This window comes from Dysidea avara, chromosome 4 (assembly GCF_963678975.1).
Source record: "Dysidea avara chromosome 4, odDysAvar1.4, whole genome shotgun sequence".
NCBI classification, from domain to species: Eukaryota; Metazoa; Porifera; class Demospongiae; order Dictyoceratida; family Dysideidae; genus Dysidea; species Dysidea avara.
Window position 1 is genome coordinate 12,375,738 of NC_089275.1, and position 72,089 is coordinate 12,447,826.

The 72,089-nt window shown below is 37.3% G+C and overlaps 4 protein-coding genes and 1 long non-coding RNA gene across 5 annotated transcripts in view; 3 read left to right on the forward strand and 2 right to left on the reverse strand.

The window, feature by feature from the left end:
- The first annotated feature begins 751 nt into the window (after positions 1–751).
- On the forward strand, positions 752–16,814 carry LOC136252996 (uncharacterized). Its single transcript, XM_066045584.1, has 15 exons — positions 752–886; positions 1,362–1,428; positions 7,577–7,870; positions 8,566–9,287; positions 10,977–11,081; positions 12,768–12,863; positions 12,923–13,021; positions 13,186–13,287; positions 13,374–13,475; positions 13,537–13,635; positions 14,790–14,888; positions 16,156–16,257; positions 16,310–16,376; positions 16,442–16,507; positions 16,663–16,814. The coding sequence occupies exons 2-15, from the start codon at positions 1,383–1,385 to the stop codon at positions 16,668–16,670; spliced, it is 2,007 nt and encodes a 668-aa protein (XP_065901656.1). The 5' UTR covers positions 752–886; positions 1,362–1,382; the 3' UTR covers positions 16,671–16,814.
- Positions 16,815–18,092: 1,278 nt separating this feature from the next.
- On the reverse strand, positions 18,093–28,379 carry LOC136252867 (farnesyl pyrophosphate synthase-like). The gene is made up of 8 exons (XM_066045450.1): positions 28,268–28,379; positions 28,133–28,213; positions 26,726–26,848; positions 22,717–22,802; positions 22,372–22,444; positions 22,022–22,099; positions 21,098–21,232; positions 18,093–18,370 (listed from the first exon to the last, which is right to left on the reverse strand). The coding sequence occupies exons 1-8, from the start codon at positions 28,376–28,378 to the stop codon at positions 18,170–18,172; spliced, it is 888 nt and encodes a 295-aa protein (XP_065901522.1). The 5' UTR covers position 28,379; the 3' UTR covers positions 18,093–18,169.
- Positions 28,380–42,267: 13,888 nt separating this feature from the next.
- LOC136252947 (farnesyl pyrophosphate synthase-like) lies at positions 42,268–56,281 on the reverse strand. Its single transcript, XM_066045538.1, has 11 exons — positions 56,098–56,281; positions 55,798–56,037; positions 52,182–52,206; positions 51,290–51,405; positions 51,155–51,235; positions 50,674–50,796; positions 46,707–46,792; positions 46,361–46,433; positions 45,972–46,049; positions 45,676–45,810; positions 42,268–42,592 (listed from the first exon to the last, which is right to left on the reverse strand). The coding sequence occupies exons 2-11, from the start codon at positions 56,014–56,016 to the stop codon at positions 42,392–42,394; spliced, it is 1,137 nt and encodes a 378-aa protein (XP_065901610.1). The 5' UTR covers positions 56,017–56,037; positions 56,098–56,281; the 3' UTR covers positions 42,268–42,391.
- A 26-nt stretch (positions 56,282–56,307) lies between these two features.
- Positions 56,308–62,354, forward strand: LOC136252953 (uncharacterized). The gene is made up of 3 exons (XR_010699876.1): positions 56,308–56,466; positions 60,568–60,683; positions 61,954–62,354. It is a non-coding gene; the product is annotated as an uncharacterized lncRNA (long non-coding RNA).
- An 833-nt stretch (positions 62,355–63,187) lies between these two features.
- LOC136252945 (farnesyl pyrophosphate synthase-like) overlaps positions 63,188–72,089 on the forward strand; it is a 9,223-nt gene continuing 321 nt past the window's right edge. The window contains exons 1-9 of the mRNA XM_066045536.1: positions 63,188–63,508; positions 63,565–63,589; positions 66,253–66,368; positions 66,447–66,527; positions 66,824–66,946; positions 67,986–68,074; positions 69,239–69,311; positions 69,992–70,069; positions 70,487–70,621. Coding sequence (XP_065901608.1) covers positions 63,287–63,508; positions 63,565–63,589; positions 66,253–66,368; positions 66,447–66,527; positions 66,824–66,946; positions 67,986–68,074; positions 69,239–69,311; positions 69,992–70,069; positions 70,487–70,621 — 942 coding nt within the window. The 5' untranslated portion in view covers positions 63,188–63,286. The remainder of the gene's footprint in view (positions 63,509–63,564; positions 63,590–66,252; positions 66,369–66,446; positions 66,528–66,823; positions 66,947–67,985; positions 68,075–69,238; positions 69,312–69,991; positions 70,070–70,486; positions 70,622–72,089) is intronic.

Here is a 72,089-nt window from a genome sequence, read left to right on the forward strand (position 1 = left end):
GCGATAGCTACAGTTTCCATGCATTATGGCTTCACCATTGCAGGCCTGAAAAAAGCATGCTATCTACTATATTAGCAGAAATTAAATTTTTTCTCAGTCTACCCTTTACAACAAACAGGAACTCTCTGGGACGCGTGTAGCGCGAATTCCAAGTTTAGTGCTTCAGAGCTGGCGAATATACTTGAGCCACCACTAATTCACTTGATTCACGCGTGCTATTAGCCATGCACTATACCTATACTAGTTGTGCGGCTTCCGTTTAATGCTTGCCCATCCAAAATTTGACAGTCTGAAAAACTCGCATTGTATCGAGGCTCGTGAACATAGCTAGCTATTATCATGGTTACATTCAGGGCCGGCAAATGCCGGACAGGAACTGGTGGTCAACCACACTGAGTAATGATTATCAACAGTTAATCTGATTGCTTACACAACACTATTGAAGCCTTATGAAAACTGTACCGAGATACATTGATTAAGGGTTTATAATAACAGCAACCACTTCCGCTCATTGTAGCTAACCATGCATGCAGTATTTCTAAAATATTTAGGAGGCGCTACTTTTTCCGGGGGTGCCAGCACCCCTATTAAGATCTCTATAGGTGCATTTGACGTGACTGTAGTTAATACCGGTAGTCTCGAGTCGTGGCCAGACCACTTTATCTCCGTCACTGCGCTTACAGATTGGAAATTGTAAGCGCCTATTTTTAAATCGATACTAAGCGCCGTGACAAAAAAAAAACGGTATGGCCACCCACGTGAGACTAATAGTTAAGGACCCCACTCTTTTTTTGGAAGTCAGAATACAGAAGTTGTTTTCTTTGTACAGTGAGAGTTGGTGGAACTGAACGCATCCAAGGCGACTCGCTTAAGCCTGGCGCCCAAGGTAAGCATGTAGCTAAGTCAGTTTGCGCCGATATACTTCGTCCTCAGTTACCGTGACGAGGTTTAGAATGAATATACGTACAACGCAATGACTTTCCTGCGTGGAATAACACATTTAGTGGTTAATTATTGGATCGTTGGCTAGCTACTTCGATTGTTACAAACCGGTCAACTGACACCTCGACTGACACCGCTGTGACTGGGAACTGCTAAACTGACTCGGTGTATAGCTGGCAGTAATCTCTAGTAATGTCTAGGCTAGCTTGTGTGGTACGACTGCAACCACCCGAGCCGGCTGAGTTGCTTTTTTTTTTAGGGAGAGGGGAGAAAGAGAGACAATTGTGACTGCCATGATGACTATGCCGGGGCGTAGCCGCTATTTGAACCACGCCCAATTTGTGATGGTCTTTAATTAGATTATAGCCACTCAGTGTACAGTATTACTAATTATATTGATTTTACACTGCATTGGATAGGTACAGTAGCTGCATATAGCTATGGATGGAAGCTACACAGATAGCGGCACACTGGATAAAGGATCAGGTAATGTCACTGTTGATATAGCTAAGTTGTAAAACTTGTACCTGTTAAGTAATGATTGCAACACATAGTGTATATAAAAATTAATAGTTGCGGAACACTTTAAAGTTACAATGTGTAATTAATGGCATATAAAGTGGCTTACTATTAACTAGGCATGCAATTTAGCTTACGCTGAGGTAGATATTTTTAGAGTGGCAATAGCTAGTTGTAAATAATTAGCTATGTTAGCTATTATACTGTAGGAAGCATCTTGTCTGATGATAAACTAATAGAAAGTTTATGTATCCTTAAAGTCTATTGCTTTCTGATGCAAGTTTAAATTGCTCTCCAAGTGAGGTTCTAGAGGGCTCCACTGGTTCTTGTAAGTATGTCATCTTTATAACACCATGATAAAACAAGACATGGCATACTCTAATAGTACAAGCAATTACTCTAATAGAACAATCACTTGGGTTTTAAATTTGCTTGTAGGATACCCATGAGACATTGTGTTTTGGTATTAGTTTTGTGTATAAGAAGTTTGGCTATCTGCATGAATACTTTGATGCCAAGTTGTTTATACAAAACCAAGGAAACTGTGCAACTTGCGCTTTAAAACAGTAAAAGATATAATACTATTTCAGGGCTCAAAATAGTGTTTGACAATCAGCCAATTTCCAGTCAATATTGTGCAATGACTGGTTAATTTTATTGTTGTCTGGTCAGAATGCTACACTACTGCTGGGGAGCAGCCTTACAAATGCAGCAGTATTTAATTAAGCTGTTTGTTTATGGTTTGTGGCCACAAGCTTTACCTCAAGCCAAAACAGTGATGTTTGAACACCAGCCTACTTGTACTTGTCAGCTATATGAATGTGCAAAATGTATTTAAAACCATGTTATCCAGTGTTACCTTTGACTTGTGGGATGCATAAAGTGCTAATAGACTGTTGTACTGGACTAGAAACAGTGTTACATTAATTTATGTTACTTTGGCATGACTACATCTTTAGTACTGAAAGCTTAATACTGGGTACCAGTACATTTTTGTGTTTTGACAGGACAAAATCTGAGTCGTACTGGCAGTTTGACAGTACACTCAAAAAAATTACCGGGAGCCCTGTATTTGTGACCCGCTGAGCGAAAACCTGACTTATTTACATAATTCTGTTTTGAGATCAATGCCTGGGAAGTACATTGGGTAAAAAACTTGTTCTGCATAAATAATTTTATGTACATTTTAATCACTTCAGTAAACAGTGAAGGAAGACATGAATTGAAATATCTAATATTCCCCTCATCATGGAGAGTACGAATATCATTGTTTTGTTTCTGTAGCAAACATGAGTTTCATGTGTTTATTTACATTGCAGTAAAACCTAACTTTTAATTATTATCAGCTTTAACAGACTTCTTGTTTGATAGCATAGGTATATTTAGGCCAAAAATTATACCTTGATAAATGTCCCAGTTCATGATGAATAAAGTGACACAAGTCCCAACTCTATAGTCCATTGCACTCAAGACTTATATGAGCGCCTGTAATTTTTTCGACATAGGCACTGTACAAATTGATTGTTTTGCTACTCTTGTTGTCTATCGCTATAACTCCAAAAGCTCTTACCAGATAATGTTGAAACTTAATTTTAACTGCCCATTGGTTTTCCCCCTAGACAACAAAAAGTCAGCTTGAGGAAAATGCGGATTTTCGCTCATCGGATCACATTTTGTTCCAAGTCAGTGTTGTTACAGTTCATTACAAAAATTTGTCTGCCATCTAAGAATACAGTAGTTCAAAGCTCTATGTACAAGCTAGTGTTGTTAGTATTATTGCTGTATTGTGATTATGGCACGATAGTGGCCACAGCAAGAAGGCTCAGTTGATTGACTGGTGGTTTAGTTCAGGGGCATAGGAAGCATGAGTGCTTGGGCATGTACAATTATCATGTAGTACAATAGTATTATGAAGATTTGGGCTTTTCTGGGTAAAATTATCAACCCAAAATTAGCCTCACAATACCTTCATGGTATCTTGTCAGTATTGGTGGTGAGATATAATCAAACACAGAATTGTCTTCAGAGTGGCCAAAAATACTTCCAATAAGTTGCTATAGAATTTCAAAAATTTTGCATTTAGCAGATTTTTTACTGACTAACTACCTGTCTGCCTGTCTGATGCCTTCAGACAACTGTAACTCAATAACGGCTAAGGCTACTGGCTTGATGTTTTTACTTCAGGCACATCATGGACTTACCTTTGTCCTCCTTTGTGACCCAGTTCTCTTAGATGATGGCGATTAGCAGTAGCATGATAATATGTCTTACCGGTGTCATTTATCACCTGTATTTTCTGTAGTGACTAGGTTGATTGAAAAGACAATTCTTGTACTGTTCTTCAGAGTGTGGTCTCTATTGGACATGAGCATGGTACTACGGGACTTAGAGACCACGTTTTCAGCCAATAAAAATTCAGTATCGATCTAAAAAATAATAGAATGCAAGTCCATACATTCTTGATGTATTTATCCTTGATCATACGATAGGGCACCCTTAAGTGAAATATCTTCATATGCTACTGATTATATTCAGAGTATGCTGCCAGGCTAGCAATGGCAGGTGTATTTTCACAAAGTGTGATACTCTCTCCATTAAACTGTACATGTTATGGATACATACTTACTGCAATCAGTAGATAGCAATGTTGCAAGGACAAACATGACATACCTATCAGATAATTTCCATGTATTTTAGTAAGCCAAGAGTAAACGATAACTGTCTTCAGTATTTTGTCACTACGTCAAGTACTGTAGTGTGTAAACTACATGGCACATTGGGCAGGGCTACTGATAACCAGTGGTTTACAATCCAGACTTTTTGTAGTACCAGGGCCTAGCTACATAGCATTAACAGTAAATCCATCCCTCTTGGAGGAGACTGAGTGTGGCGCTCAACTGGGCATTGGGTGGCCTGCAGTTCAAATCCTGGGGTAGGAGAGATTTTTTTCCTTTCTTGGCCCTTTTCTGTTTTACCTTATTGTTAGCTAGGTTAAGTATTAATTTTTAAAGTCTCCAGTTCTTGTTATCCAAAGGCTGCAACACATGTTGCTGTCAGACCTTCAGTGCTGGTCACTGTAAAGTACTAATTATACAACCAAGTACTAAGAATAATACAAAATGCGGTTAAAATTACATCATAAATAATAATGAATAAATAATGTTTGAGAAAACTACAAGGCCTAAGGCTTCGCACTCACCGGGAATAGAGTCCATCTTGAACGAAGAGGCAATGATATAATGGGCGGGAGTTCTCGTGGAGGTGATAGAAACCGTACGACTATTCTATTTAACGCCGATCAAAACAACTACCACATGATGCCCACTACAATATAATCTATGGTTAATTGACCAACAGCAATTTAGACGAATGAACTACTGATCATTTGTTTTTGGAATTGTTACCAGCTGGCACACCAAGTCTCAAGTCGTCATGCCAGCTGCCAGTGGATGCGCTCCACTCCTCGCTCCACGCAAAGGAAAGTTATTAAGGTGGCCACGCCCAACACAAAGTTCACCATGCCAGCTGCACAAGACCAGGAAAAGATTAATAGCGGTATGTTTGTTTGTATTATTTTGTACTTACACCTGGCTTGCTAGGGTGTAGTTGGCTTGGCTACCTCTAGTGTTTGTAAATGTATTGTAAAGAGCGTGGTATGTTTTCTTGTATTGTACATTTTGCCTTCTCCTGACTTAGGATAGTTTGGCTGTCTCCCTTTATTGGCTTGCATACAGTTTTGTGTATCACCTGCATTGTATTGTGTATCTCCTACTACTGTGCCATTGCCACACCACTGTAAATGTAATTTCATCTTGTAGTATATCATGTTATCATTTTAGGACATATGGCCCAGCTCATAAAAAAACGTAAGATAACTGTTTCTAGTGAAATACCCTGCTTCTTTTATCATTGACATCTGCTCTTGAAAACTTCAGCAGCCATGCATATCTTAATCCAGTACCCTCATTCATCCTCATTAAACATTATAATTTTAGGACTGTTTAATGGATGTATAAGCTTCATTGCTAGCAGGCATGAATGACTCATGAGATTTAATACCATAGATATGAGAGCATACACTTGCACCTCAACTTGTGAGAATCATGCAGGAGGGACGGTGACAATGCATTATGTGGTCTTCCATGGTCGGGTATTCAATACAACATAATAGTAGCAGGTCCTCATGATTGTAATTACATATATCACTTATGTTTACTGTATGTGCATCTTTTTCATCCACACACACTGTGCTGGTACATCCTCACATCTCCATGGTCGGATAATCACTGATTGTAATTGCGTACTAATACATCCCTTATGTTTATGTGCCATTCAATTCCTCTACAATTGTATTACTGTGAATCTTTTCTACCTGCACACACTGTGTTGGCCATTCACTGTTTGTACATGCCCCATCAGTAGGTTATCCCGTTGGTGATTGTACTTGGTTGTATTTGTCCCGGGCCTAGTAATAATTATACAACAAAGTACTAAAGATAATATAAAATGCGGTTAAAATTACATCATAAATAATAATAATTAATTAATTAATTTTCTCGAAAACTACGAGATCTAGAGACATGAACTAACCGAGGAAAGATTCGCCTGTGAATGAAGGCACAAACATATAATCGTCATACCCATTCGTGCTGATGACTTGACCATAGGTGTAATTCTATATAACGTGCAGTACCACACCCTTGCTTATTTACAGGTTTCGTGAAGGAGAAGATTAGCGATACCCGTGGAGTGCCACTTTACGTGTAAACAAGAAGATTACAAGTAAGTTTTTATGTTTGTAACGTCTCAAGTCTCCATGCCAGCTGCCAGTGGATTCACGTAAATAAACAATACAAGAAAACATTAAAACATATGCCACGTGCACACTCTTTACAATACAGTTACATATAAAATACAAGCAAACAATCTTGTCTTGTGCAGCTGGCATGGCAAACTTCCCTTGTGTTGGTGTCAGGCAATTCAATACGTGCTTAATCTTTTTTTGCCTTCACCTGGCTTAGCTACTAGGCTTTGGCTGGCTTGGCAGTCTTCCTTTATCTAGTTCATCTGGCTTGCATACTCCTACAGTATTGTGTAGCTATCTCCTGCAAGTTGTGTATGCATAATTATAGTGTGTCACCATCACTGTGCCATTGCTACACCACTGATGAACCCTATGTAGCTCTAGTTGATGTTGATATACTGTGCTATGTATTGGCTAATAATATTTATCTGGTGGTGTTGCCTATAATGTATTGCTGCATACAATACTGCAATAATGTATAGTTCTCTCCTGTATGTTTTGTATACATATACTGTGTACGCATCACTGTGCCATTACCACACCAATGATGTACTGGCACTTAGCTACTGGTGGCCTTTAGTTATGATGCCACTATTGTGTTATATCTGTCACTACTGTGACATATTGGGGATCGTGCCTTCACCACCTAATAGCCTCACCAGGGGGGCTGTCACGTTGGTGTATGTACTTGGTTGTATGTGACGCGGTCCTAGTAATAATAATAATAGTATGTAGAAAAGATATACATTAGTGTAAGAAGCATGCTAGCATGCAAACCATGTCAATCTAGGGCTCTGGGGACATAGTTCCAGGGAAAATTTGAAAGTTACATCCTCTAAAGTTGAGCAATTTCTGCAGTTTATCAAATACTATTATTATTTTAATATATCCTTCACTGTTGTATTAGGTTGAGTGCTCTATTTACAGTGGACATATCTTGATGTTGTTTTATCAGTTTCTGAAAAATCTCAGAAACCCCCTGTAACCATAATCACTGATAAAATATCATTAGTTTCTTTGTAACTGCATGGATTATTGCTACACTACGTACTTGTCTGCGACTGCTTTATTAGGGTATTTGAAGGTTCTACACATCACAGTGTTGCATACAAACACCTCTGGTAGGGCACCAGAGTTCTATGGTGAGGATAAGGCCCTACATGGCCCACTCCTAGATGCACCAGCACTTTATAGTAATTAAATACTGATTCACAGCTGATATGCAATTGTATGAATGTAGTAATACTATGTGGATATAGTTTAAATAGTTTCCATAGAACCTTACATAGCCACTACAGTACACTTCTTTAGATCATGACAAACTGCGATTAAATTTAAAAAACTTGAACAATGTGATGAGACAAGAATCTGGAGTAGCTACCAGATGGTATGAGCTTGGAGTGGAGTTACTGGATAGTAACACTGCTGTACTGGATGTGATACAATCTGAGCATCAAAGTGATAATGTTCGTTGTAGTAAAATGCTCAAGACATGGCTTGAGATGAAACCTGATGCCAGTTGGAGTCAACTAGTTACAGCATTGAACAATATTGGATTGAGAACTGCAGCAGATAATGTTAAAATGAGCGAACTATCTAAAAAAGGTAGCCATGAGGTTTATGCCATATGTACAATATTGCTGGATGTTTTTACATTTACGTCACAAGTAAATTGCAAATAAACAACTCAAATAAATTGATAGGATTGCACTTTGCAAGCAGAAGTTTAGTGTGTACATAACTGACTGGAGCTTATTACTTTCATTAATATTATTCTTATACTAGATGTTTTTGCTGTTGGTAAAATTGAATCATAGGGTTTAAGTAGCTATAGTGGGTAGAAAGTAAATATAGCTAAGGAAAGTTTGTGGGATCCTAAAAGTACTGTTTGTTTAATTAACTTGCTTATTAGGGCAGGTGCTATATCAGGAAAATCATCCTGTTACGCACATTCTAAAACTCTTACATTATTATCAAAGGTTTTTATGAAACAAAACATCAAAGTGCTGTCACTAAAAGTACAATTGATCATATCATTTTAGTGTGACTACCCTAATAGAATAAATGATCAAATGTCAGTTGTTTTGTTGTTGAGGAAGTTCATAATATTTGACATGCAGAATATAATTAATCTCTGCATATTAAACATAGCATGACAGTAATACAACAAAGCAAGTATGTTTGTGTAAAGCACAATCACTGCGTACATTAGAATATTAGCATGGGTCATTATTGTAGGGCTAAGCCTTACGTTTACATACATATAGCACATGTAGCTACATATTTACTGATTTCCACAGGCTCTGTAAATAGGCAATTGACTAATCTCACTATAACCAATTGCAACACACCTGAGAAGGCCAGTACAGAATTTGGTCTTCTTCTTATTGAAATTTTGAATGTGCTAAAGCAAAATGAAAGTGATAATCTTGAAAAATTGCAAATAATATCATCTACCCTAACGGTAAAAGACTCGTCTGGGGTTAGGATATTCAGCGATAGTGAACTTGAAGATATACAATCCTGTACAAGTATCAAAACACTTCTAATCAATAAACTACGTCACTGCTACAGATGGGATGACTACTCCATGTTGACTGTATTTATGTCATCATTAAATGCGGGGAAGTGTTTGAAGTTACTACATTTGTTTGAAATTAAAATCTATAGTCAAATTAAACTCCAACAGATATGTGAACAACTTCCACAAGAAAGCAGCACAGTGCCAGAAGACTATAAAAAAATGATTGCCATTGTTGATAAAACATTCTCATCCATCACAAAGGAGGAGTATGATGAGTTGAAATACTTCATTGCAGATCATTGTGGAGTAGAGCCTTGTGTTATATCTCCATTTCTTAAAGCTCGCCCATTTTTTTCAGTTGCAATAGAATGGTGCATTCCTGTTAATGCAGTTTCATGCATGATAGAAACAGCCAGAGCCAACACTCACAAGTTTTGTAAGGAAACATTCAAGTATTTAAATATCTCATCAACGGTGATATTTGATTACAGAAAAAATGTAAGATATTACAATTGTTGTATGTGCAACATGTTGCATTCCTTAATATTACTGTATTGAGTAGTGTACACTGTTACTTACCTCTGTTTCCCTCTTCCCTTGGGAAGGCATAATTGTCTAGGTCGCATAGTATCAAAAATTGTTTTTGTTCTATGTGATATTCATTTTGTACTTGGTGGATAATTGATTGGCTTTATGTACACTTTACACACATGATACTATGAAACGAAACAAAGCAACTCTGAAACTACTGTACCAAAGGCTACAACAAATTGTTGCCAGTTATATAATATGAATAGTAAACAGCATACATACATATTATCCAGTTCATTTCTTTATCAAATCTAGATCTGTTGGACAATCTTCATGCATTACATATAAGTGCACCTGCATGTGCAGCCTGTTAATATAAAATTATAGTCTATTGATAAATATGTATATGTTCAGTTAAGGCTCCAAAGTAGTGCAGGACATCTTAACCCATGCAGTGGTTGGTCTCATGTGCTAGTGGTTATAAATGAAGTAGGGTTCCAGTGATAAGAAGTTGTAAAACAAGAGCTATGATACTAGTAGTTTTACAACTTAACTATATGTATGTAGGAAATCCCTACATTGACATATTACCACCATCTGTTCAATGCCAAAGTATACGTAGGGATTTTCCCATGTATAGCTATCTTGTATAAACTACCATCATTCACATATCATGTTTGCTGGAAACCTACTTTATTTTTAAATTAATAATACTAGAATTACAGCATAACTATATTCCAAATTTCTAGGTTTGACATTCAAACTCATGATTCACAACCCGATCCTTATGTGTTTAACCTATCATCTTAAAAATGCACCCAGATGACTAAATTTCAGGCTGGTATTCACAAATCAAGTTGTGGGTTGCCAAGTGCAAATAATTGGGAAGGCTACAAGACTGCTTTTTGTAGATATTGTGCACATATACGTTATAAATGTGTGGCTGTGACTGGTATCTCAAACTCCTGAGTGAGCTACACAATAGATAGTTTGCGATGTCTAGTAATATAACTATAACCTACGATTTTGTACTGTACAATAACACCGCAGCTGATTACAGCCAGAACATGCTGCCAACCCCTTAAAGATCAGAGAGCATGTAGCGGTCCAAGTATGAAGGTGTATATTTCAGTGGTGACCATGTAGGGGTGTGGTCGGACTCCTCTAGGGAAAGTGTCGATGCGAAAAATTAATGCCTTGCTATGATTTCCTTAAATGAAGATAAAACAACCACGTAATTGAAGATAAAAGGAAAGGCAAAGTGCAGAAGGAAGACTCTCATCAGAACCAGAAAAGGCACATACCACTAGTGATTTTGTTATGGCATGAAATGGTGGTCGTGTGCTGCTTTGTTTGGCTTCTATTCTTGTGACTATGGTCAGGCAGGCAGACAAACAAACAAACCAAAAGTTGAGTTTTGGTGATTTTTTAGCAATTTTCAATATCCAGCTGTCTTTGAGTGTTTGCTATGCACCAACTAAAGGCTATGCAATTTTTGCCACGTATCATATTTCCATGATGGTTTTTAATGGCAGCATTTTAGGTGGTGCCTGGAACCCTGCTAAACACTACTACTGTTGTTTGATATTAACCTGTGATGCCATAAATGTTAATACCATAAATGTCTTCACAATGTCTTCTCATGTACTGATGCAGAAGTCAGACTGTGATCAACTACTACAAGCAATTTGGTCATGGGATGTTGCTACTGTGGAGACACTAATAAACACCAGATACATTGATGTGAACACTGTTAATGAGGTTAGTGGCTACTGTAGATATATATTATGGAGTGGCTCAAGAGTTTTCTATTCATGCAAAGTATATACATATCCCACAACATAAATGCAAGTTTCTGTCACATGACATCCAGACTCTTTTATTAGAGATGGTCACCCTGGGAAGAAATATTTATTGACAGCTGGAAATTTCAAATCATAGCTTTTGGCCTTGCTAAGCTATAATGGATTGAAATAATTATTTAAATTGGCATATCTCACAATCTATTGGTATGTGTACATTGACGGTTTTCCCATATTAGGTCACACGTGAATGATATAAAGCCACAAGCATGTATTACTTACCAGTTCTTACCTAGATAACCATCCCACACACATGCAATCCTTGAAAAGCTTACAGACAGGAATAATGAACTGCTGTGATCAAATCATCTCACGTGATTCCCACAGATTTCTTCAAGTGTGACCAAACTTTTGAAAATCTTTGATTTACGCACACACCATTGAACTTGACTTTTCACCATGAATTGATAGCCACACACCGCACATTCATACCACAGCCATATGCCACTGAGTTTCTTGGGCTGCTTTTCACGAGTGGATCTGTGTCAGTCACTGGAAACACTCTGACACTTTGGACTGCCACTGACCAGCTGGAACGCACAGCTAGAGGCATGGACACCCTTGGACAGATTAAAAACTCAGGAAGTGTAGTGAAGGCACTTTACTTCAAAGGAATTTACCACCCACTAACTTGCCACCCACTGAATAGTTTTATTACATGCACAACTTCCATTTCCAATCAATCCAATTTATTATATTTGTGATCTTACGTAACTCATGGTTATATATGCTGTTCCTTTGGAACTGATTGTATTTCACCAGACCCTTACTTTTAGCAAAGGTGCTACTAGGAGTGCACATGAATTATGGCTAGTTTCAGGTTATATGTATGTACCCTTAGCACTGAGTTTTATTAACACAGACCATTTAAGACACGTACCTGCTATATACACTTGCTTGATAGAAATATATGTGGTTCCACTGGTTTAATATTTTGCCATCTCAACAAGCACTAAATAACAACGAATTCATCCCTATGTCATCCTTCACTTCTGTCTTTAGTGGGATAGGTTCAACTGTTATTTGTGTAGGATGATCATGCACCTATTAAGTTAATTAACAACGACAATATACATTTTAATGAATCGTGCAATGATTAATTTGAATTTGAAATTTATCTCTTAAGCTATATAGCACCAGACTAATCAGTAAACATGAAGTTTGACCACTCAAAAACAGGTTGATGGAAACATTAACCTGTAATACATCTCTCAAATGTGTTTAACAACTGTAGATTGCCCACTCTAAGTTTTTGCTCTCTATCAGAATGGTGAGGATTAGGAAGATACTCTGTTCACAAATTAAATTTCAAAATGTTGTATGTGAACAAGCATGGACCTAAAGAACTTAATAGGTGGAGACTTTAAGAAATTCAAAAATTGTGGACAAATTTTCAACTTACTGTGTGGTATGCAAGCACTCTTGGAATTGGTAAAAAAAATATGAGCAGCTTATCATGATAAATATTACCGACTTCTTTCATTTTGAGCAAGATAAAAACTGAGGTTTTAAGGCTTTGGAATAAACCTTTTTGCAAATTAATGTACTTTATCTTACCATTACTATATACTGTACGTACATATAGGATGGGTCAACTCCTTTACATGCTGCTGCATGTACTGGAAATTGTCAAATGATAGAAACGTTGATCAAGTTAGGAGCAAACATGAATCCTGCAACGGTAAGGAAATACAGCATTTATGCAGCAACTTCAGTGTATTTTCTTGACATTATAAATAGTCTGGATGGACTCCACTACATGAAGCTGTGCACAAAAACAGAGTTCAAGCAGTGGAATTACTGATCAAATTTGAAGCAAACATTAATGCTGTTACTAAAGTAAGGAACATTATGTACAAAACAAAACGTACAAAATAAAACATTGTACATACAGTTCACAGGGGTGCAGTCTCAGTGTGTGTATATTAAGCATGAGCTGTAGCTGACAAAAAGTGCATGAAACAGATAGGATACAGACAGCATAATACATTTTCTCGCTATAGGATGGATGGACTCCTTTACATGATGCTGCACATGAAGGCCATCCTCAGGCTGTTGAGGCACTGATCAAGTCAGAAAATATTGATATCAATGCTGCCATTTATGTGAGGCAACATGCAGCAGCAGTATTGATATATTCAGTTCTGCTGTTCATTTAAGATAACATGTCAATGAGTATTGTTGAAAATAGAATGGATGGACTCCTCTACATGCTGCTTCAAACTGGAATCACATTGAGGTCGTAAAACTTTTGATCAAGTCAGGAGCAAATGTTAATATAGCTCAGCATGAAGTAAATTTATTATTTAGTACTTTGGTACTAATTTATGTTGTGTGGCTGTTTGTCACTGTAGGATGGGTGGACTCCTCTTCATTGCGCTTCGCGATATGGAAACGTTGAGATAGCAAAGATGTTGATCACTGCTGGATCTAATATCAATTCAATCAGCAAAGTGAGCAAATTAATGCAGCTATTATCACTGTTCATGTGACTGGATTTTCAAGTCTGATTCAGGTCACAAATAAATCATGTAGCTACTTAAACCAGTTAAAATTTGTTACACTGCCAAACACTATACAGTGGAACCCCAATTAACCGAACACTCGATTATCTGAACGTCAAATTGACTGCTCAATTAGAACATTTTGTCAACAAGTCTTTGTTAGATTAGTTGAGCAAAGCATATATATAAATGTACAGCTATTCGATTTTACATACTATGAACACCCTTTCTCCCAATTAGTTCAGATATTCAAGATTCCACTTCTGGAGATGCTGACTTCAGGTCTTGTAATCATCTACCCTTACATTAAAATGGAGCCAGCACTGGCTTTTAATTGCGGTTTTATTTCCATTTTTGATTCTGAATCCTTACCACATTTTATTTTGAAAATGTATTATTGACTTAGAATAATGTTTAAGCCTATTCAGCCGTTATCATAATTTCTTGAACTCTGAACATGTATCAGACATATTACTTATTCACCATGTGACGTTGCAGAATAGTTATTGGAAAGTTATGACTGATAAACTTTGTTAAATAAAATACCAGTTACCATTATACCAGTTATCCAAGTTCTAATTTAATTTAAACTTCACAAAATAATCACTTTCTTAGATTCTTTCAGAACAGTAGAGCAGCTACTGTGCAGACTTTAATACAATGATTACAATGTGTTAATTGAAAATGTATAATTATGGGATATATGTAAGATGTAGTAAGTAACAAAGCATTATACAGCCGATCAACTTTGGTTAAATCTTAGTGGCATCCATGACTTTGCTGTGTCTGCAAATTGTTCAGTAGAGTACAGTACTGTAATTTGCTCTTTTTTTCATTATAAAATAATTTTCATATGCGAAACTCGTACGAAAAGTTCTTACATGAAATTTTTACATAAAATCGAACTACTCTAATAGAGCAGTCATCTGAAAATATTTTTACACAAAAAAGTTTATCATGAAAATGTTTTGCATGAAAATAAGCGAATTACAATTTTGATTGTGTTAATTACATTGCAGATAGGATGGGTACAATATTACCTTAATTATCACTTAATACAAAACATTAAAGGGTGATTATATTCATAATGAGATTTCTTATAGGGTGGTGATCTTCCTTTACACCTTGCGTCAAGTAATGGTCACACTGAAGTAGTCAAAATTTTAGTCAAGGCTGGAGCTGAGATTGGCATTTCCAACAAAGTGAGTTTCCAACAATATGCATAGTGCCAATAACATTAACACATAAGTCGCCTTGACAACGCAATGCTTTTGTTCTAATATTATTGGAGAGAAATCATCTGACATAACCAGCAGTTACTTGTGCTATCTAATTGAAATGATATCAGATCTGTATTTCACCAGACCTTTAATTTTGTGAATGAGTAGGCAGCACCAGACTAATAGCTCCTTAGGACTACCAGATTCAAATAATAGCCACACCATTTATTCAAGGGTGGCGTTTACGCTCTGACTTTAAGGACACAGTATGGTCACTATTCAAATGCAACAACTATTAAAGGTGTGGTGTTTAACCAAGGAAATATTGGCATAAACTGAAAACAGTACTATAGATGTCAGGCATGCATTAAATGGCTAGCACAGAATTTTAGTGCTAAAGATGATATGGGATCTGCAAATCCTTACTTTTTGTGAATGGGCAGGCGGCGCTAGGCTACTGAGTTATCTGCTTGTCCTTGGGTTAGAAAGGTGAAGTAGACTATCCTGCAGTGTTATTCAGTACTGTTTACAGAGGGGAAAGAACACTAGTCATTCTAAATTGTGTATCTGGAGGTAGTGACATTGTACCATTTTTAATATTTGTATTTTTTGAATATTTCACATTCCAGATTTTCAAAGGAACTTTTATTAAAAGAATACCAGGTCTGATTCAATATCTTATTATCTTATTGTATTATCACTTTATGGCTTAAAACGCTTGACAATGTAAGACATTTTTGTAGAGAGTTTCCCAATAGGAAAAATGGCTGCTACAAAGTTTACCTGACTGGTCATACATACTCCACAGAAATTTCTGAAAGTAAAATTTTAGTCCTTTGAGATAAACAATTTAGATTGAAAGTTACCAATACAAAATGAAAATACCATAATTCAAAGAATTTTATCATAGCTATCAAGAAAATAAAGTTATGTGAGAATCTTTATATTCCAAGCAGTGTAAATAGTACAGTATGTTACAGGATATCAGAATTGGCTTTTTGTAGCTGAGAAGTTAGCTCAGGCCCTATATGAAAATAAATGTATACTGTATGGTATATGTACGTATGTATGTATGTATGTATGTATGTATGTATGTATGTATGTATGTATGTATGTATGTATGTATGTATGTATGTATGTATGTATGTATGTATGTATGTATGTATGTATGTATGTATGTATGTACGTACATATTCTCATGTCAGTATATAGCAAATTGTTTATCTCATGTTACATACAAATTACTCAGAAAAACAGACTGCCAATACAAGAGGCACTGAACTGTAAGCAACATCATGTTGTGCGTTATTTTGTGAGGGAAGCAGAAATGGATCTTACAGTACTAGACCAGGTTTAATATAATAATGAACTCAGATTGTATTACAACTGTACATATAATGTAGGTAACAAGACACAAAATCAGAATATTGATGAAAGGAAGATCTCATGGCCATTTAGCTTATGAATATGGTATGAATTATTAATAGTGTGTGCAGCTAGACTCTAATAGTTATGTTGAGTAATCTATATTCTAGACTCTGATCAGCACTCCGATGCCAACTCTAGTGCAAGTTCAGGCCATGAGTCAAGTGATACAGAAGGTGAAAATAGTCATAGTAATATCGTCATCACACACACACACACGCACGCACGCACGCACGCACACACACACACACACACACAGAGTACACTGCACATACATCAGTTTTCTTATTCCTTCATTGCATTTCATAAATCGATTATTGTATTTTTGCAGAAGAATAATTCTTCATATGCTGCTACAAAGCAAGAAAACAACTTATTTTGTGATGGGAGCAACATTATTATGCTATAATTATAACTTTATGCATTCAGTAGAAATTATTTTGTTTGCATAATATGCTGGTAATTCCTGGTATAGTATCATTAGTCACTGCTAGTATGTTCTACGTATGTAATTATTATTTCTAAATGCACGTAGCCCTTTGAACCAATAATACACGCACTTCACCTGATAGGTATAAATTGTGATAAAACGTTGTAGCAGGGTAAAAGCTTAGCCTGGCCCTGCATACATTTTCATTTTTTTATTCTGGCCTAAATGACAGTTCTATCCTCCCCGCATCGCTATGCCTAGAAGAACACCTGTCTTGTGACAACTGGCAAACCCCTTCTTTTTTTTGGAGATTGTCATACAACAGGCTAGACCCAGGTCTAGGTCATCTCTCGTTGTTGAGCCAATATGTGACCAAATATTGGAAAATCACCCTTATAATTACGAGTTTTTGAAATTAGCATGGTGCTGTTAATAGCAGAAAACACTTCAAATATTTACTAAAATTTTTCTTGCAATTCAAGTATATAGTATCTATGGTTTATTCTACTCTTTATGGGTAGGAATTAAAGTTATAATGCTGTGTTTCAGAACTTTATATGTCAAATGTCCCCATGAGGGTGATTTTCCAAGGCCTCGTAATTGCATGGTCATATTACATAAAAGATATTTATATGAGTCATGAGTTTCAATAAGTAAGCTTTGCAAATTTTATATGTCCTATATTTTTGCACAGCCTGTCACGTACACTGTATGTTGGTACAGAAAATTCCACTTTCATAATAATCCCTTTCAGCACAAGCTAGAAATTAAAGCACATCAAGTTACGTTGTGTTGACATGCTCTAACATAACAGTTAATTATCCTGCCTAATGTCAGGAGTGCATCGAATCCTATAGGATTCAATGCACTCCAGCTAATACATGGCATGTTATAAGTACATGTATATAAGTAAAGCATATAACTGGGAAGGTTGTGAAGCATTGAAGTGATGACATAGATTTTACTTGCAATTGGTAGATCCTTTCCGGTTCAACATGAATATATATATAATTATGAATATAATTATATACAGTTGTATATCTTCCATGTGTATGTACTGTAATTAATGTCCCTAGTAACATGTAAAACATAGTTATACATTAGAGCAACTCTTATGGCATTATTGTCCTTATTATTTTGTGAGGTGTGTGTGGGGGAAAGGTTTAACTGTACATTGAAAAGATTGGTTATCTTGATACTAGTTGTAAGGTGAAAGGGTGCCCCTGTATATCAGCCTCTCTTGGGTACCCAAACACATAACAATCCATGTGTACAGTAGATATTTTTAACCTGCATTTAAATGATACCAAGTACCATTATACAAGAACATTTGTACTGCATATACCTACTGTATAGTGTGTACTACTGTATATATGCTGAATTTAAACATTTACAAATAAAAATAATATCATTTTTCTCTTTTGTAAATTCTATCCCTCAGTTCAAGGAAAATTGGTACTGGTAATATGTGACTGTGTTCATCAATTAGTTTACTGATGGTCTGGTAGCTCTGTTCTTCATATTCTCTGTACAAGTGTCTCAGGTTCAGTGACTCATACACCTCCTTCACCTTCTCTACACAACCCTCATCTGATCTACCATAGTTAGCCTGGAGGAGGGAACAAAAATACACACATGTTATGGATACAACTGTACAATTTACCTAACTATCACACTATTATAGAGTCAACTATACACTCAATTTGGTGTCAGTTTGATTAACCTTCACACAGCTAAGTAACCATTTGACAACAATTACTCCAATAGAGCAGACGTGTTAACAAATTCTAATTGAATGATCACATCCAATAGATGACTATGTATACAAAATGATGGGATCATACATTTCAACCTGTCTTAGTGGTCACCTCCATAGAATAACCACCCCTCTTATATAATTAACTCCCTCACCACCAAATTTGTAGTGGCTCCAATTACTGCTTCTAAACTGCTACAACTTACACACCATACCATATAATCCTACATCAATTTACTCGCTATAGAATAAGGAATTCAATTATCGAGTTGCTGTTTACACAAGAGCAACCACAAATCCATTATATAACTTTAAAGTGAAAATTTGGCCTAAGTGAAACCAAACATGAAATTTCACTACTTTACAGGCTAGGACTGTTTATAATAACACACCTGTGTGCCAGCTGAATCATAAAAGTGTTCAGATAAGTGAATTTGTTTGGATAAACGAAGCCCATTGATTTATATACAGAGCTCTGTTGAATTACTCTAATAGAACATACACCTGTGACAAAATACCCTAATAGAACAGTCACCGCTACTGTTCAGATAATTGAGGTCCTACTGTACTCTAATAGAGCAGTCAGGCACTCTAATATAACAGTCACTTAGCTGTAGCGGAAACCCCTTTTCAAAATTCCTGCATATGCCCCTGTTGCCTCCAATTGTAGCCCAGCATTTATTTCTTAAACTCAAATGACACCACTTGACATATATTTGAGACCTGGTGTTTATTCAAAAACTTCTGTAGTGATGTTCCCTACCCTTGGGGACCAGGTGTTTATGCAGGAACAGCCATACATCAGTATATACATACATGTATGGCAATTTGGTACACGTACACACTGTCCTGGATCATGTACTGCTATTGCTATCCAATGAATTAACACTTTAAACTAAATAGCTATGTACTAACAGGAGCTCATAAGTGCTGCAAGGTGCCTTTGGTGCTTATAAGCTCCTGGTGCTAAAATGCACACAGCAGTAGGATGTTATAGGCCACTTTGTGAGAAGCCATCGCCGCAACAACTTGATTTCAAATTGTGTGCAATTGAAAATATAGGAGTCCATGACTGCAGTCTAGCAGTAAAACCTCAGTAGGCTGAACTCCTGAGGACTGCCTGTTGTTCAAATGTATGTATATCTGACATTGCAAGTAAAATTGTTGTATGCTATTAGAATGCCACCAAAATGCTCTAATAGAACAATCATTTTGACATGAGTGTAACCATAGATAACAGACACTCCATACTGGATTGAAAACTTCTAAGCTCCACCTAATCTATCCATGCTTCACACCCCTTATACTGTACACAGTACCAGGAATAGATTTTATAAACACACGTTTTGCTTACTGGTGAATAAAAAATGTAAGATTGGCTTATTCATAGTAGGTGTACTGATGTACAGTAGCTAGAAGTTTAGCAAACACGAAAGATTGATATGAGAGGTGGGAATTGTGTACTTGACTAAACTGGAGCAAATATACCATGAAACACATACCAGTACATGTAGCGATAAACACCAGCCTTAACCTACTTTTGTTTGCCTCGCTGTTTTCACAAACATGTGCAAATACCATTTATACAGAAGGTGCCTATACCAGTAGAAGGCCAATTGCCACCAAAGAAACAATCTACTAAACACAGTAGCTAAAGCAATCAAGGCAGCAAGCCAGCATCTTCAAATGAAAAAAAAGTGTTTCAAAACTTCAGGCATAAAACACAGATAGACAAGTAGTTTTGCATAGGCACTAACATGTGCTTCCAATCCAGGTAGGGGTGTCTATTATCTACGATAATGGCAAATACATAGTAACATAAATGGGTGATTAGAAGTTGTAGTTACCAGAACAATAATACATATATGTGACCAAATCTGTGAAAACCCAACACAATCGTCCATATTTTGAAGCTCTTGTTTGTTAACTATTCATATTCTACTGTGCTTAGCCAATTGTACCCCTCTGGCCAAGTTTCAGCCTCATATGCCAATAGCTTTCAGAGTTACAGCCCTCAAAGTAGTAACAACAGAAAGATCGACTTGTACAGCAAGTATAGGGAAAATAATTTACAGGCGCTTACTGAAACAGTTGCAACTTACAAACAAACAGAATGATGTACGGAGTTGAACTTTGCACCATCGCGTTTGCCATGAGTAGGGGAATCGATTACTGGGTAAGTTTTTCCTGTTATCACCTTTCTTCACTGCATATGTACAAAAGTGAAATTTGTGAATAAAGATCGATCGCATACGATTGTTTTGATGTGACATAAACAAATTCCCATAACTTGCATGTCCTTGGGCCTACTGCAATGAAACAACAATTTTCTAACTCCTCTTGAGCAGGCAGATAAGATGATATCCAGGTTTTCATTGTTAGTCCCTTCCTTCACTAAGAAAAAGGTGTTCAAAAATTTATGGAATTTTTTCAATAATATATTTCACCCATTGTATTCAATGCTTTATGCTGTAACGTTAGACTTATGCAATTGTGTTGGGTTTTCGTAGATCTGGTCACATATGGCAACTTATGTGGAACACAGGTAAAAACTACATACTCCTCATTAACTGATCTCACCTCTAATATTGCTCTTTGTTCATCACTGGCTCTCTTCAATGCTTGTACTATCAACCAGGTACACTTGTTACCCTGAATGTCTTTACCAACCTTGCCGACAGTGATTGGGTCTCCAAAACAATCTATAAAATCATCCTACAGTAGTGCAACATGTAAGAGTTGTACCCAGTACGTGATTAGTTAATTTGTACACCACACACACGCACGCAAGCACGCACACGCACACACACACACACACACACACACACACACACACACACACACACACACACACACACTAGGGCTGGGACGAAGCTTCAAATGTTTCGTGGGTCGAAGATTAAGTAAACTTCGAATTATAAAAGTATCCTTCGAAGCTTCGTAATGCACTCATAGTCTACGAAAGAATTACAAATAAATGTCGTTATTCCTCTTGCAGCTGTTTATTCCTCTTGTGTGATTAATGTTCACCTCTTCGCAATCAATCTTCATGTGCCATGCCCACTTTTAAACCATCTCAGTTCAGCTTGCTACCATAGTTGCAGCTTTAAAACACCTTATAAAGTGATAGATAATGCATGGAAAACGTTCTTTTACCATTAGTTGGTGTTTACCTGTGCATGATTGTAGTACAGCAGACACGCCCATTTGCAATTGATCGATCGTGTCATTCAGTACTGCTGCTATGCACTTTCCAAATGCTTACAAACTTAATAAATAGGTTTAGAAAGAGAAAACTTAAGAAGGATATGCATAAACACAAGAAAACCTGTAACTTGAAAGCTAACCCTGAAGCTTCAAATGTTCGAACATTTTATTAGCGAATGTTTGAAGGTAAATTTGAATATTCGTCCCAGCCCTAACACACACACATACAAACACACACTACCGCATATGCAGTAAGTGCACACACAAACAACCATGACAACAAATGCGCTACCTTACCTGGTTTTGGTAATATTCCCCGATTTCCAATAGAATAGACAATGCTCCCTCATTGGCAGCTTTATCATTTATACCAGCCTATGGTAGGATAACAACAATGAATGAGCAAAATGGAATATTCTACAGTAGGTACATGTAAAAACCATAAAAAGACTTTACTCCTCTTCATTTGCACATACAGTGGAACCTGTCTAAGCCGGTGTCACCTTTGGGGCTGACCTTACTAGGCTAGTGGCTGCCGGCTGGTGGATTAGTGTATAAACTTCTCACTTGGGTATTTAAAGTTGGTCTTTTTAGAGAGGCGGTCTTTCTATGCAGGTGACTGCTAAGACTGTATAACATTCACATACCATGCAAAATGCAGCTGCCACTGGAAAGTAGAAAGAGAAATATCCAGTCTTGTACTTCACAATACTCTTTAGCCTGTCATGAACAAATACATGGAGTTGACTGGTATATGTGACTGGACCTGTGAAAGGGATTTCCACACACATCCAAAGAAACCATAACGTTCAAAATAACATATACAAATCTGAAATTTTTTCATCCGTCACACTTTGCTGGTTCTCATTACCAATCAAATTTAAGTTAATAGCATTGTTTAAAGTTGTGTATGTATGATCATATGATCCAAAGTAGGTAAATTTGATGTCTGTGAAAGATCCCTTTTCACAAATAGAGTCATGCTTGATTACCTTTCCTCTGTAAACTGACTAAGGTCAGTGATCTTCTGTGAGAATAGTACATCCATTATCTCCCCTATATCTGTATATTCTACAATCTAAAATGCAAATCCAACAGTAACAGAACAACAGAAAGTAGCAGACATGTATTGTAGCAGACAGTTGACCATCCTAACACCAGTGACTGTTCAATTAGAGTATTTACACAACGGGCATATGATACAGAATTTTGGCAGGAGAAATTCTTCACATAACTCTGGCAGGCAATAATTATGGTGAATGCTTGTGTCATACTGCATTCTCTCTGTTTAGTTTGCTAGAAAGTGGACAAGAAAATTTTGGCGAATTGAAAGTTTGCCAAAATTTCTCCCTCCTAGTATCATACAGTATTATAGTACTGTATAGTAGGGACCACAAAGGAGTAGGCATGGCCCACGAAATAGCATCACCCAAAAAACCACCTTCAACTTTCCCTGATGACAATGAGGCAGTATTGGTTAGGTAAAACCAAGCTGAAACAAGCTTTCAGATTGACCCAAAATGCTTTCAACAAATTGCTACAGTTTTTTCTTTTTAGAATTATTTAATGGAATTTTCTACTTACTGACTGACTGATGCCTTCAGACAAGCATAACTTGATAACGGCTAAGGCTACAGGCTTGATTTTTTCACTGCTCGACGTCGCTTCGGCCCGAGGGATTCCTCTTGGCATACCGCAGTATGTACAATGCATTCTTCATGGACTTACCAGTGTCTTCCTTTGTGTCCCATTGATCATTGCTGACAGTGAAAAGTATCAATTTGGCAGTGGCCTCCCTTCATAACAGAAACTGTTCGTATTTTTCATAGTGGCTATTTTGATTGGAGAGGTACTTTTTGAACAGTCGAAATATTGTGTAACAGCTGTCAACAAAGCGTAATGGATACTTCAATTTTCAGACAATGATTGATATAGCTGGGACGTGCGGCTCCATTTCAGATGCTGTATGTGTGGTTATAATACAATTATTTACAAATAAAAAAGTTAACAAACAAGTATATACACAAAAAAATTTGGAGTTTTCAACTAGAGTAGGGACCATAGCATGTCGATAACAAGTTGATGTTGTGCTACTGTATGCTACTTCTAAAAACCAGGCACTAGTTGCATAGCTGGAAATGTATGCTTCAGTTTTGTAATAATGCAGTTATTGTAATTTTGGATTTCATAATAGGTGAATTATTTCATAATTCTCTAATTATGTTGCTATGCATTGCTAAGGAAGCGCATTTAGAGCTTTCAACAACTTATTACACACAGAAGTATTTTCTCAACTGGTTATAGTTTATCTACAGTGCTTTTTTCCCTCAAATTCTCTCTACAAAACCTCAAGGCTACCCTTTATTTTTGTTCATGTACATAGGGACATGTCCCTTTTCGAGTCAAAGAGATACGCACTTCCTAGTTGCCTAAGAGGTCTGTTACAGTAATTTTCAGTAGTTAGATACAAATGGGAAGGTAGTTCACGAAGTATGTAGAGTCGCTACACCCATTGAAACTGCCTCAGTGTAAACTATACCTATCCTCACGTTAAATACGAGCTTCATTAATCTTAGTGTTCAATTTAATAGATAGACTGCTTTTTACCACTAAAAGGATTTACTCACATGGGTACATATGGACAAGTATAGTAAGGCTCAAACGAATAGTGGTTTACTGTATTCGAATATTCGCTCAGCTCTTACGAAATTAGTCGAATAATCGGTGTAAGGCTTCATTACAATTCAGTAATTAAGGCGGCCACTACCAAGAGGCCTACAAATAACCACAAACAGCTTAGTGGCTTTGTATGAATAACGTTAGTAAGAAAGACATACTATGATGCCCATTCTGAAAGGATTATCACAGCGATACTGTGATATAAAGTGATTGTAACAAAGTAGAAGTACCTGGAGTAAGCCACAAATCCGTACGAAGTCTTGCGCTTACGGTGATTTACCATGGAATTAGCACATCTTCACCAATTAATGGCTGCCTAATTCTATTACTACTCTTCACTTTATCACCATAGTCCTTTCCTTTTCATTACTTTGTTAGCATCGTCTTCCGCTTCGTTAATTACTGACAGCTAATCACATGTCACCATATAATGATCACGTGCGAATAATCGTTTGTTAATTTTATTATTCGGCTACAAAGCAAACGAATAGTAATCCGAATATTTGGCTAATCGTTTGAGCCTTAAAGTATAGATAGGTAGATAGGTACACACACATTTTTACGAAAACAATTTTAGTAAACCAGGTGTAAAAAGTTGTGGAAACCATAAAAGTGCAGTGTCCATTACTACCCTTTCTCAAACTTGAAATGGAACCATACTGTATGTGTCTGTTGTTGACAACTGCTGTTACCACTAATCATCTGGTTGGCTGAAATGTTAACTCTCTTGAGAAAAGATCTACTTTTGATTAGGATTCCACCAATACAAAAAATACCTACCAATCCAATACCGATACTTAGCAGCAAATTTTCACCAATACAGATACCGATAATTGCCTTATAATTTACACACCTCTCAAGTTAGCCTGTGTGACTGCTCTATTAGAATTTTTATTGTCCAGTGACTATTCTATTAGAGTAATTCAATCTTTTTCATGCAAACATAGTAAGTAGCAGTTGCTCAATGTACAGTATAACAAAGCAATCCCTGTACCTTTCGCTAGAATAATGCTCAACACTATTTCCAGCCTGTTATACCTCATGTTTTGTTAGCATAGCATTTATGATGATAGTTATGATGACGATTGGTGCAAGTGGCTATTAATCGGTATCGGAATACCTAAATAACCGATACCGATCGATACCAAAGCCCAATATTGGCTCCAATACGATACCAATCCGACTATCGGTGGAACACTACTTTTGATTTTTAGCTGCTTTTCAGGATCCAGCTCAACTTGTACATACTATAGTATAATGTACTCGACATTGAAGTTGGTTTTTTTTTGAAATCTGATATGCATTTTGTGTGGGCAAATTTTCTACAATTATAATGAGTCCATTATGAATGGACATTACATCCAACCAAAAAACATGCTGGGACATACACCAATTTTGGTCGGAAAATTCCAGATGCCCGATCATTATTTTAAGCACAGTATGTGGTGAATCCTGGGGAACACAGCCAAAAGCTAATCTTTTCTGTATTTATATTAAGTAAGTGATGGAAACTGTGCAGGTACTGTGAGATGTGTTTGGGAACACAATAAATATATCATACACATGTATAAGTCTTATCCACTATTGCATACATCACAAAAAATGGCAGTAGCAGGTGGTGGTGGTGGAAGGGGGGGGGGGGGGGGGGGGGACTTTTGAGTATTGGGAGAGATGGTAGTTTGCTATTACAACATTTATAAACTTAAACAAGGGCAAAGGTGAGGTACCGTATTTAACCGTTTAATAGCTGCTCCACAGCCTAGAATTACTGTCATAAGAGCCGCGGCTTGTATCTGAACATACTGTTGCAAGTGTTGACTAGACACATTTGAAGCAGAAACCAGGCAAAGGAGTTGTTTTGCCAGGAAATAGCATTTTTGAGAGAAGTTAAAATGAATGACAGTAATGACAGATGATTAAATAGGTCAGTTACTTGTGAATCAGTACAAACGCTACGGGCTGCTGCCACACAAGCTCATAGTGGCCGTCCTCAGATAGTAGCCACCTTCACATAGTAGCCACAGGGTTTTGCTTGTTGAAAGTTATAGTAGCCACGGCTATTAACTGGTCAAATACGGTAGACATACTTCAGTATATTTGAGCAACAATTATTAATAATTTTGGTCTGGTTTTGCAAGCTCCCCTTTGCATTGCTACAATATAATTACTAACTATTTTATGGCTCCATGTCTATTAATCCACACAGAAAATGTTCAGTATGATTGCTGGGTGGTTAACTCCCTACACTATTGCCAAATATGGCATCAAATTTCATAATGGCAGATAAGGCTCATTACACAAGCATGTACACACACTACTCACCATATGGAATAGTTCTATTAGTTCAATGTAACAAGGATGATGACGAAACTCTGAATTAAGTAGCACATAAGCTGATGAGATTAACCAGAAACTATCATTTACAGCTATCATCCTAATGTGATCCTGTGAGAGAATAGGCAGTTACACACTGAGTAGCTTAAATATTACATGCATACATACATAGCACTACCAATGCAAAACCTTGTTCTACATACACACCGTAGAAATATTCTAAATCCAGAGCACAATACACTACACACACACACACACAAACTACAGGTTTGTGTACATGCGCTTGAAGAGTACGGTCGCAAGATTAAAATTCAAAAAAATTTGGCGGTTCATGACGTTATTTAGAGGAGCGGGTAGCTTAATTCGATAGTGAGCGCAAGCCGTACCTATCCTTTGTCTTATATCTTAGAATGGCAAATGGATAATCTTCGATTATCCCTTTGCCATTCATTGAATCATAAAATAGACACTTTATATCTATTTTATGATTCAGAATGTAAGAACTGATAAGTATTGCATGGCCGCATAAGTCGATTCGTGAGAAGAGGCGGAGCCAAGTAATTTTAAATGATTATTTGGGATTTGTCAGGTCCTTATGGTCTTTATGGATAGGGGTTATACCCGCTACATTTCTCTCATTGAGAGGTTCGGAGTGGAGAGTTAAATCTTTCTATGAAGGTGGATTTAATAGTAATTAGAAGTTTCCAGTTCTAATGAATAAAAAGCATGTTCGTACAAATTGCCCGTCAACCCCGAAAACTCGGGGTAAGTCGTAACACAGTAAGGGTATTGGAAAATGTCCTTGGATTAAATAACATAAAATAACAAAATAGATTTAATTTTGTATTCTGAATTCACAAATTGATAATTTAAATTAGCAATTTGTGGATTCAATGAATACAAAAATTGACACTTTGTATCAATTTTTGTATTCAGAATGGCAAATTCTATTCTATTCTATAGAATAGAATAGAATTTGCCATTCATTGAATCATAAAATAGACACTTTATATCTATTTTATGATTCAATGAATACAAAATGGACAATCAAAGATTATCCATTTTGTATTCTGATTTAATAGCAATTAACAGAATCAATTAATACATTAATTGATTTTGTTAATTGTTATTAACAAAATTAAGTGAATTTCTTGAATTCACTTAATTTTGCTAATAAATGGGTATTGCATAGCCATTTATTAAATACAAAGTACATCCTTCAGCTGCCACAAACACAGTCATGCCTACATAGAGAAACATATTACACTGGATCCCTTGTGCACTACTCAGGTGCCTATGGGTCAGTGCTAATTCTCAAAGCAGAACTAGTACCCAGTAAGAGGCTGTACTATATTTGTCACAGGTGAAGCCATGGCCACTCATTACATAACATACCTGTTTGTACCAACAAAGTTTATTTCTTCTTGTCAAAGACTTGTCCACTATATCATCAGCAACTAAACTAGCTGCTTGTAGCTATAACAAAGTCACCATTATCAAACAACAACGTAATGATCATTGTGTGCTTACTATTTCAATACACCATCCCAACGTGAAGGCGAGATGTTTCTCTCTATCAGACAATGTCCCATCACTATAGAGTTGTGACAGTGTAGACACCACCATTAAACCTCTAGTCATCTTCCCTATATAGTAGTAGTACTCCTTAATAATACACACCACTGTGTACAGTACATTTGTGTAGATCAATGATTCAATAGACTTAGGAGTTCATACATACAAGTTCAACTACTAAGTTTGTGTACAACAATATACAGGCTCACTGCTTGTGGAAGTTAGCAGAAAAAGGTTTGACAAGCTGACTAAGACAAGGATAACTTGTATTGACAGCCAAGACACTTAAGTGTTCTAATAAATTAGTGCAGTCAAATGCTGTATCTAAGAATTACTTACTTGTACACAGTGTAGACTATTTTACTAGATTGTATATAATCACTGGACTGGACTAGTGGACTGGACTGGTGGACTCAGTTTTTTTTGTTTGTTTTTCATTTTAGCACATATTTGGGCAACTGGTTGTAGCTATTGCTACATTGAATGTAAAATATGCAGGTGAATCTGTCTACTTGGCACTGTCTGTTATCTTAGAATTGTGTGCAATTCTCTCTCTCTTGGCATAATCTGTATTGTATGACTACCATTTGCTTTATCATGAAGTACAAACCATACAGTACATGTGTAGTGTTGTAGTATCCATGCAAGTTATAGTCATGGAGTCAGCTAAATTAAGTGGAGACAGTTAACTATCTTGCTATTCAATAGCTGATAAAAAGGTTCTATAGTTTTTGCATGACGGCAATAACAAGTGAAATCACATGCACAAGATTTTAACCAATCAAATTGATCCATTTTGAACTTTAAACTATAATTACCACATGTGACTTCTGTTTTAGATTTGTTGACATGCAAGAACTATTAGAACCTCGGTACATAGCTGAAGCTGGGCAATGTTGACAAGTCTGGCATGATCACACCTTTCTTTGGTTTGTGTGTGGGTTTCTTTATGTGTGGGGGAGTGGTCTAACTACATGAGACTAACATACTTTCAACCAGTTGCCCAAATATTTGGTTAAAAAAGGGAAAATACCTGAGTCCAATAGTCCAGTCCACCAGTCCAGTCCACTAGTCCAGTCCAGTGATTGTATACAACCATTTTACTATCACTTTAAGGCCAACGTAGGAATTTGCAACTCAAACCACTATTAATTTTTGAGGTAAAATCATGTACAATATTCAATGCATGACAGGGATGTTCATAGGTTGTCTGTTAACATAAAGAAGTATCTATTGTACAGTGGTTACCAATATACAGTACTGTTGGCAATGAGAGTATATGTAACCCAATACAAGTATGCTGCTTCCAAGTTTGAATTCATGTGAAATTGTACAAAATCTAATAGATATCAGTATTGCTGCTGTGTCCATGTTGGTATTATAGTCTCATCACACTGTTGTTGAACACCTTGCCATGGTCCCTACAATGGCCCATTGACTTTTGAAAGTCAGGTATCATATAGTATGTCAGTAGCATCTTTTATGGTATAATTACACACATATGTGGCACATATTATGACATATTTAGTGGCCGTTGCTAAGAGATAATTATACGACATCATGTTGTGTGTAATTTAGTACAAAATGTTATAAACAAATTCTTGAATATCTCGATTCCATAAAACTTTTATGTGACCTTGACTCCATGGCTAATTGGTCCTGAGATTGAAACCAATTTTTAAACACCAATTCTAACAAGTTTATACATTTATCATTTAACACTAAATTTCCTACATCCTATTTCATAGACGACACTATATAATCAAAACTAATGCACCGTGATCTTGGTATTATTTTATCCACATGCAGATTTATCGTGGAAAAATTAATACATCAGCCAAAGCTTACAGAACCATTGGGTGACTGAGATGTACACTCATCCGCTTAATTGACATTTCTACCAAGAAAACTATTTAGCATTTGTTAGATCACAACTACTTTATTGCTCTCCCTTCTGGCACCCTTACTTTATTTGCAACATCTCTGCTCTGGAAAGAATCCAACGCCACACAGTGAAAAATAAATAGTGAATACTGTGGCAAATAGTGAACGTCACTGGAATATTTTAGTGACAGTCACTAAGAATTTGGTGACATTACTACTTGCGACAGTATTCACTACTTACTTTTTTCTGTGCATGGGACTAAATGCAAAAACAGTCAAGCTGTATTAAAAGGATGCAGCCTTCTAATTAATTATCATCAACATTATTACAGCTATTTGATTGCTGCCACCTTTGATTTCACAACTTTTTTCACCCAGGATTTTTGAAGGCCACACCCTTATACAATTTTCCATGAATTTCACTTATTTTTGTATCATGAACCACGGTAGTGGATCATAGTAGAGATCATCTAAGTTTTTTTGCCAAAATTCTAATAGAGCACACATCTAAACACCACCTTAGGAAGCTCCCCCACCACAAAAGAAGCCTCAGAAGTGAATTTAGAAGAAGTACATGTCCATTGGAAAATATGAAGTTAAAAGGTACTAATAAAAGTATTTTTAAATATCTGAAATATGCTATTTTGTTCATCTTCTTAATATTATTTTTTCCACATGGTTAGAGCAAAATGTGAGTACTTTTTGGGAATAAAACATAATTTTCCTTCCTATGTCTTTCTTTACATACATTACTTAATTTTAAATGCATATTACAATGATAACACCCATTCTCAAACAAATTTGCTTCTGGTAGCTAGGTTCATTTTGCCATCAATCTTCTGACTTAGTCTCGCAAGTGTATAGCTAATGTGTACTAAGTATCCAATCCATTCATGTTAACACATTCATTTGGAAACCCTATATCATTACCTATATTTAACTACAGTATATTAAGTTCATACCAGAGCAACAATGTTGTTGTGTACCACTGCGTACTTGACTTAGCTGCACAAGTATGCATGCCTATATGATAAATCAGAAGCCGTATTATTGCTGACCACAACATGCTATAAACTGCATGCCGATATGTCAAAGCTGTATAGTACAAAGTACATTCAATAGTAAGGAAACAATACACCGGTGTTTGCTAACTCTGATATTATTAGCTGACTATAGCTACTTAACAGCTACTGTACATGATAATTAACTTGATATACATGTTAGTACTGTGCAATATCAAGCACCACCAGCACCTCTTATTATCAGGTTAGCTATCCACTAATGGATTTATAAAAGTAAACTAGTGAAAAAATAATTTTAAAATTAAAACATGGGAATAGAGATCGCTGAAGAAAGTAAAGAAACAAGAGTCAAACAAGCCAGCATGTTAAACACACAGAGATCTCTATTTGGACTCAAATAAACATTTATACAGAAGCATTCTCAGTACTTACCTACCAGCGTTGAAACCGGGTCGGGTCATCAGGGTCACATTTTATCCGGGTCATCAGGGTCACATTTTATCCGGGTCATCCGGGTCTGACCCGGTTTACAATTTATCCGGGTCTGACCCGGATTGGATCACGTGAGAAACGAAATTGTTCGTTTGACGACGTGGAAACTTATAAACGCTATCGCGTAGCTCTTTCGTGAGCCACGCCCACTTATCGCATTACCAACATACGCTCAGCCACGCTCATTTGTTTCGTAAGTGTAGTATGTAGCACGAAATCGAGGGTATCTATGGTGAGGGGTAGCTATTGTCAGTAGGTGAAGACCTTTTTTTTTTGGTCTTCAACCTACAGTTAGGCTGAAGTTGCAATATTTACTCAACACGAATCGAACGCTCAAAATGTAGACTTGTTCGCTCGCTCGAGACTAGCCGAAACACGTCTCGGCTTTAATTAATCCGGGGTCACATCCAGGTCTGACCCGAATTGCTATCCGGGTCAGTGGGTCATCCGGGTCAGCAGTAGTGACCCGGTTTCAACGTTGTTACCTACCCCTGATTTATGGGGAAACTACTGTTTTTTCCTTAGTTTCTACCATATTCAGTGAGTCCAAAATAATAGAGATCTCTCTGCTTTTAACATGCTGGCTTGTTTGACTCTTGCTTCTTTACTTTTTTCAACAGCCTTTATTCCCATTCTTTAATTTTTTAATTACTTTTACATTTTCAATACTACTGATACACAGTACCCCAAAGCCAATGACTTTAAAATTTGTTTTTACAAATTGAACTAATAAATAATAAATAAATAATATACAAATTGGATAACAGTTATGTAGCTAGTCTATACTTAATTGTACATTCAATTGTAAATAAGTTGTGTGTAGCTATATACTTATTCTGGCTGAAAGCACAGTTTCCCCCAAACCATTAATGCCTGCATTACACCCTGTAAAATGAAATGAAAAATAACATTAAGAGGTAGTTGAAGGGTGTCATTCATGCACATTGTCAGAAAATTCATTACTCATGATGTTGTTAGCTATAGAGAATTATTATTTTTGATTAGTGAATATGAGCATCAACGGACATGAGTATGAGCCATTGTTGTAGCAAGTGTAGTTACAGTATAAATACATATTTGCTCAACACAGAGCATATAAAGATCGCTGAGATCCAAAATCACTCTCTTTACATGTACAAACTTGCAGCTAGAAGTAACTGCAGTTTCAAGACAGTTCAGGGATGACTTCCTAATTCCATTGTGCCATTTTTTTCCTTTCATGTGTATGGGGAGCCCCAGAGAAAAATGTACTTTTAACACTAATTCTAACCCTACAAAATATATTTCTGAGATTGGCAATCAACAATGTATCTATTGAGTATATAAAAAGTCCCAAATTTAAAAATTGGGCTGGAATGCCTACTAGCTAACAGAAATCAATAAAGCATTTTGTTCTCTACCCTTTACAACAAACAGGAACTCTCTGTGATGCATGTAGCATAAGTTCCAAATTATGGTGCTTCAGAGCCAGCAAATAGCTACTATATACTTAATACTTGATTCACGCTTGGTGGAATTGTCTGTTAGACACTATTTTTTGACGTACCTTGTGCAGAGCTACTTTCTTATCGTGCAAGCTGTGTATGTAGTTATAAATAAGGAGATATAGTCTAGTTGGTAGAGGGCAGCAGCAGGTAGCCAGCAGGTAATGACCTTTTTATGGTCTTCGACTTACAACTAGGCCATGGTATTATCATGCTAGACCCCCAGCCCCCACCGCCTCTGCCAAAAAACCATATTAGTGCACCTCTACTCTGTCATATTCTTCCTTTTTTTAAATAAAGTTAATCTTCTAGGGTGGCTTTACTGTTACAGAGGTCCCTACATTATCTGGACAATGATTATCCGAACTTTTTGTTATCCAGACTGCGAAGTGATTGTTCTATTAGAGTATTTTTTCTAAAGTGTATGTTCTATTAGAGCATTTCAACTGAGGTCTGCTTATAAGTGTATGGGCTTCATTTATCCAAGCTTTACCATTATCAAAACACACCTAAGTTCTGATAATGGAGAGACCACTGTACCACCTTAAAGATGATTTTTTAAAGGCTTACTCATTGTAAAGTAATATTTTTTCAGGAACCACCGACAGTATATCTTATTTATTACACTTCAAGTTTATGGACTCCTTTACATGATGCTACACATAAAGGATATCTTCGTGTAGTATAGAGGCATTGATCAAATCAAAAAAGGCAGATATTAATGCTGCTATGCATGTAGGTAGCAATTTCATATAAACTGCACTATTTAACGTGCTATGTTATCACTACAGGGTGGATGGACCCCTCTACATACTGCGACTTACTGGAAATGAATTGAAGTCGTCGACATTATGATAAAGTCTGGAGCAAATGTCAACATCGTTAATCACAAAGTGATAAAATCCATCGGTCCATATTATATTTATTTACTGTATATTTTGACTCTTAGTAGCTAGCTACATGTAGTATGCTCCATTCCTTATTTTGAGTCAAGTCAAAATAGGCATTTGTGGTTTACATTACCACCCAAGCAATATCTTTCCTTTTTTCAGCAACCCATATTCCTAAAATTTTATTTTTTATTCCACAAGTCTATAATTACAAGCATACCCTGCATCCATTCTCCCATTCCTTGTACCTCACATACTCGCCACTATCAATATTGTTATCAAAGCAGACTCACCCAAGAATTCTGAACTAGCTACAGTGGCTAAAAAAACTATTTTTTACAACTAGCCCAAACCTCAGACCGTGGGAAGGGGGGGTGCATATGAACAAAGTTTTCTTTTGTGTTTGAATTACAGACTTTGTGTTCTATTTTATCACAAATGTTGCCACAATTATGTTTCAACTATAGGTACCACTGCACTCCCCTGAAATCCCTTCAATCATTCCCTTTACTGACATTTTGCTACACAGCAAGATTGAATCTGGAAGCAATTTGAGATAAGTGACTGAGACCTGGAACTAGGAAATAGCAAACAAAAACTTACAGTGACGTACAAACCAATTATTTAGATCAAACTGTTGTTCTATAAGATTTTAAGGTAATTATTTTATATCAGTAGTGGACTGTGAAAATGGCCATAACTAGCTATAAGTTGCATGCAATTTTAGTGGACCACAAGTGGAAAAATTTTGAAAATGGTAATCTTAATAATTATTAAGACTGGATCTTGAGGCATACTTTTAGTCATATCCCTGTAAACATGCACAGCACATGTATGTAATTTTTGACTTTATTCTTTTCTGTGGTGCAACTTTCTATTTAGTCTGACTTTACAACTATAGCCAAAAGGCATTTACAACTAGCTTTTTGGCCACAACTAGCCCCTTTTTTAGCCTCTGAGGTCTAGCTATATACTCACTTTTCTGTTCAGCCATTATAGATTCATTGTGGAACAACCTCAGCAAGCTCTCCAACTTTAGAAATGAACACTCTGTGACTTTTTATAAAGGAACTGTTTGTGCACCCCTCTAATGTTGTGCCACATGAAAAAGTCATGTAACTTCTTTCTGGCTTCATGCATTTGTGTCTGAAGTTAAAGAAGAAATGTGGATCAAAATAAACCCCAGCCATACATTTAGTTTGGGGCCATACATGAAGAGTGCAAACAGAAATAAAATCTGCACAAAAGCACTTATTGGCTGTGATAACAGGGTGTTGCATTCAACAACCTGAGTAAAAGGTTGTGACATCAAAGGTGGTGGCCAAGAAGTGGCTGCAATGATCTCAACACTATACTATACTGTATGATAAATTTTGTATCCTGGGTGTGAAATCAAAGCCGGGTGGCAGCCAAGAAGGCTGCACCTGTAATTAGTAGGCATGGATCAAACTGACAAAAGGGTTAATGTGTTGCTCCTAAGCACACAAATAACCCTCCTTAATTTCTTTTTGTAAACTTATAATTTCTTGAAATGAACAATTCTGTAATGTTTATGATAATTATGTAATCCCGTTCGGGTGTGGGGGTGCCGGATCCGGCCCCCAGCCGGGCCCTTCTGCTGCGGCGGGTTCCTGCAGGCGCATTGGGTGGGAGGGCGCCGGATCCAGCCCAACTTTATTATATGTAATGGAACTCTCTTGACTTTCCTCGGTGCACGAATATAGACTGCAATCTCTGCAGTAGACCAATGAGTCCGTTATATAGGCGGTTTACAATTTGTATTTATAATCTTATTGCTAATAGAAGGATTCGATTGTGGTAATCATGCATGAAACATATAATACATGAGTGTGTGTCTCGGGTCGGGTAACGTATAAGCGCTATACTATCAAATTCTCTCAGTGCCAGTATGACTCACGATTCATGGCGAAAAGGCGACGAAGATGACCACCCTGTAGAGACTTATATATCTAATTGTGGTTTAAGTTTGGCCGCTCCGCTCTTCCGAGAGCTCTGTGAGTTTCAGCCTTGGCCTTTCAGCGTGACTGAGTAATAATCTCAGTAGAGTCAACCTAGCAGGCTAGCTGTTTCATTGTACGGAATTCTTGGCGCGAAAGTCTTTCAGCCTGGCTCAGGTAAATGTTCAGTGTTGTCGCGGAAACTTCTGCTGGCAACTGAGTCAGCGCATCCTGCATGTCAAAAGTATCAGCCGGGCTACGGGCCAGCTACTACGGCCATATAGATTTATAAACGAGGGCCGTGGCCGGCCATTCATAAAATCAAGAAAATTTCGAGAACTATTATTACTATATTTGTTCGTACTGTACAGAAATCAAAAAAGCCGGATTGTTGTGCACAGGTGTGATCATATAATGCGGAATGTTCAGGTTGGTACAAAACTCATCTACTGAAGGTAGGAGAGTAAATCACAAAGGCCGGGGGGCCGGAAGGGGGGGAGTATGTTCCAGAGTCTGATTGTAGACATGCAGGGAAAAGGAAAATTTATAAGAGTCAGTCATATAGTGTCAAGCTGTTTATAATATCTATCCTTCTCTTGATGGACGATGATTAGGTATAAAATCATTTGTAGGTATACTTAGATTGCCATTAATTATCTTATACATTGTAGTTATCTTAGACTTGTTTCTTCTTTCTTCGAGGGTAGGTAAATTTAATGATGTCGTCATTCTTGTTACACTATACTATAAATTTAGAAAAATTATTGTAGTAACTGAAATTTGGCTGCTCTCCTTTGGATGGACTCAAGTTGGTTTATGTTGGTGTGGGTGTGAGGGGCTCAGACAGAGGATACATATTCAACAATGGGGCAGACTATCATCTTGATTACTTGTAGCAATTGTTCTTAACAGAAACAGGGCATTGCATGGTGAAGATTATGATGCAAAAATCCATTACCCTGGTTTGCTTTGCTAGTGACTTTTTGAATTAGTTCATTCCATGATAGTGGTCAATGCATGTGGTGACCCCAAGATATTTTGTGTAAGGAACCTCAGAGATAATAGAATTCTCCAAATGATAGCTATGGATTTCTTTTATTGGTAATTCTCAAGTGTTCACATTTCTTAATGTTAAATTCCAGCAAGTATAGTCAGGTAATTATATCATAAGTTTTTTTTGTTTTTTTTTTTTGTTTGTTTTAACCACCTAGCTAGCTATCAAGACTCACTTTTATAGTAGCTAACAGAGTAATCAATGACTGGAATTCACAGGAATTTATTACCCAATCTATTGTTGATTCCCGTTCTTTAAAACACTGCTGGACAGACAATACAGTAATTGCCTATTTGATTTTGTATAGTAATAATTATTAGTATAGTTCAGAACATAATTATACTATAACAATTATAATGGATGTACATGCAGGAGCAAGCTTTTATCCCTATGATCACATATATCATGCATGCAGCATGCCAACAGGTAGCTAGCTGGATCCAAAGAACACAAATCAAACTAGCTATAGCTACAAAAATAAACTACAATCAAAATCAGCTAGATTTGAGTGGACTCAATGGTCTGCTTTTCCCAAGCACAATGGCAATTTGTACGAGTGGTCTGGGGCCTCAATGTAGTTCTGGCTAGCTGAGCCTGGGGTGCAGGCTGTACAGCTTTGTGGTGCTAAACAAAGACCTATGCTGTCTTTATCAAGGATCTGAATGTGTTAATCAGGATTGAAACAAAGCTTAAGTATTCAGGCAAGACCCAGCATTGGGGGTCTCAGCTTGGATGATGTTATGCTCTAATTTGCTGGCATAGGTTGCATGTGCACTGCCTTCCAAGATGCACTCCCTCACATGAGCTATCTACAGTTATTCATGCACTATTGGAGATTTTGTCCATGAAAATCCAATGAAAAAAATGTGCATCTTGTGAAAAGTAAAGTTTTCATTAGATGGCCCAATGAAATTTTATTTTCATAGAAGTTTAATTAACTAGGCAAATTAATAAAAAATCAATGAATCGAAAAGTTACCAATGAAAATTCCATGAAAAGCAACACACAGAGTTTTCAGTGGTAATTTTTCATTGGGTTTTCATTAACTTATCCTAAGAAAATGCTATCAAAATAAAATTTCATTGGGGCCACCAAATGAAAACTTTACTTTTCATGCACACATTGAACATTTTTTCATTGGATCTTCATGGACAAATTAAATTCTCCAGTAGTGTATCACTCTGCATGTTTGCTCATTGCTTGTGTACTGCACTTCTCCCTTCAGATATTCTATCCCCCTTCTTAGCCTGCCATCTAACAGCTCTGGACAAGCAATCTGGCATTCACCCCATAAGAATTTGTGAAGTTGTCAATGAATTATTAAAAAGGCGGCAGTGGCATAGGTACCGTGGTTTTCCAATTTGTTGTTTCCACTCACAATGTTCCACACGGTGTAAAATATTGATTATGCTGTAGACATCATAGTGGACACTAATAATGTAATATCTGTAATCTCAATAATTAACTAAATATGGCAGAGGAGTCTTTTACTGATACTAAATATTAATGAGCATTTTGAATTTTCATTTGCACATGCAATGCATATCTGTTTATGACAACAAACTGAAACCTTCTCATCTACTCCACCCCTACAATTACAAACACCCAATATACGAGCTCATCTCACTGTGGACTGCATGTTCATACATTTTTTACATGACTATGCCTAACTACTGTGACTAAATACACTGCTACATATTAGAGATGAAACAATATATCAATAATATCGTGTATCGTATCATTTTAAGACAATGAAGATATATCAAGTTCAACTATGTGTATATGATTGTCTAGCTATACCAAACAAAGTAATATGCAAATTAATATAACTTGCAATTGTGTACTAAAGTTCCATTCTTCTCCTCTTAGTGGAACAAACACTGCTTTACCCTAAAACTTCTTCCCCCCTCATCCCCCCCAACAGTGTCTCCTATGCTCAGCACCTGGCTTATAGCATAGAGTAGTGTTATCTTCTTGACTTAATACACAACTTTTACTGTTCCATGTTGACATAAGTGCGCTAAATACTTAAGGGTGTCAATTGGTTCTAAATTGTCAACACATGCGCATTAGCAAAAAGGCTAATCTTGTTTAGGCTTTGTGAGAAGAAATTTTAGAAACTGCTCACATAAAATCAAAGAAGATCAGACTCATGTTAATCCCACAAGTATACACAAAAATTCAATTGGAGTTGGGACTATAGCACATCGATAAAAAGTGCTGAAACAGGCTCGATGATAAATCACAGTAAAACAATAAGTGTTATATCCCTACTGTGCATTCCATTATGGTATCTTGAGCACGGTAGGGATATAACACTTCTTATTGTTTTACTGTGATTTAATATCATGCACTACTCCAGCTTGTTTCAGTACTTTTTATTAATGTGCTATGGTCCCTACTCTAGTTGAAAATTCCAATCTTTTTGTGTATTTGTTTGTTAACTTTTTTTGGAAAAATAAATTTATTATGACTGGTGAACCAACACATACCGCATGAAATGAAAGAAATGGTGCTTCACGCCCCAGCTACCAATTATCATCTGAAAAGTGAAGTATCCATTACACTTCATTGCCTTCAACCCGTTACACCACAGTACGAACCAAGAACTGTTCGAAAAGCACCTCTGCAATCAAAGTAGCCATTATGAAAAATATGGATGATTTCCATTACAAAAGAAGCCATATGCATCACACACTACTACTAAATTAACACCTTTCCTTGTCAGCAAAGATGAATGGGACACAAAGGAGGATGCTGGTAAGTCCATGAAGACTGCATTGTACGCGCTGCGGTATACCAAAAGGCATGTGTCCAGCTGAAGCAACGTCGAACGATGAAAAACTCAAGCCTGTACATAATCTGCTTGTCTGTTATTATTATTTTTAGTCTGTATGCATGTTTGTCCTTTTGTTTGTCTCAGCCCACAGCCTTAGTCGTTATCGAGTTATGCTTGTCTGAAAGCATCAGTCTATCAGTTACTCAGCCAGTCAGTAAAAAATTCCATTTTATAATTTTTTTAAATGCATAGCAACTTGCATTTTGGGTCAATCTGAAGGCTTGTTTGGGGTTAGTTTTACCTAACCAATACTGCTTCATTGTTGTCAGATAAAAGTGAGCCTAGTTTTAAGTGATTTTTCATGGGCCACACACTTTTTGGTTCCTACTATACAGTACTATTGTACTGTATGATCCTCCCTATGCCTAGAAGAAGACCTGCCTTGTGACAACTGGCAAACCCAACTTTTTGAAGATCAGTTATAGGGCCATAAGACAACACAGATATGTGACTGGGCCTGCGAAATTCAGCACAAACTACATCTTGTCACACAACAGGATAGGCCCAGCATCTCTCAGCATTACATTACTATTATAATAATATAAGTTTGAAAAGTAGGCAAACTTTATGTGCCCAGCACGTGCCCTATTTTTGCATGGCCTGTCACTTACACTGTATATGTTGATACAGAAAATTCCACTCATCCTTCTTTCAGCACAAGCTAGTAATTGAAGCACATCAAGTTACATTGTGTTGGCATGCTCTACAAGTTGAGCTGGATCCTGAAAAACACCTTATAAATGAAAATTAGATTCTTGTTCTCAAGAAAATTAACATTTCAGCCAACCAGATGATTAATGGTGACAGTAAAAGTGTCAACAACAGACATGTGTGGTTTGACTCCATCGCAAGTTCAGGAAAGGGATACTGCACTTATATGGCTTCCCCATAGGAAATGTATGGTGAAAAGTTTGATCAATCATTACGTAAATATTGTGTCAGGCATTTGAACAAAAAAAAAATTCATATTATGATGGTGATGCCATGTGCCAAATACCAACACCAATATTAATTTTCTAAAATTATAATTACTTAATAAAATACCTCATGAAAATGTCTTTCAGAAAGATAGTTGCAATTGCTTTTACTGGACTCCCAGCTGCAGAGCTTGAAATGCATGATTTCTATCAATTGATATAGATCCCCTCCAGTTCAACATGGATTGTACATGTATATCTTCTAGGGCTGTGCAATAATGGAAAAACCTATATCTCAATAAGTTTCAGTAACAAAGTCCATTTTATCACGGTAATCGATATTATCTCAATAATGCCATAAAGTATTTTTACAAGCACAATTGTGCCTAATAATAAAGGCTAGTATCTCTTGCAAAAATTTCTTTTTTCAGAATTACCACAGCTGGTTGTGACCTTACTCACAAAAGTACAATCTGCCTGCTTTTAATATACAAAGTCTACAGCAATTTACTATTATCTTAAGTTATTGATAATAGAAAATTCATTATCTTTCATCACGATAATCACATAGATATCAAAATAATCATGTTATTGCTATTATTGCACAGCCCAAATATCTTCCATGTGTATGTACTGTAGTTGATACCCCTCATGACATGTAGTACATAGTGTTGCACCGATAATCGGTTCAATAATCGGTATCCGGCCGATATTGGCTACTAGCCGATTAATCGGTTTTGATTACATCAAGGCCGATGTTAATCTCCATTGCGCTGTGTAGTATAATGATGTGGGGGAGACTAGACATATATAAGTTATTTGGCATTTTAATTAAGTTATGTGTTAATGGTTTAGCGGTGACTACAAGCCATGCCCATAATAAACTGTCAGGGTTTAGGCCATGCCCAACAATAAACTGAGGTTTTTAGGTTTCTATGTAGTGCCAGCCACTTGTCTCAACTGTATAGCAGTAGTAAAATGTACTTAAAACCTGTTTACCATGAGTAACTTTTACTTGTGGTATACATCTAACTTTACATTTTAGCCTAGAATGAGCTGTATATCAATGGTTATGTCACTAATATGAGCCATTTAATAATGATGAGGATGAGTGTTAGTGTTATTAGTGTATATCGGATCGGTTATCGGTATCGGCTAATTCTGTTGCTTAATATCGGTTATTGGAATAATTGGCTAATTTGGATATCGGTGCAACACTAGTAGTACATAGTTATAAATTAGAGCAATTCTCATGGCATTACTGTCTTCTTATTATTGTGTTAGGTGTGTATGGGGAGAGAGTATAGCTGTACATGAAAAGGTTGGTAATCTCGATACAAATTTTAGGGTGAAAGCGTGCTCTGTATATTACCGTCTCCTGGGTATCCAAAGCTACTTAGACACATACGTAATAACCCATTTTTAACCTGCATTTAAATGATACCAAGTACCATTATACAAGACATTTGTACTGCGTATACCTATAGTGTGTACTACTGTATATATGCTGGATTTAAACATTTACAAATAAAAATAATATCATTTTTCTCTTTTGTAAATTCTATCCCTCAGTTCAAGGAAAATTGGTGCTGGTAATATGTGACTGTGTTCATCAATTAATTTACTGATGGTCTGGTAGCTCTGTTCTTCATATTCACTGTACAGGTGTCTCAGGTTCAGTGACTCGTACACCTCCTTCACCTTCTCTACACAACCCTCATCTGATCTACCATAGTTAGCCTGGAGGAGGAAACACATGTGTTGGATACAACTGTACAATTTACCCAACCATCATCATACAGTACTGCTATACAGTACAACAGTACTGTATATTAAGGAACAAAAAGGAGTAGGCGTAGCCCACGAAATAACATCACCCAAAAACCAGCTGCAATTTTCCCTGATGACGATGAGGCAGTATTGGTTAAGTAAAGCTAAGCCCAAACAAACTTTCAGATCGACCCGAAACACTTTCAACAAGTAGCTACGGAATTTAAAAAATAATTTATTTAACAGAATTTTCTACTGACTGACTGATAAAGCTAAGCCCAAACAAACTTTCAGATCGACCCAAAACACTTTCAACAAGTAGCTACGGAATTTAAAAATTATTTATTTAACAGAATTTTCCACTGACTGACTGATGCCTTCAGACAAGCGTAATTCGACAATGGCTAAGGCTACGGGCTTGATTTTTCACTGTTTAATGTTGCTTCAGCCCGAGACGTGCCTTTTGGCATGCCACAGTACGTACAATGCATTTTTCATGGACTTACCAGTGTCCTCCTTTGCGTCCCATTCATCTTTGCTGACAGCAAAAAGTGTCGATTTGGCAGTAGTACGTGATGGCTTCCCTTCGCAATGGAAATCGTCCGTATTTTTCATAGTGGCTATTTTGATTATAGGGGTGCTTTTCGAACAGTTCTTGATTCGTACTGCTGTGTAACAGGTTGAACATAGCTGACAACAAAGCATAATGAATACTTCATTTTTCAGATGGTAATTGATTATAACTGGGTCACGTGGCACCATTTCTTTCAGTATGCATGGATCACAGAGAGGTGCTTTCTGAACAGTTCTTGATCTGAAATGCTGTGTAACGGGTTGAACATAGCTGACAATGAAGCATAATGGATACTTCACTTTTCAGACAATAATTGATATAGCTGGGGTGTGCGGCACCATTTCTTTCACGGTATGCGTGAGCGAGTGTGTGAGTTCACCAGTCATAATAATTATTTATTAAAAAGTTAACGAACAAATACACAGAAAAATTGGGAATTTTCAACTAGAGTAGGGACCATAGCACATCAATAAAAAGTACTGAAACAAGCTGAAGTAGTACACAATATTACATCACCGTAAAAAAATAATAAGTGTTATATCACTACTGTGCTCAAGATACCATAATGGAAATGCACAGTAGGGATATAACACTTTTATTGCTTTACTGATTTAATATTGTGCTATAGTTTAATATCATACTCCAGCTTGTTTCAGTACTTTTTATCGATGTGCTATGGTCCCTACTCTAGTTGAAAACTCCAATTCTTTTCTGTGTACTTGTACTATTATAGAGTCAACTATGCACTCAATTTGGTGTCAGTATGATTAACCTTCACACAGCTAATTGACCATTTGATGACAATTACTCCAATAGAGTAGACATGTTAACAAACTCTAACTGAATGATCACATCCAATAGATGATTGTGTACACAAAATGATGGGATCATACATTTCAACCTGTCTTAGTGGTTACCTGCATAGAATGGTCACCTCTCTTAAAAAGGTCAACCTTAAATTCCCCAAGTGAGAAAATTATCCACCTGGCCACCTGGCTATAATATTTTTGGCCCGAAAATGACTGGTTTACGCATGCATCTCACCACACATGTATTGTTAAATTACCATATTACCTCCAATTGTGGCCCACCATTTACTTCTTTAAACTCAAAGGACACCACTTGACATTTATTTGAGACATGAGTGTAACCATAGATAATAGACGCTACATACTGGATTGGAAACTTCTAAGCTCCACCACGCTTCATGCCCCGTATACAGTACACAGTACCAAGAGTAGATTTTATAAACATGTTTTGCTTACTGGTGAATAAAAATGTAAGATTGGCCTATTCATAGTGGGCATATTGATGTACATTAGCTAGAAGTTTGGCAAACGCGAAAGGTTGATATGAGAGGCGGGAATCATATGCTTGACTAAACTGGAGTAAATATACCATGAAACACATACCAGTACATGTAGTGATAAACATCAGCCTTAACCTACTCTTGTTTGCCCCAGAGTTTTCACAAACATGTGCAAATACCATTTATACAGAAGGCGTCTATACCAGTAGAAAGCCAATCACCACCAAAGAAACAATCTGCTAAACTTGGTAGCTAAAGCAACCAAGCTGTATCAAGGCAGCAAGCCAGCATCTTGAAACTTTAAAAAAATGTTTTAAAACTTCAGGAATAAAACGCAGATAGATAAGTGGTTTCGCATAGGCACTATATGTGTGCTTCCAATTCAGGTAGGGGTGTCTATTATCTATGATGATGGCAATTACATAGTAAAATAAATGGGTGATTAGAAGTTGTAGTTCCCACAACAATAATACATATATGAGACCAAGTCTGCAAACACCCAACACAATCATGCATTTTTCGGATTCTTGTTTATTAATCTACTTTACAGTACTTAGCCAAGTGTACCCCTCTGACCAAATTTCAGCTTCATATACCAATAACTTTCAGAGTTACAGCTCTACAAAGCAGCAACAACAGAAAGATCGACTTGCACAGCAAGTATAGGGAAAATACGTTACAGGCATTTACTAAAACAGTAGTAACTTACGAATAGAATGATGTACAGAATTGAACTTTGCACCATCATGTTTGCCATGAATAGGGGAATCGATTACTGGGTAAGGTTTTCCTGTTATCACCTTTCTTCACTGCATATGTACAAAGGCAAAGAAAGATCGATCGCATGTGATGTGACATAAACAAATGCCCATAACTTGCATGTTGGGCCTACTGCAACTAAACAACAAATTTCTAACTCCTCTTGAATAGATGAACCAGATGATGTCCAGGTTTTTATTGTTAGTCCCTTCCTTCACTAAGAAATAAGTGTTCAAAAAATTTATGGAATTGTTTCAATAATACACAAGTATTTCACCCATTGTATTCAATGCTTTATACTGTAAATTTAGGCTTGCGTGATTGCGTCGGGTTTTTGCAGATCTGGTCACATATGGCAACTTATGTGGAACACAGGTAAAAAACTACATACTCCTCAATAACTGATCTCACCTCTAGTATTGCTCTTTGTTTATCACTGGCTCTCTTTAATGCTTGTACTATCAACCAGGTACACTTGTTACCCTGAATGTCTGTACCAACCTTGCCGATAGTGATTGGGTCTCCAAAACAGTCTATAAAATCATCCTACAGTAGTGCAACATGTAAGAGTTGTAATGAAGGGAACACGTGATTAATTAATTTGTACAACACACATGCACACACACGTACAAACACACACTACTGCATATGCAGTAAGCACACACACATGCACACAAACAACGACGGCAACAAATGTACTACCTTACCTGGTTTTGGTAATATTCCCCGATTTCCAATAGAATAGATAATGCTCCCTCATTGGCAGCTTTATCATTTATACCAGCCTATGGTAGGATAGCAACAATGAAAGAGCAAAATATTGCATATGTACAGTAGATACATGTAAAGACCAAATAAAAAGACTTTACTCCTTTTCATTTGCACATACAGTGGAATCTGTCTAAGCCGGTGTCACCTTTGGGTCTGACCTTACTAGGCTAGTGGCTGCCAGCTGGTGGATTAGTGTTACTAGGCTAGTGGCTGCCAGCTGGTGGATTAGTGTATAAACTTCTCACTTGTGTATTTAAAGTTGGTATTTTTAGAGAGGTGGTCTTTCTATACAGGTGACTGCTAAGACTGTATAACATTCACATACCATGCAAAATGCAGCTGCCACTGGAAAGTAGAAAGAGAAATATCCAGTCTTGTACTTCACAATACTCTTTAGCCTGTCATGAACAAATTGGACAGTACATGGAGTTGACAGGTATATGTGACCGGATCTATGAAAGGGATCTCACACACACATCCAAAGAAACCATAACACTTAAAGTAACAAACACAAATCTGAAATTATTTCATCCATCACACTTTGCTGGTTCTCATTACCGATCAAATTTAAGTCAATAGCATTGTTGTGTATGCATGATCATATGATCAAAGTAGGTAAATTTGATGCCTGTGAAAGATCCCTTCTCACAAATAGAGTCATGCTTGATTACCTTTCCTCTGTAAACTGACTAAGGTCAGTGATCTTCTGTGAGAATAGTACATCCATTATCTCCCCTATTTCTGTATATTCTACAATCTGAAATGCAAATCCAGCAGTAATAGAACAACAGAAAGTAGTAGACATGTAATGTAACAGAGAGTTGACCATCCTAACACCAATGACTGTTCAATTAGAGTATTTAAACAACGGGTATATGCTACCATGATATAGAATTTTGGCAGGAGAAATTCTTCATATAACTCTGGCAGGCAATAATTATGGTGAATGCTTGTGTCATAGTACATTCTCTCTGTATAGTTTGCTAGAAACTGGACAAGAAAATTTTGGCGAATTGAAAGTGTGCCAAAATTTTCTCCCTCCTAGTATCATACAGCATGATAGTACTGTATAGTAGGGACCACAAAGGAGTAGGCATGGCCAACGAAATAGCATCACCCAAAAAACCACCCTCAATTTTCCCTGATGACAATGAGGCAGTATTGGTTAGGTAAAACCAAGCTGAAACAAGCTTTCAGATTGACCCAAAATGCTTTCAACAAATTGCTACAGTTTTTTTCTTTTAGGATTATTTAATGGAATTTTCTACTTACTGACTGACTGATGCCTTCAGGCAAGCATAACTTGATAACGGCTAAGGCTACGGGCTTGATTTTTTCACTGTTCGACGTCGCTTCGGCCCGAGGGATTCCTTTTGGCATACCGCAGTACGTACAATGCATTCTTCATGGACTTACCAGTGTCCTCCTTTGTGTCCCATTGATCATTGCTGACAGTGAAAAGTATCAATTTGGCAGTGGCCTCCCTTCGTAACAGAAATTCTTCGCATTTTTCATAGTGGCTATTTTGATTGCAGAGGTACTTTTCGAACAGTTGAAATGTTGTGTAACAGCTGACAACATAGCATAATGGATACTTCAATTTTCAGACAATGATTGATATAGCTGGGACGTGCGGCTCCATTTAAGATGTGGTATGCAAGGTTATAATATAATTATTTACAACAAAAAAAGTTAACAAACAAGTATATACACAAAAAAAAATTGGAATTTTTCAACTAGAGTAGGGACCATAGCATGTCGATAACAAGTTGATGTTGTGCTACTGTATGCTACTTCTAAAAACCAGGCGCTAGTTGCATAGCTGGAAATGTATTTTAACTATGCTTCAGTTTTGTAATAATGCAGTTATTGTAATTTCAGATTTCATAATAGGTGAATTATTTCGTAATTCTCTAATTATGTTGCTATACATTGCTAAGAAAGCGCATTTAGAGCTTTCAACAACCTATTTCACACAGAAGTATTTTCTCAACTGGTTTATAGTTTGTTTATAGTGCTTTTTTCCCGCAAATTCTCTCTACCAAACCTCAAGGCTACCCTATATTTCCATTCATGTACATAGGGACATGTCCCTTTTTGAGTCGAAGAGATACGCATTTCCTAGTTGCCTATAGAGGTCTGTTACGGTAATTTTCAGCACTTAGATACACAAAGAACCCAATGGGAAGGTAGTTCATGAAGTGTGTAGAGAGTCGCTACAGTGCTACACCCATTGAAACTGCCTCAGTGTAAACTATACCTATCAGCGTTGAAACCAGGTCGGGTCATCCGGGTCACATTTTCTCCGGGTCATCCGGGTCTGACCCGGATTGGATCACGTGAGAAACGAAATTGTTCGTTTGACGACGTGGAAACTTATAAACGCTATCGTGTAGGTCTTTTGTGAGCCACGCCCACTTATCGCATTACCAACATATGCTCAGCCACGCCCATTTGTTAGTAAGTGTAGTATGTAGTACGAAACTGAAGGTATCTATTGTCAGTAAGTGAAGACCTTTTTTTTTTTTTTTTTTTTTTTTTTTGGTCTTCAACCTACAGCTAGGCTGAAGTTGCAATATTTACTCAACACGAATTGAATGCTCAAAATGTAGACTCGTTCGCTCGCTCGAGACTAGCCGAAACACGTCTTGGCTTTAATTAATCCGGGTCAGCAGTAGTGACCCGGTTTCAACGTTGATACCTATCCTCAAATTTAATACAAGCTTCATTAATTTTAGTGTTCAATTTAATAGATTGACTGCTTTTTACCACTAAAAGGATATGCTCACATGGGTACATATGGACAAGCATAGATAGGTAGATAGTACACACACATTTTTACGAAAACGATTTTAGTAAACCAGGCACACGTCAGGTTTAAAAAGTTGTGGAAACCATAAAAGTGCAGTGTCCATTACTACTCTTTCTCAAACTTGAAATGGAACCATACTGTATGTGTCTGTTGTTGACAACTGCTGTTACCACTAATCATCTGGTTGGCTGAAATGTTAACTCTCTTGAGAAAAAATCCACCTTTGATCAGGATTCTACCAATACAAAAAAATACCTACCAATCCAATACCGATACCTAGCAGTAAATTTTCACCAATACCGATACCGATAATTGCCTTATAATTTACACAACTCTCAAGTTAGCCTGTGTGACTGCTCTATTAGAATTTTTATTGTCCAGTGACTATTCTATTAGAGTAATTCAATTTTTTCATGCAAACATAGTAAGTAGCAGTTGCTCAATGTACAGTATAACAAAGCAATCCCTGTACCTTTCGCTAGAATAATGCTCAACACTATTTCCAGCCTGTTATACCTCATGTTTTGCTAGCATAGCATTTATGATGATAGTTATGATGACGATTGGTGCGAGTGGCTATTAATCAGTATCGGAATACCTAAATAACTGATACCGATCGATACCAAAGCCCAATATTGGCTCCAATACGATACCAATCGATACCAAAGCCCAATATTGGCTCCAATACGATACCAATCCGACTATCGGTGGAACACTACTTTTGATTTTTTGCAGTTTTTCAGGATCCAGCTCAACTTGTACATACTATAGTATAATGTACTCAACATTGAAGTTTGTTTTTTTGAAATCTGATATGCATTTTGTGTGGGCAAATTTTCTACAATTATAATGAGTCCATTATGAATGGACATTACATACAACCAAAAAACATGCTGGGACATACACCAATTTTGGTCGGAAAATGCCAGATGTCCGATCATTATTTTAAGCACAGTATGTGGTGAATCCTGGGGAACACAGCCAAAAGCTAATCTTTTCTGTATGTATATTAAGTAAGTGATGGAAACTGTGCAGGTACTGTGAGATGTGTTTGGGACATAATAAATATATCACACACATGTATAAGTCTTATCCACTATTGCATACATCACAAAAAATGGCAGTGGCAGGTGGTGGTGGTGGAAGGGGGGGGACTTTTGAGTATTGGGAGAGATGGTAGTTTGCTATTACAACATTTATAAACTTAAACAAGGGCAAAGGTGAGGTACCGTATTTGACCGTTTAATGGCTGCTCCACAGCCTAGAATTACTGTCATAAGAGCCGCGGCTTGTATCTGAACATACTGTTGCAAGTGTTGACTAGACACATTTGAAGCAGAAACCAGGCAAAGGAGTTGTTTTGCCAGGAAATAGCATTTTTGAGAGAAGTTAAAATGAATGACAGTAATGACAGATGATTAAATAAGGTCAGTTACTTGTGAATCAGTACAAATGCCACGGGCTGCTGCCACACAAGCTCATAGTGGCCGTCCTCAGATAGTAGCCACCTTCACATAGTAGCCACGGGGTTTTGCTTGCTGAAAGTTATAGTAGCCACGGCTATTAACTGGTCAAATACGGTACACATACTCCAGTATATTTGAGCAACAATTATTAATAATTTTGGTCTGGTTTTGCAAGCTCCCCTTTGCATTGCTAACAATATGTTTACTAACTATTTTATGGCTCCATGTCTGTTAATCCACACAAAAAATGTTCAGTATGATTGCTGGGTGGTTAACTCCCTACACTATTGCCAAATATGGCATCAAATTTCATAATGGCAGATAAGGCTCATTACACAAGCATGTACACACACTACTCACCATATGGAATAGTTCTATTAGTTCAATGTAACAAGGATGATGACGAAACTCTGAATTAAGTAGCACATAAGCTGATGAGATTAACCAGAAACTATCATTTACAGCTGTCATCCTAATGTGATCCTGTGAGAGAATAGGCAGTTACACACTGAGTAGCTTAAATATTACATGCATACATACATAGCACTACCAATGCAAAACCTTGTTCTACATACACACCGTAGAAATATTCTAAATCCAGAGCACAATACACTACACACACACAAACTACAGGTTCGTGTACATGAACACACAAAGTACATCCTTCAGCTGCCACAAACACAGTCATGCCTACATAGAGAAACATATTACACTGGATCCCTTGTGCACTACTCAGGTGCCTATGGGTCAGTGCTAATTCTCAAAGCAGAACTAGTACCCAGTAAGAGGCTGTACTATATTTGTCACAGGTGAAGCCATGGCCACTCATTACATAACATACCTGTTTGTACCAACAAAGTTTATTTCTTCTTGTCAAAGACTCGTCCACTATATCATCAGCAACTAAACTAGCTGCTTGTAGCTATAACAAAGTCACCATTATCAAACAACAACGTAATGATCATTGTGTGCTTACTATTTCAATACACCATCCCAACGTGAAGGCGAGATGTTTCTCTCTATCAGACAATGTCCCATCACCATAGAGTTGTGACAGTGTAGACACCACCATTAAACCTCTAGTCATCTTCCCTATATAGTAGTAGTACTCCTTAATAATACACACCACTGTGTACAGTACAATTGTGTAGATCAATGACTCAATAGACTTAGGAGTTCATACATACAAGTTCAACTACTAAGTTTGTGTACTACAATATACAGGCTCACTACTTGTGGAAGTTAGCAGAAAAAGGTTTGACAAGCTGACTAAGACAAGGATAACTTGTATTGACAGCCAAGACACTTAAGTATTCTAATAAATTAGTGCAGTCAAATGCTGTATCTAAGAATTACTTACTTGTACACAGTGTAGTCTATTTTACTATCACTTTAAGGCCAACATAGGAATTTGCAACTCAAACCACTATTAATTTTTGAGGTAAAATCATGTACAATATTCAATGCATGGTAGGGGTGTTCATAGGTTGTCTGTTAACATAAAGAAGTTTCTATTGTACAGTGGTTACCAATATACAGTACTGTTGGCAATGAGAGTATATGTAACCCAATACAAGTATGCTGCTTCCAAGTTTGAATTCATGTGAAATTGTACAAAATCTAACAGATATCAGTATTGCTGCTGTGTCCATGTTGGTATTATAGTCTTATCACACTGTTGTTGAACACCTTGCCATGGTCCCTACAATGGCCCATTGACTTTTGAAAGTCAGGTATCACATAGTATGTCAGTAGCATCTTTTATGGTATAATTACACACATACATGGCACATATTACGACATATTTAGTGGCCGTTGCTAAGAGATAATTATACGACATCATGTTGTGTGTACACAAGAGATCTTACCTCCAACAACATTGTACTTGACACACTATAGAGAAACAAATCACAAAATAATAATAATACAGGTTTTACAAACAATGTAAATATGTATGCATGTACAATAAAATTAGTATAGGTGAATAACAATTATCTGTGTATGTACCACTCTGCGTGGGCAGTTCAAAGGCACCGCCAGTGCCATAATTTGTATATTGCACTGCTGCAGACCGCAGCGAGTGCATTATAACTTATAACGCACTGGTTGCGGTTTTGTAGACCACAACGAGCGCATTATAAGTTATAATGCACCGACCGCAGTGCAATATACAGATATTGCACTGGCTGCGGTTTTGTGCAGCATAGCACAAGTGCCGGTGGCGAAGACCACTACGACACCTCACCTAATATTTGGACAGACACTACACAGATCACTCGAATCCTTTTATAGCCTGACATGTAAAGGTCGATTGTGGGCCATAACGTCACCAATACGTATAATGTTTACAAGCAGCCAATGGCGATCAAAAAAGCCAACGTGGGTGGCCACAACTCTAGTCTACATATATATAAACGTACTTGTACACCTTACTAGTCTGGTGCCATCTTAGCCCAGATTAAACTGTAGTCCACTTCGACAATGACTCAATACAACAAATATATTCTAAATAATACTAACCTTTACGTTCGATTGTGGTAACCAGTTTTGTCATGCCACCAGATTTGAGTTTAGCCAGTGTGAATAGTAAGAATTAGACTAGTATCGTTTAGTAGTTAGGTTTTGTTTACTTAAACCATCTATTTAGCTGATTTTTTTCGCTCGAGAGAATCACTATGGCGATTAGTCTGGTGCTTTAATAGTCTATATGGCACGTTGGCATGCTGAGCACTACATGATGAGAGTGGAACAGTGAATGCAGGTTAGTGATATAACCCATAGCATACTAGCTTTCAATATCTCAAGTGGCTACAGTACTGCAGGGGGGACGTCATCGCAACGTCAGGCTTGGTTACCCACAATCAATGTTAGAAACCTGGCCTTTATAAGTGTCACAGCTGTCTTGTGAGATTCTCCCCACCTATTAGGTGAATGGTACATAACAGTTATACAACGTGCACTCGTGCTCTGCCTGTATAAACGCACTTGCCTTCGGGCCTGACGGCCCTCAGGCTCGTGCGTTTATATCAGGCAGAGCACTCGTGGCCGTTGTATAACTATATAATATATGCACAGTACAGTGCCTCTCCTGTGTACAGCACAACCTCTTAAAGACACAAGATAGTATGTCATGTAGCCCAAGAAGCCATCATACCACTACACCAGTGTGTTATTAACAAGAGAAAATGTGATCTTCACCCGTTAGCTGAATGGAGTGATTATATTGGTGGATTTTCCTGTCTGGTGGGGGAGTCCACATACATACCAAATTCGAAGGAAATCACCCTAGCCATTCCTGATATACATGTACAAGTGACCAAAATTTTTCGTCAATTCTCCTTGTTTTCACACACTTTACAAAATTGCGATAAACACAATGTGAGGAGTCCAATCGAGCTAAAATTTGAAGGACCAAGGAAAATTCCAGTACCAAGTTTTGTGTGAATCCAATGACCATGTCCAGGGCAGAGTTATGACCAATTGCTCATGCAAAAAAAGAAGATATATTTGTTATCACACCTATACATATAGCAAATCTTCAACCATACACAAATACAATTCTTTGCAACTCAATTTGCTCAAGTTCACCCCACAATGTTGGTAACATTTGTCTAGTTATCACTGAAAGGCGTTTCAGTGGTATAGAAGAATCGGATAAAAACTATCAACTATCAACATTCAACAAATGTGCAATCAAGATACTCTAATAGTGCAGTCACCCTATTAGAGCATTCAACTGTGTGAAACTCCAGCTAAATAGTATGTCACACTGTAGAACACTCAGCTAAGTAGCAAGTCACCATGTAGACAGTTAAACTATAAACAAGTCATCATCCTGTAGAAAGTTCAAATTACATGACTATTAGAATGTTCAGTTACATGATTGGCTCACATACGTAAAAGTACTCAAATATAAAACGCTCCTCTTATAGGAAAATGACAAGTAATGGTCAAGCCCCAAAGTCAGCTCTAGGCTGGCTATGGAACTTGCAAATACTAATGTCTATGCTACAGTGTGATGCATATAAGCTGGTGACATTTTGCTACAGGTGCCATGCAGGTAGCTAGCTTATCAGAAACTAATCTATACATGTACATTGCTATTGTCCAATATGTAGGTTTTGTTTTGTAATAATACAGGTTGTACAATGATTAATTAAGTTACTGTAATTGTGACCGGATCTGGAAAAAGGGACGTAATCGCACAAGCCTAAATTTACAGTATAAAGCATTCAATACTTGCGTATTGTTAAAAAATTCCGTAATTTTTTAAAACTCTCTTTTTAGTGAAGGAAGAGACTAACAAATATTATTTTATTCGCCTGCTCAAAAGGAGTTGGAAAATCTTTGTTTCGTTGCAGTAGACCCAAGGATACATAAGTTATGAGCGTTTGTTTACATCATGTTGAAGCGATTGTATGCGATTGATTTTCCTTCACAAATTTTGCCTTTGTATGCAGTGAAGAAGGGCAAGTAAAGGAAACATGTACCCAGTAATTGATTCCCCTGCTCATGGAAAACAGGATAGTAAAAATTTTAGCTCAGTACCTCTGCCTCAATCCGTTAGCAAGTTACAACCATTTTTGTAAGTACCTGTAATTTATTTTCGCTATACTTGTTGTACAAATCATATTTTCTGTTGTTGCTGCTTTGTAGGGCTGTAACTTCTGAAGCTATTAGCATAATGAAGCGGAAACTTTTCCAGTGGGTATACTTGGCTAAGTAGATTATAAATATTTAATAAACAGGAATTTGAAAAAATGCAATTATGTCCCATTTTCACAGATCCAGTCACAATTATGCTGCTATGCACTGCTAAAGAAGCGTTATTCAAACAAACCACCTCAAACAACCATATATACAGAAGCATTTTTTCTACTGTTTTACAATTGTCTATCATGTTTTTCTTGAAAAGTTACTTGACAAAGATTTAAGCTGTTATTCAGTTTGTTCACATATGTAGGGGTTACACCCCTTTCAAGTCAAAAAGATACAGGTTTCTTGGTAGCCTACAAGGCCTGCTACAAGGCTTTTTCAGTCTGAAAATCACAATGAAAAGACCGCTCACAAAGTTAGTAGAGTTGTTACACCCGTGGTTTAAACTGACAAATGAAACCACCTTCGAGCAGAGCTTTCCTGTGTATAATTCATCTTTTAATATAGTTTTTGCTCACATGAGTGTGTATACATAGATAAATAGATAGATAGATAGATGGGCGGGTAGACACATATTTTTACAAAAAAATTTTTAGGAAAAAGGACAAAGTTCAGGGTTTAAGAAGTTATGAAATCATCCAATTTAATAGCATAATGACTGACATCAATATTAACACCACTGCAACTGGCTGCCACCTTTGATTTGAACTTTTTAGGCGCTATGCCCACAGCTTGACAAGATATGTATTTGCTACCACGCTAACACACAACGGTCAGTGTATGTTATACACAGTAGCATATAGTGACACACATGCACACTACACTCACCTCTTCCAAATGGTCATAAGCATGTTTGACACGTGGGTGTGATGTTCTCCTGTTCATCAAGATGGACAACACAGTGGGAAAGAACTGTGTAAATTCCTCTTGGTACTGTTTCATGTACTGTCTTTTTCCCGCTTTATTTTGGTGTTTCTTAGAATACCACTGTCCACAGCACTTCCATATCACAACAGAAAACATCGTTATTGATGTCAGCAGAGGCATAGCGAGCGTTTCAATTGAAGTCTGAAAAAAATGACGTGGTCAATGAATTCTAACTAATGCACTCCCATCGGAATCACTTACTCATATCATCTACGCGCTAAAGTGGAATCCACACAAAGAAGCATCAGCATACCTTCTAATACACCAAAGTTTGTTACACACTAAACTATCGTGTTTCGCTGTATAATTCGCCTACAGCCTCAACTGCTAATAATGTCACAACAATCAATTAGCAACCTCCCTGCATACTGATTGTGGGATACAGTCACTAATCACGACAAGGGATTTCTGAATTAATGGAATTGTAAATAACTATGCAAATCCTGAGAATTCTGATTGGTGACGGTGCTAGTGACAGTGTCAAGCGATAATGTGATGTGTGGCTAGGTCTGGCTATGCCAGACGACGTGATGTTCAGGGTGATGTTAGCTGGCAGCACTCGAATAGCGGGTGAGTTACACGTTGCTCCACTACATTGCAACTATTTGCGAGCTGTTTGTAGTAGAATCATGAGAATTCGCTTGTAGTTTTGTTGTTTTTCATGGTTAGGCCACTCCAAGGAAACACTCACATGATTGCGAAGCACCTGCACTTTCTATGAATGCTATCACACTATAGGGACCTGTGAGAAGGCTATTACAGCCTGTGAATACAGGGAGTCAAAAACATGTTGCACATTTTAGCTTTTATGATATTTTCCACTGCTGATTATTCTCAACTCTTATACAAGAGAAGTAAAAGATTTTTGCAAGGCGGATTTGTGCAGTGAGCACTTTGGCATTATAATGTTTGTTGAATTTTACAATTAAGAAGTTGAAGGCTCGAAGAGCTGTCATGAAGGACGATGATATATGCGTAGGTACATCTGAAGTGGACCACAATCTTATGGTTGTTAGGATACTACATTATAATGTAGAGTTATCCACCTAGCGGTGTAACAACAATGCATTTTAGCCTTTACATCTCTAGGTATTCCAGAGCTGATTGTTGGAATTTCAAGAGAAGTGATTCCAAAAAATATAACTGCCTGTTATACAGAGGGTTGAGGTATGAAAATAAGCCTAGCTAGCTATAGACCCTGAGGTGTGGTCTAGCAAAAACCAGAAAAAAGTTGCTACGGCTTCAAGTTTCACAATAGTTTTATGAGAAAAGTGAGGGCAAAAGTATTATGCTTTCTATTGCAAACATCTTCAATAGGCGGAATAACTCGCCATGCAGCAAATATGTTATATACTTTTACCCAGTAACTTACTTTATACCAGCGCTACTCTATCTTTTAGCACAATTCCTTCGTATTAGCATTGAAAAAATTTCATAGGCATGTTTTTTCCCTCAAAAATGGCGGATGCATTATTTTGATGATGTAATAAAGTGCCATGCCTTAGCGTGCATATTGTTAGCGAAGGAGTAATGAATAGTAGTAATGACCCGCCGCCCACACTCTACATTTGAAATTTTCTGATGAAAACCAGAAAATCGCCAAATAGTGGTATAATGAACCATCCACCCGCAAGGTCAATAAGACAGGAAACGATAAATCTACTTGGAGTGACCTTAGAATTACTTCATTTACATATAAAGAAGTTGTGATATAGTCTGGCAGTGCCCAACCCTGTGCAGAAGGTCAGACACTGCCAGACTAGTTGTGGTAGTCCTTAACGTTTAATATAGTATCTGCTGTATCTGACCAGTTAATAGCCACGGCTCATATAATAGCCGCCCCTAGATAGTATCCGTACCACAGTCTAGAATTATTTTCATAAGAGCCATGGATTGTATCTGAATAATTATACTGATGTAAGTGATGATAAGACATATTTGGAGCAGAAACCAGACAAAGGAGTTGTGAATAACGTTTTTGAGAGAAGTTTAAATGAATGATTGTATTGAAGGATATTTGAACAAGGTCGATCAGTCACTCATGAATCTGTATAAACACCACAGGCTGCTGCTACACAAGCCCATAGTAGCTGCCTTCACATAGTAGCCGCAGGGTTCTCCTTACTGAAAGTTATAGAAGCCGCAGCTATTATCCAGGTAAATACGATAAGTGATAATGTAGCTCTGGCCAAGGCATTCAGTATGGAGCAAGCTTCATAATTAACTGGTTAAAGCCATGCATTACCTAAACCTTAGCTTTGTGGATACATGTCTTTTTCTTTCATCCTTCTCCGTCCTGACCCAAAGAAATATCATACAGGATCAAGGTACTCTAACAGAACAGTCAATTAATCTAGTAAAGCAGTCATCAGCACACACAACTCCAAGTGTGTCCATATTTGCAAAGTTTCCAAAGGTGCTATGAGTTAATGATACCTCACAGTTTATGAAAAGAGCTTATACATAATGAGTAAATGATAAGTTTGTAAACTACTGCATGGATAGATATAGTGTAGTAACCTGCTCTGTACTCCCTTTACAGAAGGATGTTTAAACTCCAGCTCGATTTTACGAACATGTATGTGTCACTTTGATTGGCTGTTTTTGATCCCATCAGCTTGCTTATAAATGGATCAGGCACATGTCCTTTGTGACTTGTAATGAAAATAGATGCTAATGTGTAGTAAAAGCTCTTGCTATTCATTAGTGGCTGAAATATCCACTATAATAGTATCACATTCTAACTACATTATGTACTGTATCAAGAGTGTATGTATGTACCTGGAAAGGACCATCAGTGTATATAGCCCCTGGGAGATCTCCAACCACTCAATCTGTACCAGTAATTTTTGGTATTGTTATTGTAACAGTTTACTTACATGTTCGCATAGCAAGGGAGATGACCGAAGGTCTTATGGTGGTAAACACACTGTGACAATTGTAAGGACACCAGACATTGTCATCTAAAGAGAAATGTATTGCCTTCACTCTAGATGGTGCATAAAAAATTGTGGGTCTTTGTATTCTTTACACAGCCAGCCTTGTTACCATTCACTGTTTACACACAGGTGAAAAACAACAAGCTCAATAGCTATTGTAACACTAAGCCTGCTTTACTGGTACAAACATGTACTGTATATGTACACCTGTGCTCTGTTATCCAATGCCCATGTGATAATATTATCAACTCTGGTCCTACTTAATGCAGAGCATCTAGTTAACTTACACATCATATAGCAATTCTAAATTGCTCACAATACAACTTTAATTACTTACTATGCACACAATAGTCTCCAGCCATCAATTAACCAAACATTCTGTTATCAGAATACAAATGATTGTTCTATTAGAGTATTTTGTCTAAGGTGTGCATTCTATTAGAGTAATTGAGCAGGGCTTTGTGATTACAGAAGAGATCCGACGCATGTCTTTCATGCTCTCATTTATCCAAAATTGGAATTGAATGTTTTATTAGAACTGCTCTCTCCATATGGAGTGCTTTGAGTGTGGACCCTTTTTGCCATGAAAATGTTTAAAGTTATTGCTTACCGCACCACCCCTAGAAGTGGTGTTCCTCCCAACCTGGCAAGAAAGGACTTACTCCAGTAACTTTCTGTTACACTGTGGCAAAGTAATGCAAAAATGATCTTAAGATATTGGGTCCTTCAAGACAGTGATAACAATGACAATCCTCTCTATCCTTAATTATTGTATTCCCTTTTATGTAGTAGTAGCAGCAGCAGCAGCAGCAGCAGCAGCAGCAGCAGCAGCAGCAGCAGCAGCAGCAGCAGCAGCAGCAGTTAGTTACGTAGTTGTAGTCATTGTAACTTAGCACTTACTGTAACTGCTCTCTCCATATTAATCAGGTTTCAGTTTTCTGAACAACCACTTATCTGAACACTTTTACAATTGCCTGAGAAACATTGTTTGGATAAAACTTAGGGTCCCCTGTATCTGAGGGCCCAATGAGTTTAGAAACAAGAACCACTGTACAGGTATACAATGATTATCATATACCGTATAGCCTAAATATTTTGAGGGGAAAACATTTCACTGATTTCACGATTTTGGGTGTTATCAGTGAAAATTTTACCCTAGAAATATTTAGACTTCCATGTAGTCTAGTACATTTTGGGAGTGTTTGTAAATCCGCGAACTTTTTATTTTTAGCAACATTGCTCAACCTCGAACTATTTTCCCCTTGAAATATTTAGGCTATACAGTATGTGTATAATATTGATCACCTATATAACAACCTTCCTGTGATTTTTTTTCGAAAGGGGTTTTGGAGTTATATGTAGACCTTGAAAATCTGTTACTATCAGACTGCAGTAGCCTTAGTTGTACGCACAGTATGCAATATGGAATATTATGCTTTCACGCAATAACGGTACAGTACATGCAATAACGGTACAGTACATGCAATGGACTGCCCCATTGGCCCATTGAGTATATTGCTTTTAAAACATTACTAGTCTACTAGTATTGCTACATTTTGTGGTTTTTGCTTGCCTGCACTGTACACATTTCTGTAAAGATAATTTTGCGGTGCAGTACTTGAATCCTGGCCTAAACAGGGTTGGGGGGGAGGGGGGTTACAATGCAATACATACAGACACAGAAACATTACAATGTATTAAATTTGATATATAGTAACTGTCATTGTTACAGGTTGACTACAATAGATCTTATAGACCCCTGGATGTTGCCATTGAGACATAAAGGCCAAGAAGTGTACCTGGTTGATAGTAAGGAAAGCTGATACTAAACAGAGAGCTGCACTACAGGTGACTGTTTTGTATTGTAGTTTACTATCTATCATGTACTTAGTAGATATGTACAGTGGTATGTGAGTGCACAAAAGTATTCAAATAAGTGGATAAATGAATCCCATTCATTTATATGCAGAGTTCTGTTTAACTACTCTAATAGAACATACAGTAATTGTAAAAGTACTCTAATAGAACAGTCATTCGTATTGGTCAGATAATCGAATAATCAAGTGTTCGTATTATTGAGTACATACTGTAGTATGTATAGTTATGCTGTAGTATGTATAGTTATGCTGTAGTATGTATAGTTATGCTTTTTATGCTATTATCTGTACTCATGGGCTTCAGTTTGGATATTTACAGAGCCCTCTTCAATTACTCTAATAGAAATTACTAGACAAAATACTCTAATAGAACAGTCATTTCTATTGTTCTGATAATAGAATATTTTGGTTAATTGATGATGGGGCCATTGTATGTCCTCCTCTAATTATAGTAATAGCCATCTTGGTAGATTTAGTTTTCTCTCATGCAATATCTACTCTGAGTAGAAAAGTTACAGAGCAGTGCAAAACAGTAAAGTTACTCTATTCTGGACTCACTGGGAGCATGTTAAAGGGTTGTTGTTGCCTAGGTGATGTGATTTCATGGGTCTAAATACTAGAGCTGAAATTTGATATCAAATTTAGTGTTCAAATAGTTTGAATAGTACAAGTGAAAAATTTGAACAGTTTGAATATGTTATTTTGTGAATTGAGACCATAGACAAGCGTGTCCCGATTATCAAAATACATCTAAATTCTGAGTGTCCTTTTTGATGGGGGTTTGAGATTGGGACCAGTTGGACATGCCTGTATCCACAGGTATTCTAGTGCACTACACTCAATAGAAAGATCAAGATACTCTAATAGAACAGTCAAATAATCTAATATCAGTCAGTTACACAATAATTACAACAATTCAACAAAAATGCACAGCGATATCATCAAATTACAGTATTTATACACGTACTTGGGGGGGGGGGGGGGGGGAGGGAGGGGTGCATGAAGACCCTTCCTCCGCAAGGTGCATTTCAGACACCTACACCATACCAAACTCAAGATCCAAGAACTAGTTGCAGGTATATGTTTCGTTATAATGTGTTTACACTGGATGGATAGTTTAAATAAAAAGACTGCCAATTTGCCACCATTTTCCTAAAGTTTTAATACGGTGTCCTACAGCAGATAAATATTGATAACATTTAGTACATAATTGACTATATTCTATCTCTCTCCTCCTCCAGGCTAATTATGGTAGATCAGATGAGGGTTGTGTAGAGAAGGTGAAGGAGGTGTATGAGTCACTGAACCTGAGACACTTGTACAGTGAATATGAAGAAAAAAGTTACCAGACCATCAGTAAACTAATTGATGAACACAGTCACATATTACCAGCACATGCCTTCCTGGAGATAAGGGATACCATCTACTACAAGTACAAGGAAACACTATAGATGGATTTTGTATTGTTCAGCTCATATGCACAGTGAACATGCACTGTACAGTTATCATGCCATCCAGGTTTTTTTGTTTTTTTTTGAAGGGAAGACTGCTCAGTACAAAAATACAGCAGTGTCCTGACAAACATACAATTATTAAGTACACACAATTACATACATAGAAGTGAATTATATAAAAATTTAAAATCTACCAGTTTCCTTGCTTCAAAAAGTGTGGGATTTAGCGAATTCCAAATTTGCATACCATGAAAATAAGAACTGTTCTTTGCTAATGTGGTTCTAACTCTCTGTACAAATAAGCAGTGAGCATTACGAGCAACACGAGAAGTGGTGTCAACAGTATAATAAAAGTATCATGTAGATATGATGGTGAAATCTTGTGTAAAGTTCTATTAACTTGTATGGCTGTATGATAACGTCATCACTCTATCAGAGTAATGTTCATAGAACTGCAGGCAGTGGATGTGTAGTCTTTTAAGTCATTTGAAATGTATGGTAGATGAAGGTGTCCACACTACTTCACAGTAGTCTAATATTGGCAACACAAACACACAATATAACTTGCCAAGTAGGTCATTAGGAATGGGATTCAAACGATAAAGGCAATGTACTAGGAATGGGTTGATAACTTACTCATTATATGGCTGATATCGAATCTCTTACCCGCTTGGCACTCTCAAGGGCACAAATACTGTATTCTTTTGACAAGGTCTCCTTGTCACCTTTCTATACATGTGTGAATATCAAAATAGTTTAAGGATAGTGTTAAGCAAATAGTTACTTTAGGCCGGCCACTTCATAACATACGGCAATGAACACATGTACAGAGTCTACAGACCCTGGCCAGGTTTGTCCTTGTGACCTTACTCTAAAGTAGGCAATCAATGCATGCAGTACAAGCCATATGCATTTGCATGCATCATTATGAGCACTTAATTTTTAATGGACTCACCATTCTCACATATAAAAGGTTGCTCAATGTCACGTGCAGCGCAGTGGTACCAAGAGGTCACTTTCAATCGAAAGCGCATCAAATATTTATTTTTAGTGGACCAATCCTAATTTTCTTGCAGAGTAGAATTCCAGTCGAGGATTGTAGTGTTAGAAAGTGAAGAAGATGCCGTTGATCACCCCCTTGTTGGCTACGTCTTGGCTACTATCCAAACTGTTCCGTGGACAGTCTGGCGGTAGAAACTTCACAGGCAGTAAAACTGGCAAGCGATACATGAAGCAGTACCGCGACAAGTTCGTCCAGTACTTCCCAACATTAGTCACTGAACTGACTCAACGACAATTATTCGACTCGTCCCTGAAGCATGGCGTGGAACATCTTAAAGAGGTGGTAATTGTGTCGCCCTGTAATGCTTCATGAAGTTGCTTTGTATTTCTTCTTAGGTGGTTGAATACAATGTTATGGGAGGTGAGAATGCTATAGTTAGAATAGTGTGTATTTTGTGTGTCCTTGTACTTTATCATTACTAACGTTAGTCACTACCAACAGTCCTTTACAACCATATGAGGTCAAGATCTTTGATAGCTTGATTTCACCAGGAAAAGGCCTAGCTTGATAGTCTAGCTAGTCTAAAAAATCTTCTTTTTTTTCCTTACAAGTTATGCATCTATCAATATCACACCCCACCTACCCCAGGTCGGGCAGCGGGTGGGGGATTCGTCACCCAAACTCATCCCAGGGTAGGGGCATTTGCAACATGAATAGCCATATTTGGCCATATTGCTAGTGATTCCCGGGATAAATAATACGAATTAGTAGGTGATTTGTATCTCTAAGCTGTCCCCAGGGATGGGGAATTTGTCACCTGGCATTTGCAAATCTCCTCTGTCTGATCTGGGGTAGGTGGGGCTTGACATTGATAGGTGCATTAGTTTTTTGAGGATTGCTTGATTGACTGTTTCGAGGACTTCTTGATCACTTGATTCACTACAAACTAACTAACCTCTTGATTGCTTGATTTGGATTTTTATCCAGGGCGCAGATGGTTCTATGGGACTATTGGTAATGACTACCCCTTGTGTTATGGGACATAGTAGACACAGCTGTACTGTAAATCGCCTTAAACAAAAGTTAGGCCAGGTACACTTGTGATTAAGCTGGTCACGTGCTTACTTGCACCAAGAGTACATAATAATGGAGTAGGGAGCCTCCCTCTTCTATTATTATGTACTCTTGCTTGCACCTACCCGAGGGGTAGTTATAAAACCCTTAACCTGGAATGTAGTGGAACCAGTTGGGACTCGCACCCAGTAGAAAGTTTATCATTTTGTCCATAGTTTCCAGCAACTACAGAATTATGTTAGACTTAGTGTGTTTCTACTTATACCTGTAGGTATGCTAGTACTCTGAGTTTCTATTTAATGCCCATCTCGTAGCATGCTGTGTTCGAAAATTCCCTGATGTAGAATTACTGCTTACTAGTAGAGTATTTTCGTTAATTGTATTTGAGCGGTGTTTATTAACAGCAAGAGCCCATACAGTATATAAGTGCCACAACTTTATGTGTTGAAGCACCTAGTAACAGTATATACGATTCAGTCACACGCATTCTGTGATTAACTACCAAAACTGGTAGAATTATGACCAATTCACTAAGTAGCCTATTGCAGTGCTTACAAAAATCACTTTTATTGATCAGATTTGGTACCTCACTTCATAGCAGCTTGTGCTATGGGTACTGTATAAAGCTGAAAGCCATCTGTCTGTCTGCATTCCATTCAGGTCAGTCAGCTATCTTTCCTAGCTCTCCATGTATCAAAGCAGCTTTAATGCTAAATGAAACACTGATGACTAAGTTTGTTAAGTGAAATTGCTAAGCACTGTCCTTCATGGTTTATGGCACATTGAATACAAGGGTGTACAGTACAGCATAGGTTTTTCTAACTTTCAATTGGAGATGTGCGATTATCTAGATATATCTGATTATTGAGATAATGTAAAATTTATCGAGATAAGGATGATAAGTTATTTATCTAGATAATAGTAAACTTCCGTAAATTACTTGTATACCAAAGAATATATCTGATGGTGTAGACACCTCCAACTCCCCCACCACTTGGGAATAGTGTAAAAAGTTAGGGATGTAGTGATCTAGTATAAGATCAGTACCGATCTCGACAATTTGAGCAGAGTCGGTAAAACCAATTTTCTGTCAAAGCCACCAATTCATGATACCGACCTTTCTAATCACCATTTCTTCAAACATACTAGACTTCTATCATTTCTCTGCTCCATTTACGAAGTATAGTGCCATTTCTTTGTCTGGTGTCCATGGAAACTATGAGAAGCCTTATAAATACAGATGAGTTAGCTGTTTTAGTTGCTGAAACTTGCCCTTGGACTTATCAGAAGTCCTTGGCAGAAAACAATGAATAGAGTGCTACACCATATCAAATACACTAAACTATTAGAATCTCTGCTACAACAGCCTACAAACCATTTCAGGCAAGTCTTGGTATTAGCATGCATTAAGATATTTCTGGGTGCTGTCACTGCTGATTGTCTGGCTGGTGTAATTGAGGCTACTCCACCATTGGTATTGACTCCAGTAACAACGCTGTGATCACCATTCAGCTAACAATTGACTGATTAACTTAGTCTGAGATTATAAAATACTATAAGAACTACCTGCAGTCATCATATTAGATAGCTGATGTCAGTTTGGTACGATATCGATACAATATCAGAAGATCAGTGATAAATTTCCTAGATCGGATCAGTATCAGTAAAGCTCAGAAAAGTTGAATCGGTAATCTCTACAATTTATTCACTTTACTGGTTACATTATTGGCAGTTAACTAAAATTGGTTAGCTGCAACATTTTTGCTGTCATTCATGTGCACTTTTCGTGCAAGGGATGGTCTCTCAAGTCCTAACAGAGTTTCATTATGCTCTATTAGTTATACAAACTTTTTTTAGTATGCTAATAGATTAAGTTGTGGTGTCCGTACTGTTTTATTATCTGTGTACTAGTGACCTATATCCCTTACCATGTGTGTCTCCATCTACGCTGAATAGTAAAGTGATTTTAGTGACTGTCATGTGTTTATCAAGCAATAATACTGTTACAGGCAAGATGAACAGAGGTTTGATGGTAGTTGTCTCATTGTGCCATCTTGTTGGAGATCGACCTTTAACTGCTGAGGAGGAGAGACTAGCCTTCACCCTAGGATGGTGTATTGAACTGGTAAGTACAGTAGTGGTTTCGTCTGGCCGTGTACGTTCTGGTTTGATTCCACATAACACTCTGCTTCATCCTTCACAGATGCAGGGAGCCTTCCTGGTAGCTGATGATATTATGGACCACTCTCTGACTAGGAGGGGGAAGCCATGTTGGTATAAACAAGTGAGTTGTGATGTAAGGATATCAGAGTAGGTGAATGCTGCTGAAACCTGGGGACATGCATGCTACCTCAAAAATTATTACATTTTGAGATGTGGCAACTTTGGGCTTAGTACAGGAGGCGTACATTCAGTGAATATAATAGACAATGCCTTTCCTCTTTGGCTCCACGTGCCCTGGATACGTTAAGTTTTGAGCAGAAATTTTAGTGCATGGCCCCTGCATGGTCAGTAAGATCCATCATTCAGATTTCTCTGTGTTTATGTTCTTGAATGTATGTTCACTGTTTTTTGCTATAGAAACACATCAACTTATTGGCAGTCATTGATTCCTTATGGCTAGAGGGATCAATCTTCAATTTGTTGAAAAAGAACTTCCACCATCAACCTTGTTATGCTGACCTGCTGGACTTGTTCCATTCTGTGAGTGGAACTTGTAGTGAACTGTGTTGTGTTAGTTTAGTCATACAGTAGATAATAGAGTACTTAAAAGGGATAGGAAATGCAATAACGTGACGTCACAAAATACGTACATTTGTATTGGAATTCCGTGTATTACGTCATGAACATACTCGTTACGCTTGCTGTGCTTGTATCAAAGAGAAACAAATTGTTGTAACGGCAGAATTTTGCAACTAACAACTGTGAAACTTCACTACAATGAACTCAAGTAAGTAATCGAGGGAACTAGGATGGTACCAACCCTCAAGGAAGTTGTGCGCAAAATTAAAAACGGCCCAAAAATTACTTTAAACCACTTTACTTTCTTCGTAAATATATTCTATCCTTTTAACTGTGATAAACCTATTCCTTACCATTTAACAGAGGGAACCAGAGGAAATATCAGAGCAAAACAGGAACTGTTGCTTGAAGAAACGACTAAGTATCTTCCATTTTTTACCAAAGTTTAAACCACCTTGCAGTACAACGCAACGGTAAAAGACTGTGTTGGTGACACGCCTAGCTTACCACAAGATTCGACAGTGGAACCGGCTATAAAAGAAGCGGTATGGACGAGGCATGAAGGTACTATGAGCGAAAGTACAACAATGTGTAACAATTACGGTTAATGCGATACGCTTTGTTACAAAATCTACGGTCTGAATTCTCTCGCCAAAATCTCTCACAAAGGCCTAAATACTTGCTGTAGTCTGTTGGGTTACTATATATGCTGCTTAGAACACTAATTCCCATGCTTGAGCACAAAACTGTCTTGTCCTTTCAAGTCACGCGTAACGGAAATCAAACCGGAAATCGCTTGCATTTCCTATCCCTTTTACTCTATTATCTATGGTTTAGTACTAGGATTGTGCTACTGTAACTCAGTTCTTTAGCTGATTTCAGCAAGTTTGGTATGATTTACTCCTGATACATAGCTTACTTGTAGATGTAGCAATTTGATTTAGCATATACTGTATACACAATAGCTGGAGTGGCTGTATTACACTATTGTTTGTTACAGGTTGAGGACTACACAGAGACAGGACAAACGTTAGACTTACTAACAGCTCCAGAGGATAGGATTGACTTCACACAATTCACACCAGAAAGGTAATGGCCTCTACCAGCGCAAGGAAAATTTTAAAAATATAGTAGGGATCATAGGAATGCACCCTGTAAATGGTAATGAAACAAGGGAGGTCACCTACACCTGCAGCTATACTAGTGGACATTTAATCCGGATCTACCCCAGTCCTATTGACAAGCTTTGCATGACTAAAATTAAATGTGCACTAGTATAGCTGCAGGTGTAGATGACCCTCCTTGCTTTTATTCTATGATCCCTAGTTTTCCTTATGCTTGTGTGTTTTTTTTTTCATAATTCATGACTGCTGAGTCAGCGCATACCCCATCAAAGAAAGAATGGCACCATGTAGACCACCCGTTGTACAGTACTGTTACAAAGAGTTGTACGATGATGCAATCAATCCATTTACTGCAGAAATTATGTACGATCCTCATGATATTGTAGCCAGTAACAGAGGCTATAATAGCTGTTCTACCTACCTGCAAATCAATACCCACACAGTAGTGGAGAAGGAAACACTTGGGATGCTCACGATGCAAGTATTTGGTTGGTACAAAGACATGTCTCAGGCTGAAGCAATGTAGAAATCAAATGTGTAACCATGGTCCAGTTGGGCTGGTTGAAGGCATGGTTATATTAGGTTTGGTTACTTTTAAAAAAAAATTCAGTTAGCAACTCGTCAGAAGCATTTTGGCTTGCACATTTGGGCTTTTTCGTATTTAATACTGCCAAGTTGTCATGAAGGAAAAGTGAGGTTGGTGTTCCAGTATGGCAGAAAGGTTCAAATCTTCATCTATATCATTATTGTATTGTGTGATACTTGTTGGCGATTGGTACATTATAGTGGGTAGACAGTTTTGTTATACAGTTGAAGAAATAATTTGAAAACAAACAGTAGTAATGGTCCTCATAGGTATATACATGCAGTGAATATTTCATTAATAGAGCCACCCCTGTGAACAAATGTGGCCTCAATAAAGAGGTGACCTTATTAATGAGATCAGTAAGTACATATGTGGTCTATTTTACATGGCCAATGCTAAGTAACATTTCACTGTCAATGTAATGCTAGATGAAGTTACTGTACCTAATTTTAATTGTCATTTTATAAAGTTGGCAACTACATACAAAATAGACTTACCATACGTTAGCATGTCTACAGAGTCATACTATCCCTTCTACCACAGGTACCAGGCTATAGTGGTATACAAGACAGCTTATTACTCCTTCTGTTTACCAGTCAGAGCTGCTATGTACATGGTAAAGATCTGTGTATGTAATATACAAGAGTTCTACCCCATTAGTTCAAATACTGTGTCAGGACCATAATAACTGTAAATGCGTACATACTAATGTATGTATGTAATGTTGTTAAAAAATTACAGCATGTGTTCCTGCCCTAGTAACGGGTTATTGTAGTGTTTGAAATTTCTATGGTGTCACAGAATTTAATGATTGGATTCATTTGCTAAACTATAAAATATGTTTTATAATATAGTGTGCCATACAATCTGAAACAAACATGAACCAGCTACGTTTCAACCAGCTAAGTGAATAGTGTGTCATGCAAGCAACCATTATCACTTTGGTTACCTGACTCCTCATATCCTAGGGCTGGGAAAAGTGTAGTAATTAAGACAGAGTTGGAGCCTTGTTGGTGAAGCTGTAGTGTAGGCATCATTTTTTTTTTTTTTTTTTTTTGGAGCATAAGATGTTAGTAGTCCATGATAGAACATGATAGAATCTCCCTTTGACTCACATTACCCAGATACAGCTTTTGTAGGGAAAACATTCCTTCCCAGAGCGTGTAGTGATGGAGCTTTAAACAGCTTGCTACCTTTGTGAAATTAGACGATAATGTTTTTATCATGGCACCAAATACTTGCTAGTTATTTTTTACGAAAGTCCCTGAATGCTACAATTAATGTCTACTTCTGTAGGTTGGAATCAATGATAAGGAGTCTCATGAAATGGCTGAGAAGATTTTAATAGAAATGGGAGAGTTCTTCCAAATACAGGTACCAGTAGTGGACTAATGCATGTTGTAGTAAGTGTAAAACATTATACATAGATGGCACAGAAGCTAAGTACATGTGTGCATACATAATGTGTGTGTAGTATAGTGTAGTGTGTGTGTGTAGTGTGTGCGTGCGTGCGTGCGTGCATGCATAGTGTATGTACGTGCATAGTGTGTGTACGTGCATAGTGTGTGTGCGTGCATAGTGTGTGTGCTGTGTGCATAGTGGGTGTGTGTGCATAGTGTGTGTGTGTGTGTGCTGCGTGCATAGTGTGTGTGGTGTGTGCATTATGTGTGTACGTTGCGTGCGTGTGGTGTGTGCGTGCATAGTGTGTGTGCGTGCATAGTGTGTGTGTGCGTTGCGTGCATGCGTGTAGTGTGTGTGTGTACACACATAATCACACTGTCTACTTTATAGGATGACTATTTGGATTGTTATGGTGATCCGAAGGTGACGGGGAAGGTTGGGACAGACATTGAAGACAACAAGTGTAGCTGGTTGGTAGTACAAGCTTTATCTAGGGCAACTTCAGACCAACGAGCTCTACTAGAAGTAAGTGAACAACCACCATTAATTATTTCATGCACCAGTATTGTTGTAAACATGTATCTCTCCGACATACGTGCATCCTTTTACCAGTTGTCCAGTATATATTCCAAATCCAAATGATTGTATTTTTAAAGTATTTGACTTTTTCAAATTTGTAGTGTGCTTTCATTCATTCCACACACACTAGGGTGGGCTGGGCAATAATATTATACTGTTATTGTTGGTATACCACGATATGTAAGTCATACTAGTTTTGTTAGGATTTTTGTCAGAGGAGGTACAACATGAATTAAGCGCTATTGAAAAAAATTCGTAGTTATTGCATTCTTCAAATGGTAAAATAGTGGAAAATCAATCCGTAGACAAGATTTGATGAACTGCAAAGCTACTTAGACACTTGTGCAGTTGATTTTCACTGGTTTTCTCTTCCCAACTTGCTGCTTGGCTTGATTTCATACGGTTAGTTATTCATCACGTGACAGTTCCTCCAATAGGCTGTGTATATCGAAACTGAATCACTGGGGTAGAATGGGGTAGACTGCACAGTTGAATTAAGCATAAGAAAAGAGTTCGATCGGCACGTATTTTTCGTTGATAACCCCACGAAATAGCTTCCCTGTACAAAACATATACGCTCACGTGTGCGTGTCGTACCTCCTCTGGATTTTTGTAGACAGGTGGTGTACCTACAACATACGGAGGGAAACTTGGTCCTACAAAAGTTTGGAAAATGGCCATGAATTTTACATCAAAATATTTACTAGTGACAAAAACATTGATCTGTTCTTTTTAGCTCACATTATGTATGTACACAAATGTACATTTTAAGCGAGTAAACCTGCTGCAAGTAGTTCCTTAAGTAACACTGGGCCATTGAGTCAAAATACCACCAGTGCCATCAACTACTGAGATGGTAGCTATGTAGTACATGTATGATGTTTATCCTCAAATCTTAGAGTTGAGGCAAAACATGAGTGCTACCATATCCATTACTCCTGGCTATAGTCACTATAGTCTGATCTTGTAGTTAGATGTGTATTCTTAATGGTTGATGTCAGTCATGCACACCAGCTGTAGTAATCCTAAGTAATTAAACAAGGGTGTGCACTTTAATTTTACTTTGCCAACTATAATATTTTACTAAATTCGCCAAATTTTTCCTCCACCAAAGTTCCCTGTGTATGGTTGGTCAAATTATGTAAACGAGTTATTACAGTAAAGGAAATGTGTACACTAGTGAAAGTGCTAATGGATTGTAATGTATGCTAATGGATAACCTTACTGAGTGCTAGTTACATTAACAGGTAATAATGGTACTTTGTTGACTCTCACTTTGTGTGACCTTTTCTCAAATGGTGAATTGTCCTCAATTCTTTCTCACTTCATACTTGTTAGCCATGTTTCCTTGGTAGTAAGTGCATATGTTTTGTTCCTATTGATAACACACACTGGTGCTGGCTTCTTTTAGTCA

Coding starts and splice junctions, on each gene's coding strand:
- LOC136252996 (XM_066045584.1), top strand. CDS start 1,383: ATGGATGGAAGCTACACAGATAGCGGCACACTGGATAAAGGATCAG. Junction 13,288..13,373: donor ATATCAATGCTGCCATTTAT/GTGAGGCAACAT, acceptor TGTTGAAAATAG/AATGGATGGACTCCTCTACA. Junction 16,258..16,309: donor ATCTTACAGTACTAGACCAG/GTTTAATATAAT, acceptor CATATAATGTAG/GTAACAAGACACAAAATCAG.
- LOC136252867 (XM_066045450.1), bottom strand. CDS start 28,378: ATGACTAGAGGTTTAATGGTGGTGTCTACACTGTCACAACTCTATAGT. Junction 26,849..28,132: donor AACTTTGTTGGTACAAACAG/GTATGTTATGTA, acceptor ATTCTCTCACAG/GATCACATTAGGATGATAGC. Junction 22,803..26,725: donor TAATAGAACTATTCCATATG/GTGAGTAGTGTG, acceptor TTTGCATTTTAG/ATTGTAGAATATACAGATAT.
- LOC136252947 (XM_066045538.1), bottom strand. CDS start 56,016: ATGCCTCTGCTGACATCAATAACGATGTTTTCTGTTGTGATATGGAAG. Junction 52,207..55,797: donor CTTATGACCATTTGGAAGAG/GTGAGTGTAGTG, acceptor GTTTCTCTATAG/TGTGTCAAGTACAATGTTGT. Junction 50,797..51,154: donor AACTTTGTTGGTACAAACAG/GTATGTTATGTA, acceptor ATTCTCTCACAG/GATCACATTAGGATGACAGC.